This window comes from Dermacentor variabilis, chromosome 6, assembly GCF_050947875.1.
Source record: "Dermacentor variabilis isolate Ectoservices chromosome 6, ASM5094787v1, whole genome shotgun sequence".
Taxonomy (NCBI): Eukaryota; Metazoa; Arthropoda; class Arachnida; order Ixodida; family Ixodidae; genus Dermacentor; species Dermacentor variabilis.
In genome coordinates this window covers 117,765,259-117,837,347 of record NC_134573.1, presented here as the reverse complement: position 1 = coordinate 117,837,347, position 72,089 = coordinate 117,765,259, and the positions used below count along the sequence as shown (strand labels likewise).

General features: G+C 46.5%; 1 protein-coding gene and 1 non-coding gene across 2 annotated transcripts; both read right to left on the bottom strand.

Annotated features, from left to right (window-relative positions):
* Positions 1 to 14,854: 14,854 nt before the first annotated feature.
* TRNAT-CGU (transfer RNA threonine (anticodon CGU)) lies at positions 14,855 to 14,927 on the bottom strand. The gene has a single exon. It is a non-coding gene; the product is annotated as a tRNA-Thr (tRNA).
* A 5,588-nt stretch (positions 14,928 to 20,515) lies between these two features.
* On the bottom strand, positions 20,516 to 54,900 carry LOC142586266 (glutamate receptor ionotropic, kainate 5-like). Its single transcript, XM_075697514.1, has 6 exons — positions 54,754 to 54,900; positions 41,741 to 41,894; positions 37,438 to 37,655; positions 29,596 to 29,751; positions 24,568 to 24,698; positions 20,516 to 20,771 (listed from the first exon to the last, which is right to left on the bottom strand). The coding sequence occupies exons 1-6, from the start codon at positions 54,898 to 54,900 to the stop codon at positions 20,516 to 20,518; spliced, it is 1,062 nt and encodes a 353-aa protein (XP_075553629.1).
* Positions 54,901 to 72,089: the final 17,189 nt, after the last annotated feature.

Below are 72,089 nucleotides of genomic sequence, written 5' to 3'. Positions count from 1 at the left end.
GCGCGGCAGCCGGGGAGAGGAGCTCCCCCAACTGTGAAGCGAGGAGGTCTGACCGGCCCGGCGGATGCGTCACCCACTCATCCCAACGTTCCCGAGCGGCGCCGGCCCTGCGGATGCGTCACCTACTCATCCCAACGTTCCCGAGCGGCGCCGGCCCTGCGGATGCGTCACCTACTCGTCCCAACGTGCCCGAGCGGCGCCGGCCCTGCGGATGCGTCACCTACTCGTCCCAACGTTCCCGAGCGGCGCCGTCACATGCGCCCCCTTCCAGAGACGTTCCTTCTTGCCCTCGACTCCGAGAGTATAAGAGCAGCTGCTCCCGGACGCCGAGAGAGGGCTCCGATTTCTTCTGTTGATTAACGTGCACTCCCGTCTCTCTACTTCGGTCAACCTGACCGCCAACTCTTTGCGATGTTAGAATAAACAAGTTGTTTTGTTGTTACCAGTCGACTCATGCTTTGCCGGGACCTTCGGATGCTTCCAGTTGTACCCCAGGCCGCCAGGCCAACGCTACCCTTGGGGCTTGCGACCCAGGTGCAACAACGGGCGTCAGCGCCGAGTTCCCAACAAATCGCACCAGCGGTGCGATTACAACAACTGTCTGCCAGCGGTGAGATCGCGACAACGGAGGCCAGCAGCGAAGATATGCGGTTGACTGTATGCTGAGCAGCACAACGACCATCCGGGAGCAGTGCAACGAGCCCTGTGTGATGACTGGTTGCCTGCAGCGGAACGACTGCGCTGAATTCTTGGCTGCGAGGTTTGGTGAGTGCGGGACTTTCTTCTTCTGAGCTTTGCCAGGCTTTTGTTAGTGTCAGAAACAGAGCTGGTAATTGTGATTGTCGTTGCTGCCGGGTTAGATTGCGGCAAGACAATAATAGGCAGTAGAGACAGCAGCATTCAGAGCAGCCATGGATTTGAAGTCGTTGCGCAAACCGAAATTGCTGGAGCTTGCAAGAGAGTTGGGTCTGGATGTCTCAGACAAACTCAGAAAACCAGAACTGCTAAAGGCTATTCTTGAGTTAGAAGCTGAGGATGACGAGCTGTCGGAATGCCTTGAGACTATTGAGGAGAGGTCAAAAAGACATGAGCGCGAACTTAAAGAGCAAAAAGAGAGACAGGAGCGCGAACTTAGAGAGCAAAAAGAGAGACAGGAGCGCGAACTTAAAGAGCAGAAAGAAAAAGAAGAGCGCGAACACGCTTTGGAAATGAAGCGTCTCGAGGTAGAGATGGAACGCGCTCGTAATGGAAGTCAGGCACACGGTGCAGGAGAACGCGTATTGTTCAAAATGACTGACCTGATGCGGCCGTTTAAGCTTGGAGAGGACATTGGTTTGTTCCTGGTTAACTTTGAGCGAACGTGCGAGAAGCAGGGGTTCTCTCGGGAAACGTGGCCACAGCGCTTGCTCACTTTGTTACCCGGCGAGGCGGCCGACGTAGTCGCTCGCTTGAATAGAGAGGAAGCAGAGGATTTCGACAAAGTGAAATCGAGTCTGCTAAAAAAGTACAGGCTGTCAGCAGAGGCGTTCCGTCGGAAGTTTCGGGAAAATGAGAAAGGCAGAAGTGAGTCATACACAGAGTTTGCGTACAGGCTTATGTCAAACATGCAGGAGTGGCTCAAAGAAGAGAAAGCGTTTGGTGACCACGAGAAAGTTCTGCAGTGTTTCGGGCTAGAACAGTTTTATAGTCGGTTACCGGAGAACGTGCGGTACTGGGTCTTGGATAGGCCAGACGTTAGTACAGTGGCTAAAGCCGCCGAGCTAGCCGAGGAGTTTGTGACGCGTCGGGCTCGCGGAGCTAAGGACGGTCAAAAGGGTGAATTTGGCTCCAAGTTTGAGAGGCCAAAGTTCACACCCATGAGAGCAAGGGGCGACACACGTAGTGCGGATGAAAGGAGACGGCGGAGACGGCGGCAAAACGAACGAAAGGAGACGGCGGCAACCGAAGCCGAACGCAGAAAACGGTTCGAGATGAGGCAAGCGCGCGTTTGTTATACGTGCCGGAAGCCGGGTCACTTTTCGGCGCAGTGTCCGGAAACAACACCAAAAGTTGTGTTTTTGTCATTATGCAGCACTGACGAGAACATGAAGCTTCTCGAGCCTTACATGCGAGACCTCCTCGTGAACGGGAAAGAGTGCCGAGTGCTTCGCGATTCCGCAGCTACGATGGATGTAGTTCACCCCTCCTACGTAGAACCCGATATGTTCACAGGCGAGTGCGCATGGATCAAGCAAGCAGTGGAAGCTCATAGCGTGTGTCTGCCCGTAGCAAAAGTGCTTATTGAAGGACCATTCGGAGCGCTTGAGACGGAGGCCGCAGTGTCATCTATGCTGCCCCCCCAGTACCCGTACCTATTTTCGAACAGGTCCGATCACCTCCTGCGCGAGAAGGGGCTTTTGTTTGGTGAGGCTAGCGTTCAGGCCTTAACCAGATCGAAGGTTCGGGAGCTCGCTGCAAAGGCGGTAGTTGCGGGGCCGACGTTATCGAACAATGAAAAAGGGTCAGAGGTGCAGCAAGCTGACGAACTGAATAAAATTGAGCCTGTAGCGTTGAAGGCGCCAGATACTGGAGAGGAAACGCCCGACACGGGAAAGTTAGAAGAGCTATCTACTGATTTGCTCATCGCGCCTACGTCAGACGGACTTGATAGGTTGCTAAAAGTCAGCCGGTCGGCTTTGATAGCCGAGCAAAAGAAGGATGGTAGCCTAGAAAACGTGCGCTGCAATGTCAAGGAAGGTATCGCCCGGAAAAATGCGCGTTTTGTGGAAAGAGGTGGAGTCCTGTACCGGAAGTATCTAGACCGCCGAGGAGTGGAGTTCGATCAGCTGATCGTTCCTCAATGCTATCGTCAGGATCTGTTGCGCTTGTCACACGGGGGTTCGTGGTCCGGACACCTAGGAGTTAAGAAAACTAAGGACCGTCTCTTGCAAGAGTACTATTGGCCAGGGTGTTTTCGGGACGCAGACCATTTCGTGAGGACATGTGACACCTGTCAGCGGGTAGGCAAACCAGGGGACAAATCGAGGGCGCCGTTGAAATTGGTACCTATCATTACGGAGCCTTTTAGACGGCTCGTTATTGATACAGTGGGACCTCTGCCGGTAACAGCCACGGGGTACAGACACATTTTGACTGTGATCTGCCCAGCGACAAAGTTCCCTGAAGCAGTACCGCTTAAAGAACTCAGTTCAGTTGAGATAGTCAATGCATTATTGTCCATATTTGCGCGAGTTGGTTTTCCTGCGGAAATTCAATCAGATCAGGGCACAGTGTTTACTAGCGCTTTGACGACAACTTTTCTCGAAAGGTGTGGGGTAAAGCTGCTACACAGCTCAGTGTACCACCCACAGTCGAATTCCGTTGAGACGCTCCACTCCGTCATGAAGCGCGTGTTGAGAGCATTGTGTTTTGAACATCAAACTGACTGGGAGCTGTGTCTGCCTGGGGTGATGTTTGCATTACGGACCGCGCCGCATGCAGCTACGGGGTTTTCGCCAGCTGAGCTGGTGTACGGTCGCTCGCTTCGGTCTCCGCTTCGCATGCTTCGAGAATCGTGGGAAGGCAGGGGCGACGACCCAGTCGTGGTGGAGTACGTGCTTAAGCTCCTCGAACGCTTAAGAAGGGCACAGGAGTTGTCAGGTGAAGCAATGGCAAAGGCCCAGCAGAGGGCCAAGGTTTATTATGATCGGACAGCCAGGGCCCGTCGTTTTGAGGTGGGCGATGAGGTCATGATATTGCGCACATCGCAAAAAAACAAACTAGACGTGCAGTGGGAGGGCCCAGCACGAATTGTTCAAAAACTGTCGGACGTCAACTACGTGGTGAGTCTGCCAGGAAAGCGGAAAGCACAGCAAGTTTACCACTGTAGTCTGCTCAAACCCTATAAACAACGGGAAGCAGTGGTGTGCATGATGGTAAACGTTCCTGAAGAGCTTCCGGTCGAGCTTCCGGGACTAGGCTCAGTGACGAACAGGAAAGACACCGATCAGGTCATTAGTGACTTAGTCAGTGGAGCATCGCTGTCGCCTGAGCAGAAAACCGAACTACACCAGCTCTTACAAGAGTTTCAAGGTCTGTTCTCTGAGAGGCCTGGTAGGACTTCTGTACTTACTCATGATATAGAACTTACCTCCCCAGAGCCAGTACGATCCAAGGCGTATCGGGTGTCACCCCGCCAGAACGATATTATGGAGGCTGAGGTAAAGAAAATGCTACAGCTCGGTGTTATTGAGGCAGGTGAGAGTGATTATACCTCCCCTTTGATTTTAGTTGAGGTACCGGGCAAGGAACCTCGTCCTTGCGTCGACTACCGCAGGCTTAATTCCATCACTAAGGATCAAATTTATCCGATCCCTAACATCGAGGAGCGCCTTGAGAAAGTTAGTAGCGCTCAGTTTATTTCCACCCTAGATCTTGTCAGGGGTTATTGGCAGGTTCCACTTACAGAAGAGGCTAGTAGGTATGCGGCGTTCATTTCACCAATGGGAACATTCCGTCCTAAAGTGTTGAGTTTTGGTTTGAAGAACGCGCCATACTGTTTTTCAAGCCTCATGGATAAAGTGTTGCGGGGACAGCAAGAATTCGCTTTACCGTATCTAGACGACGTAGCGATATTCTCCGCATCCTGGTCTGAGCATATGGCACACTTGCGGGCAGTGCTAACCCGCCTGCGCGAAGCGGGCTTGACAGTCAAGGCTCCTAAGTGCCAGTTAGCACAGGCCGAGGTTGTCTACCTCGGTCACGTGATTGGTCAGGGTCGTCGCCGCCCCTCTGAAATAAAGGTGGCCGCTGTGCGAGACTTCCCGCAACCGCGCACGAAGACCTATATTCGGTCGTTCTTAGGTGTCGCCGGCTACTATCAGAGGTACATCCCCAGGTACTCTGATATCGCGGCTCCCCTGACGGATGCTCTAAGAAAAACAGAGCCCCAAACAGTCGTATGGGATGAGATAAAGGAAAGAGCTTTTAGCGCCCTAAAGAGTGCCCTAACAAGCCAGCCTGTGCTACGATCGCCAGACTATACAAAAGGGTTCGTTGTTCAGTGCGATGCTAGTGAGCGAGGCATGGGCGTTGTACTGTGCCAACGGGAAAATGGAGAAGTAGAACACCCCGTCCTGTATGCTAGTCGTAAGCTGACCAGTCGTGAGCAGGCGTATAGCGCCACCGAGAAAGAGTGTGCATGTCTCGTGTGGGCCGTTCAGAAATTGTCATGCTATCTAGCCGGCTCGAGGTTTATCATTGAGACGGATCACTGCCCTCTCCAATGGCTGCAGACCATCTCTCCCAAAAATGGCCGCCTCCTGCGCTGGAGCCTCGCTTTGCAACAATATTCCTTTGAGGTGCGTTACAAAAAGGGGAGTCTCAACGGTAACGCCGATGGCTTAAGTCGAAGCCCCTAACGTAGGAATCAGCCTCAAAATTGTTTGTTACTGATGTTTCTCTTCCTGAGGCAGGATTTTTAACATATTGCTTTTGTTTAGTGTTTCAAAGTGATGATGTGCTTTCTAGTGCAATTTTCCAATTTGTGGACGCGTTCTGAGTGCTGCTAGACTACTGTAAGGAACTAGGCAGTGGTAAAAAAAAAGGGGAAAGAGCCTGGCAGGGCTTAGTGAGGGTTGTGCCGTGCTTGCTGACTGAGCGGTTGAGTTTCAGCGTAGTTCTAACGCTTGCCGGGAACGAGAACAAAAATGTGAACTCTCCCGAAGTCACTTTGCAGTGTCCTGTGCGAACCTGAACGAGAGAACGAGGCCTTCTCTGTGCGCTGCGCTCAAGAAACGTCGAGGGACGCCCGACTTCGGTTATGAGCATCATCGAGCGATATCCCTCCGGACAGCGGATGCAGTCCCCTGTCCATCGGGATCTCCTTCCCCCGGCGGGGCGGTCTGTTACGTTTCGCCTACGACGCGCGGTTTAGCCGGCGCGGCTGCAACAAAGCGGCAGACATTTTGGCCCGTTCGGCGTCGCCGCTACGCCTCCCCGCCAAGCGCGTCCAGGCATTTTCCGATGCCACGTGTCTTCGGTGTGCGTGTGTGTGTGTGTGCATGTTGGTGCCCACGCTTGTCAAAGCGCGGCAGCCGGGGAGAGGAGCTCCCCCAACTGTGAAGCGAGGAGGTCTGACCGGCCCGGCGGATGCGTCACCCACTCATCCCAACGTGCCCGAGCGGCGCCGGCCCTGCGGATGCGTCACCTACTCATCCCAACGTTCCCGAGCGGCGCCGGCCCTGCGGATGCGTCACCTACTCGTCCCAACGTGCCCGAGCGGCGCCGGCCCTGCGGATGCGTCACCTACTCGTCCCAACGTTCCCGAGCGGCGCCGTCACATGCGCCCCCTTCCAGAGACGTTCCTTCTTGCCCTCGACTCCGAGAGTATAAGAGCAGCTGCTCCCGGACGCCGAGAGAGGGCTCCGATTTCTTCTGTTGATTAACGTGCACTCCCGTCTCTCTACTTCGGTCAACCTGACCGCCAACTCTTTGCGATGTTAGAATAAACAAGTTGTTTTGTTGTTACCAGTCGACTCATGCTTTGCCGGGACCTTCGGATGCTTCCAGTTGTACCCCAGGCCGCCAGGCCAACGCTACCCTTGGGGCTTGCGACCCAGGTGCAACAACGGGCGTCAGCGCCGAGTTCCCAACAAATCGCACCAGCGGTGCGATTACAACAGAGCCTACTGTGACCATATGGCCTGCTCGTGCAATGGCTCGGCGTAAACCGCTGAGCACTCCTGGCTTCATGCTTGTTTTGAAACGGTGCAGTACCTCAGCACCCATAAATTCTGGAGGGTGTGTGTCTCGCTCAAGGCATCCTTTTAGCACCGCTAAAATATGAAACGATGCAGTAAAGGTGTTCGGCTAACGAATGCACACATTTTCGAAATTCACAAAAGAAGTAAGGGTACGAAAATGGTGTTTGTGCATCCAATTTACCTTCGAGGGTGTAATTTTCCTGCGCTTCTACACTCTTAGAAAAATTTACACCCTTTGGGGTGTATCTTGTCCCACAACAATAATCGTCATCTGTCTGGCCCGCCTTTCCTTTCTTTAACGCTGCGAGCCTGGTACTTCCCAGTCACGAACGGCATGCGCGTTATCAGTGTCACGCAGCTTCTCGACAGGAAAGTAGCGAGCGCCGAGCTTTCAAGAAAGGAAACGCGAGCAAGGCTGATGACGATTATTGTTGTGGGACAAATATACACCCCAAAGGGTGCAACCGTTTTAAGAGTGTATACGCCAGCATACACCCTCCCCTCGCTCATTCATATACGCGCGAAAGCGTCAACTCGGTTTTACTGCAGCAGCGGTTATTTTCGAGGCCTTCTGCAGACTTCCGTTTCATGGAAACTACATCGTGACTACACGGCTCAACACACGACAGAACACGTATATTTCTCGAGTCGGCGTATATGTATGGCGCCATAGATGCGGCGCTCACCGGCTCTGTTCTCTCTGAATTACGCAACGAAACAACAAATGCTGCTTCAGCACAATGAATTTACGTGGTCAAGCCCATCCGTTCTTAATAAACGGAATTGGTGATTTTGTTAACCCTTCATTCCATTTCTTCCCATTTCACTTTAACTAGACCTTTCTTGTTGAGCTTACGCTGCCAACGGAATATAAACGCTCCAAGAAGCAACATTCGCTGCTTGTATGTACGTCGCACTCTAGTCGTATGCGCGGTAAAAAAGAAAGCAAGAGGAGAAACTGTTGCCTAATCTATTTAAAGGTAAAATTATACTTGAGGGATAAAGCTAACGTAACCACCAGTATGAACACTTTCCTAAGCCATATTCTTTTCCGATGTGCACTAATTGCTTTTGGTCAATTAAGTATTGCTTAGTTACAGTGTTATGACTTCAATCGCAAAATATTAGCCATGCACCAAAAGCTACTTAACTTGTGGAAGCGGAGAAATAAACGTAGAAAGCACAACTTACCTTTCTTCCAGGCACAGTTGCACACGTCGTTCGAGCATTCTGAGTGTACGTCACTTTTATTGCCGTATCGCTCAATGCACATTTTCTTGCAGGTGCTCGCATCACAGACTGCACAAGCAAAATGCACCAGCTATTCAGCCTGAATTCTGTTATATTTTCATTGCACACTTAGAGTGAAAAAATTGTGGGCCACAGGTGCTTAGAATAATTTGAATACTTTCGCGCTTCACTCATGCCAACTGAAAAATGGATATCTTCTCCACAAATGAGCAGGCAGCCTAGTATGCTTTTCCATTTGGTCTACCCGCTAAGATGACAAAGATACTGTTTTATTTATTAAAAATTTGAGCAAGCCACAAACTTTTCTGAGTGACTGCACAAAACAAGAATACCGCAGCAACAGGAAAATAAATCGAAAAACAATGTCGTTTTTCAACACTTTCGTTGTACTGGTTCATGGTGCTCTTGTCGAATTGGCATTTCTGACAGTTTACTGAAAAAATAAACGCACAAAAAGAGTAAAAGCTAATGAAACGGGTTTTTAACTAACCCTAATAAAATTCAGGAAGACACATACTTTAATTGCTATCAGGACTTAATTACTATCTCGATTATATCAAACATTTACGTCACCGCGTCACTGAATTCTTGAGACAGCATGTTACTTTTGTCGTCGCAATATCTTAAAAGACTGTGAAAACGCGCAACTCAACACATACATTATGAGAAATGTTGGCACTCTTTGGGCGTCCTGTTGTCCCCAAACAATACTCATTTAACTTGTGTGTACTTCCAGTACTTTCAGGTCACTGGTGACCTGCACGTGTAATCGCGACGTAATGTTTCTGACTGAAACTGTAACAAATTAGCATAAATTGTCGACTGTAATGATCTATGTAGGCGAATAGCCCGAACGAACGAGACAGCGAGGCGACCCTACCCCCGACCCTCCTAGCCACCCATCCCAACTATTTAGTTGCCGAGAACAATAAAATAAAATGCCTACAAAAGCAAAGTTCTCAGTAAGAATCCAGAAAATTTGGTGATGGGAATTCTTCGTGGTTTTCTTCTCTTTTTTTATCATAGGTAGCGCATTAGGCAATGTAATAACAAGATCTTGGTGGCGCAACCCACCGCGCCGTTCTAAAGGGGACGCTCATAGCATCCATCTATCTATACATCCATCCATCAAGCCGCCATTGCAGGACGTGTGGGCTTTTATGGCAACTTCGCTACTATGCGTACGTATACCTTGGCCAATACTCTTCCGTTCATCTCTTACGTCAGTAGTTTCAGTCGTACGACTGCTTACTACTCCGATATCGTGCGACTTGCATCCTGACACAATGAGTACAACGGGCTGCACTCTCAAAGACTATGCAAAGCCTGTGTATTTTTATACTTCCTTGATTGAGCGCTATGAAGAAAAGAAGCCAGTCACAAAAGAAGGCATGTTCGACAATTCTTGGCACGGTTCAGATCTACGAACAGGCCCAGTCGTAAGTCAAAGCGGCTTCTACACGTGATATCCATCGTTTTCATCGTACGTGTCTACGGCTTCCACTGAGTGACAGAGCGGGAAGGCACCTGCTAGCACGTCAACAGGCTTCAACGTCCAAACCGTAGTTAGTTGACAAATGAACATATATATATATATATATATATATATATATATATATATATATATATATATATATATATATATATATATATATATATATATATATATATATATATATATATATATATATATGTGTGTGTGTGTGTGTGTGTGTGTGTGTGTGTGTGTGTGTGTGTGTGTGTGTGTGTGTGTGTGTGTGTGAAGAGAACAACGTAAAACACAGGACAATCAAATGGCAGTGACCTGTGTTTGTTAGCCCCTTGCTTGTGCCCTCTATTGCGCAGTTCACTCCAATGATACGTCATACTTAGATTCTTTCCTGCTGCGTTTTCTGAAACGATGCTTACATCTAAGGAGCCTATTATGCAAAGACTTGAGACTGCGAACGATTTTAAAACAGACTGATGCCTTCGCTTACTTTCGTGCAGTGCCCTACGAAAAGGAAAGAGAACGATGCGAACATTGGGAGGCACTTACGTGAGCTGCGATAGCACTGGCATTCGTTATTCTCACACTTTCCAATGGTCTTAATGCCAATAGATCCATTGAACTGGTGGCTGCAGGTGGTGTTGCAGGCCTTTTCCTCGCATAACAAGGATCGCCTAAAATACAGATGTTACCCGAGGGAATGAAGGGAGCTTGTACACAATCTTTCTCCAGAGAAATCCGCGACAATTTAGACTTAGACAAGGAATGCGTCCGAAGCCATCACGTTACACAAAGTTTCGGCGCTCAACTTACTTTAGCTACCTACTGGCATTAGTAAGGCTCACTCGAAAAAGAAAAACGATTTTAGCAGGAATAAATGTTCACACTTACTGAATATTTATTACCGATGGATGAATTGAGGTGTTTTGTGAGGTTTAATTATCTTACACCTTGCACCTTGTTTTTTTTTTCGAAGTCGTTTGCGAAAAAGAAATCATAGAAAGCCACAATAGCAAGAGCCTAGGCATAGAGGACAATGACTCCTGAGAGAGAGAGAGAGAAAGAAAGACAGCTAAACGTAAACTAAAGGAAAGCGTTGTCAGAGAGATCGTGATTGCAATTTTGGGAAATATACGGAAATGAGCTTACGCCAATGAAAACGTGGACGTCACTGACTAAAACCCTTTATTGACGTTCGGCCTTGAGTTACGCGAATTTTGGAATAATAAGGCGTCGCGAAATTTAAAGGTACGCTGACCTTTCAGCGAACAAGTATGAACTCTATGCCTGAAAACTAAGAAAAAAATCATTTTGCCAGCTAGTTCTGCTAGCTGGTGGAAAATCCTAAAACGTGGCGCATTTGGTTTTACTTGCTTGCGCACATTTGCGCTGTGGCAGTATTCGCAAATGCTGCAGGACTAATTTACCGCCTTGCCAATAAAGACATATTCGAGACAACGGTCTACTATGTATATCTAGTCACCACTCACACCAAAGGATGCCTTCAAGTTCAGCTATTTTCCCAGGACAATTCGAGAGTGGAAATTTAACACTGCTTGAATAATTTATTTCTTCCGATGGCACAACTCTCCAAAATTCCACTTTTCTGTTCATGTCGTGTGTAATTTTGATCGCTGTGTGCTATCTTGTCCAAATATGAAAATGAAAAACTTTGTTTTACTGCGAATTTTACTGCCCTTTATGCGCAAAGACATCAGCAATACTTTGCCTGCATAGCTATGGTTACGAATTTTTATGGTAAGTTTTGTTTTATGGGAAGGTGACATATATTATCTCTTATATTCTGGATTACACTCCTGTACTTGCCCTTTCGGGGGCTAACAGTATCAACAAACAAACATACAAACAAAGAAATGACCAAACGGGTGTCCTACTTCGTAGAGCTAGGCGCACACATGAGAAGTCGCGCATGAAGAGCACGTTTAACTGAATAGCCATGTAGTTGGCTAAACAGACTGCACTGTTTCAAAAAGACAAAGACGGTAAACAGAATAATGAATGCAAATGACCTTTTGCAGCCTAAGTGAGCCGTACGGCAAAAGTCCGAAATCGCAAAACAGCCGCGAATAGACCTAAATCCTCCGAATGGCGATAAAATTGAGCCACGAAATTAAAGAATCTGCAGTATTTTAATACATATATTTTACTGCCCAAACAAAGAAGATTCGTTGCTGCTCAGTTATTCCGTCACGTAAGTACTGCCAGGTTCTTCACCGTTATTGAATGTGAAATTTTCGTTTACTTGTCGCCAACATCACTAACAAGTTTACGCGGACTTACGAGAATAACGCTGTCGACTAGCAGATAGAGCTTCTCGTTTTCCTTCTTCTTTCTTGTTTTATTAGGCAAGTTCATTGTGAAAATGTCAACTTGTGATAAAGCCTACATTGCGTTCAACTGCATCGAGGCGATTTGAAGACGGAAGAAATACTTTCCTCCGCGGTGTCAATAACCAAATGCGCTATAACGTAACTGGTTCTCCAAATGTTGTTAATACATTGTATTGAGCTGTTGGTTTGTTTTTGAAGCAGTATGTGACAAGCAAAGTGTCACTTGTCGCCCTTATTCGCACCGTCAACCAAAAATCAGCCACAGCGTGAAATTCCTCTGCACTTACACATATCGAGAGCCTTGGCTCCCAGCAATGCAGATGAGTGCAAGTATGAATGAAACCAACATCATCGCGCCATGTTCTGTCTTCGTTTATTCAGAAGCCGGCAACTGCAAAGAAAACAATTTGAAACTGCATAAGTAGGGTAAACAATAGAATAAAAAAAATTGCGACACAAACCATACTCGATGAATACACGAGCCAATGCGAAACATTTCGCTCTTGCACGTGGCGCGAAGGCCGAACGAATTCAAGTCATCCCGGGGAAACGCTCACTCGAGGACCTGCCACATGTGCGGGTCGTGACACCCTGTTGCCATGGAAACCTGGGGCAGTCGCAGAGGCTACACTCCGCACCAAGTTTCGTCTTCGACAAAGTGCTCCTCGACTTACCGCTCGAAGCACTTTTGGGCGTTTTAGCGGGCTTCTTTCACACCCGGAAAAAAACACTCTTATGTAGCACGCATTGACCAGCAGAAAGCTGTATAGGGAGTTTGTCATGTTGCTCTACAATTTTTTTCATTAACACTTTGCATCTAATTATAATATTTTAGAAGTGGAATGATTAGTTAAGGTGAATTGTGTAATTAGACGGAACGCAAAAAAAAATTATCTGAGTATCTCCGAGCGACGGCAAATAACATTACCTTGTTTCTGTCCAGCTGCGTGGCATTTGTACATTTTAAAATCTTAGTGCATGATAGTTGGAACACCCTGTTCATTTGAGCAATAGCAAGCTACGTAGCAGTTAGCTTTCGCACCATAGAAAAAACTCTCTTTCTAGAGTTCCGTTCATTTGGACCACGTGGCAACGCCATCGGACTCGTATGGCTGCCTCCTAGGGAATCGTTACAGCCCGTAACATGGCGTCTGCAAAGCCAAGCTATTTGTGCCGCATTACAGGCTGCTAACTCTAAAGTGTTCCACATATTAGACGCTACTATAGGAATGGCGAAGGCTTTCCTTTCGAAGAGTTGGGTCGTGAAGTTATGCTAAACCTTGCACGACTGAAACGCTTATTTTATCATGTAGCAGCACAAAGAACCAACACAGATATAAAGAGAGGACGCAAGCATTGTCATTCGTGTCGTCGATGGGTTCTTTGCTCTGCTCCTTGATGAATGTAATCAAACCTCGCCAGTACTCTATTCTTGTAGAGTATGCTGGCAGTCACGGTATGACTGCTGTGGTAAATTCTCTACCGCGAACGCCTGCCCTCACCCACCTTCGAAAGACTGTGCCATAACCTGTTACACGTTTCGCAGGACCGCTAGAAGAAAATAGTTGCTTGTGGCCCTGACATACGCTTACGCTTCCTAGTGTGAAGTAGCAGCAACCTGATATTGTTGTTGTCCTGAGTGCCGTGGCACATACCCACAGTGGGGTATTGGCCAAGAATCGGGTGGTTGAATTAGGTGCGTAAAGATAATTAATAATAACGAGGGAGTTAACAATTTGAGCGTTGGAGTTTAGAAGTAAACGTTTTGTGTTTGGAGAAAAAAGGAAATAATCAGAAGAAAACCGGGTATAAAATAATGTTCAGGGCAGCGTAGAGAATAATGATGATGAGCCTCAAGCGTGGTAGGTACCTAGAATGATGTTCGCCGAACGTTGGGCCATCTGATGAATACAGGAATTGAACAATACGAAAAAACAACTGATAACGAGAGAATCGGACGTAATTTGCACATCAGACTAGATGAGTAGACGATTAGAACATTTAAAAGAGAAACGTCATTCAAGAAGTAAAACCATAAATCAGGTTAGGTGTGACAGTAAAAAAAAAAAGAAGATACCATGGTTACAGTTTTTTTACCCGCGAATGGTTTAGCATACAGCAAACAATTTTCAACCATTGGCGGTGGCGAGGTGTCTTCTTTGCTACGGTGTTTATAAGATGCTCGCGCCATCAAAAGGGTTGATAATCCTGTCGAAACCCATCAGCTGCGTAGCCGCCTGTCGGGCAGCTTTTGGGCTTAAGATACTGAACGCAACATAATGGCAAAAATATAGTGCTCTACAACCTTATCAGACCGAATAGGAAAACCGGCTGGATGATCTTTCGTTTACCCTGAATGTCAGTAAGTCCTTCGTTTTCGTCTACCCTCAATTACATCCGATTTCTATTACCCTTTTGTATCAGCAAGGACTCATCCCGCTAGTAGCGTCACTGAAGTACTTAGGAATACTTTTTGACGCTTCCATGAACATGGCGGCCTCTTGTATAGGGTGTTTTATTGAGTTCAACCAAGTAATTGAAAATTGCTTGTGGCAGATAGCGAATTTCTAACCCTTTAACCTAATTGCTCAATCATGCGGCCATTACTTTTACGAGAAATCAAACTACTTAAATATTCAATATGTTTACGTAAATTAACTTCGAATTTAATTACTTCACAGCACACATTTTCATCTACGCATTGTAGCTAGTGGGTGCGCAAAGCGTATTCACTTGGAACGAATTCTCTGGACTGCACCAGTTTAGAGATATTCAAAGTGTCAGATGGAATGCATGAGGTGTTCGAGTTACTTTTCGTTTCATTGCATAAAACAGCGTCAGCTCAAAAAAGGGTAAGTGAAACGTCAGTGTACTTCGTCTCACACTTCGAAAATTACTCATATCATAAGAAGCTAACAAACACTGGCACCAAGGACAACATAGGGGAAATTACTTGTGCTTAACAAATGAAATAATGAAACGATGAATTAATGGAAATGAAAATGTATGAAAAAACAACTTGCCGCAGGTGGGGAACGATCCCACAACCTTCGCATTACGTGTGCGATGCTCTATCAGTTGAGCTACCGCGGCGCCGTTTTCCCATCCACTTGGATATTTATGTGTCCTTAGTAGAACCCTGGGGTGTTAGCCAGCGCCACCACTCACAGGCATTGGCGGTCTGTTTTCCCATCTACAACTCCCTCGTAGCTCAATTGGTAGAGCATCGCACACGTAATGCGAAGGTTGTGGGATCGTTCCCCACCTGCGGCAAGTTGTTTTTTCCTACACTTTCATTTCCATTAATTCATCGTTTCATTATTTCATTTATTAAGCACAAGTATTTTCGCCTATGTTGTCCTTGGTGCCAGTGTTTGTTAGCTTCTTATGATATGTTTAATAAAAATCGAGCCTCTCGGTTAACCCCCTTTCTTCACCTTCATTAGATAACGAGGGTCTCGAATCCGGCAACACTGATGCCTTCAGGTAGCATGCGTGGGTTTATTTACCAGTTGTCTTCACCCAAAAAGATCACGTACTCGTGACGCCTGCGGCAGAAACGATGTTCCACATCCGCCGCCAAGGTTTGTGAGTGGTGAGGCTGGCTGGCACTCCCAGGATTCTAGTAGGAAACTTACCTACAATGTAGACAGGAAAACGGCTCCGTGGTAGCTCACTTGATAGAGCATCGCACGCGTAATGCGAAGACGTGGGAACGTTCCCCACCTGCGGCAAGTTGTTTTGCCATCCACTTTCATTTTCATTATTTATCATTTCTTTACTTCATTTAGTAAGTACAAGTAATTTTCCCTATGTTGTCCTTGGTGCCAATGTTTGTTGGCTTCTCATGATATCGTCATAGAGAAAGAAATTCAACAAGAGGGGACACTCGGCAAAAACTGGCAACAGGAAACGCGTCAAGCCTAGTGTTAATCCCATCCGCTAGTCGACGCGAGCATTGGAAAAGAAGAATACGAAATGAACTTACAATGTTTTATTTTTTTTATTATTTGCCGCTAAAACTAAGCTTGAACTTATACTTTGCGACTTATTTTACTTACGTTACCTAACAGCAAGCTCACGGCACGCCATGGCGACAGATGCCTGCGTCATGCGCCATACCGGCCAACGAAGCCAACGAGGCCGGTTGCGCATGTGAAGTTCGCCGGTTCGGCCACCCGTCTCTTTCGAATGTAGCGTGTTTGTTGGGCTCCTGGCGTACATTCCTTCTGCAGTTCAACGCGGCACCACTGCACTATTGGACTACGGCCAAGTGAGAAATTTTATTTGACAGTCTGCGACACATTCCAAGCAATTTCGGCTTTTACCGCACGGAAGCGAGACTTGTGACGCAGTTAGCGAAAGCAGTTCGGCCGTCCTGGCGTAGTTAATTTGAGTTTATGACTCGTACTCGAAGATGCTTTCGACGCTTTCTGTGAGCCCCACCATTATTATTATTTGTTTCGGTAGTTTCTGGGCACTCTCGCCGCACCCGGCTTTGTGACGCAGTTAGCGAAAAGCACCTCGGCCGTGTGACACGGTTTCGCATGTACAGAATCTTACCGGGACAAGTCTTGGCGCTTTCTCTGATCCACAACATTGTTGTAACTAATTTTGTTACTTTTTGAGGTGCTTTTGAGGCACGCTTGCCGCGCCTAGGGTTGTGACGCAGTTAACAAAAGAGCAAGCCGGCCGTGGTAACAGTTAGTTTGGCGTGTACTGAATCTTTTTGAGACAAGTTTGTGACACTTTCTATGGCCCCGCAACATATATCTTCTTTCGGTACTCACGCTTGTCGATGACGAAACGATCAATTGCCAAGAGTGATAACACTGGATCGTGTTGCTTGCGCCAGCAGAACGCGCAAAAGATAACGCCGAGGAGCTCAAAAACAAACTCAAAAATTCTGTCTTCTGAACGACTGGAAACAAGCTTTGCTCTCACGCATTTCTCTTGAGTGCGAGTAGAAGGCATTCTCCGAGCGTCTAGCATGGTCTGGCTGAGTGCCATGTGTTGTGGCCGCCTCTTTGTATGTAGCGCACTATTGCGTCGGCTGCATTACGATATCATTTGTGACGGCGACTACCCAATCACAAAAAAAAAAAACTTACGAGCGAAATCGTTTCAAATGCGGGCCCTGTTGCCTACCACTGCGGAGCCAGTCATAGTCGAAGAGAAAGCTTTTGAGGCTAAATGTTACAGCGAAGCTGTTTATGATTAGCCGATTCGTCTGTCCGTCTATCGCCTGTACGCCGAAACCTCCGGTGCAACGTCATGCGCATGCGCAAAAAAACAAGAGAGAGAGAGAGAGAGAGAGAGAGGCTCTCTATTGGCTGCGCCAGCAGTGACGTTGTTGCTCTCTGTTGTAGCCGAGCGCGCGCGCAGCAGTTTCTCTCCGGCTCCGAAATGGGTAGGCCACACGTCGCACGCACTTCAGAGGAGCAGGCAGCTTTCAAAAAGCAACGCCGCGAGCAGAACCGGGAACGAGCTAGCCTACGCCGTGCCGATGCTGCGGCCTAGGCACAAGAACAGGCTTGTGCAGCCGAGAGCAAGCAGCAACTGTGCACCGAGGATCCGGCAGCCTACCAAGCCACCGTTGAATGAATCGTTCGCATTAACCCAGTGATAAGCACCGGGGCCGCACGTTTCAGCTTCGCTGGTGAACCATCTGTACCAAGTGTGATGGTTGTATGAATCTACTTTCCAGTTGGGTGTACAATGAGAGCCGAATGACAAATCCGCGCTTGTCACCTTCAGATCATAGGTGTTACCATAATTGTGGTGGAACGGCCAGCCAGCGCATAGAAGTGGCTTAAGTTAAGCGATGAATAGCCCCACATGATCACATATAATTAGTACTACCATGCAAAGAACCACACGCAAGGTCACAATTGCCGATGAGAGGCGTTGAATTGGGCCGACAACACGTTGCATTTATTTTCATCAACTTGTCAATACAATGCCGACCCTCTGCAGTTTTCGTCGCTGAAAACGATGCTTATTTGTAATGTGCATGGTGTTATCGATGTGCAGAAAGTGTTTTGTGGAGCAGTGGAACGTATTTTGGTTGCCAGCGGTTTTTTGGGCATGTGTTTTGTGTTGAAGCAGCCTCTCTTTTATTGGGGCATTTTTCTGTGTCGCATATAAGCTCACACGATTATGCGCTAATGTCCCCGACGTACAGAAAAGAAGCCATTGCGCCTCAGCGACTCGTCCGTCTCTGAATTCGTTTAGTGTGATAGCAGGTTTTCATAACAGACACTGCCATCGTTTCAAAAATGAGTTCTTCGCCAAGAAAAATACAATGTTGTCCTCGTTCGCTACAGAATTCTCTGGTTTAGTCGGCGCTCGCTGAGTTAGTGTGCGCCGTGAAACGCCGCGCCCATTACCGAGGGTCAAAGCTGCACGAAAGCGTTTGGGTACGCGGTTCGGAAACTGCCGCCAGATCTGATGGCCATGCATCTAGCATGGCCATCTACGTACGACATTTGCAGGTCTTAAAAAAGAAAAACGACTTGTGAACACATGCAGTGGACATGCCTTCAGTACGTCCAGGACATCATTTTATACAGTTGACGCTAAGACAACTGAACTATAGAACACTATCTGAAAAATAAAAAAATTCGTGCACCCTTGCCACATCCGTCAATGGTGCCGAAGGCCCTATTCAGGCTCTAACTGCACTTCTTTAGGACTTGCTTCACTGATCGAGAATAGTACGCTGCAAATCGTACTCTTCGTGTACGCAATGCTCCCTCTCTCCCTATTGTCGCCTTCCCAACAATAGAAAGCACATTTGTCTCGTTGACCTCCCTACCCTTTCCTTCTCTTTGGATGCATGCCTAACTTGACTGATCTTAACCTTTTTGCGTTCAAGTTGTGTTTTATTTGAACTTCTGTTGTGATGTTTGCAGTGCTGGCGTTCCGTCTATTTGTGGTCTTCTGTCTTGGAATGGGGCCAATTCCTCATCATTCAAAGAAAAAAGAAATTCCGAACACAGCCATCAGCAGGGAACGTTATTGACCCTCTTTTGGAGCAAGAAATGCGCTATCTTAGTACGCTACGCGTCGCGGGGAACCACTATTACTAGTGAAGCATACTCTGACCTCCTCAAGAATCATCGTTGGCCTGAATCAAATGGAAACGACGTGGATTGCTCTCGGCAGGTGTTCTGTTGCGACATGACAATGCACAGACCCACACGGCTCGTGCAACAGTTGCGACAATAACAGACTTGCAGTTCGAATGTCCTGCGTATTCGTTATACTCACCAGACCTTTTCCCGGGTGGCTTCCATATGTTCGAACAACTGAAAGAAGCCCTGGGCGACAGCAAGTTTCGTTCCGATGAATAGCTAGGTACCCCGCGCGGTGCACGAAAGGTCTCGCACACTCCCGAAGGAATTCTTTTCTGCGGGAATACAGGCGCTTCGTAAGCGCTGGCCAACTGGCATTGAGCGTGAGGAAGTATGTGCCGAAAGGAAATAATACAGCTTTGAACCACGTGTGTGTGCAGTAATTGCACATGCGGCTTCCCAGTAATTACACGCCCTCTCCCCCTAGTGACGCCCCTGGCTTGAAGCAATGCTTCATGTCGAGGAAATCTGCTGCACTTACAACAGGACATGAAAGAACGCGCTTTATTGTGCTCTTGAATAGCCACGGCAGCAACAGCATTTCATCCACGCGTGTTCGGCCTGCGTGCATCTTAACTCAGTGCGCTAATCCCGAGCATGGAACGCAACTTCCTAATTAAAGCCTTAGCTGGAAACCGGACCAACACAGTGCAGATGCCTGTCAAGCCTCCTAGGTCTACCCAGTCACTCGTTCCGCAACACAAACTGCCCGGGATGTAACAATCCTTTAGTGTAACGTGCATTTCATACCGCCGTGTATTATCGAACCTTCGCTCTGCGTATGCTTCTACGGCCGGCGCTTTACGTCAAATTGAAATGGTCAGAGTTATAGGTAATACTTCACCAGCCTACCGCTTTACAGGGGTACAGACACCACAAATTTTGTGACCCGCTTTTTAATGGGGCGCGGTAGCTGAATAATTGAAGGATTCTAGAGATATTTAACAGTGCAGCGATTTCTCTGTCTTTCTAATAGTCTATCTCTTCATTGAAACCTCTATATCCAACTTGCGCAGTTAACTATGCTTGTAAGGTATCCGGTCCTTATCAGCATTTTTCTTACCTTTTTTTTTCACCAATGCTATCAACCACTCTTGCTTATCTCGACAGCTCACCGGTTAATGCTTCCATCCGGTTAAAGTAGCGTGCTATTACTAAGAGCCTGCTAATCAGCCCACGGCAGTGGCTTTAGGGCACGCAATGACCGCGTCATCTAAAGATTACAAATGTTTCCTTCCAATCGTTAGTTTTCCTTGGAAACGCAGAGCGACACAGTCTTCCCTCTTGTCTCATCGTGTGTGCGTGCGTGTGTGTGTTTCTTGGTGCACGCTTCGAATTTATCGCATTAAAGGGTAACGTAATTAATCATCTGTTTGTTACATTCTGGGGGAAATGAGTGTTCTTCGTGTATAATTACGCTGGTTCGACAGCTGTGGAACGAAGCAATCGGAACAAGGCACTAATTTCCTGCCAGTAATACTTAAATGCATGGATGCCTTTTGCAGTCTCGATTGGACAATAAAGGTGAATAAAATAACTAAACTTCTACGGCGAGTCCCTAAGCTTGAGTTGACGCAGACGCCGTCTGTAGCGAACGCCATGGTTAGCGCGACCAATAACAATCTCGGCCACAAAGACGAGCATGCAGGCGGCGGTGATGCCAGCGTACAAATAGAACACGGAGACCAAGTCTTGCAGTTTCAGCTGCTCTTCTTCCTCCTTGATGCTGCAACGCTCCATCGGAAGCATAGCACCTAAATACTTGAACTCCGCGATTCCGCTCTCTCGTAAAGCCGCTGTGCTGCAATAAAAGACGTGAAAGAAAGTCACTAACTTTCTGTCTTGATTGTAAGCGGAGCTAACAATCAAATAAACAAGTGGCTTTCAATTTCCGTGCTCCTGTCAGCCTTGTGTGTGCGTTGTACTTGGTGCAACAATGAAAATCAAAAGCGTACAGCTGCGGGACAGTGTTGCCCTATTGTGATAACTCATGATGCTGAATGTTTAGCTTGCGGTATACAATAATTGCGCCTGCTGCACACTGTAAGATGCCTGCCGAAAGCTTCCTGTGGAGCAAGGGTCGCAGCGGTCACTGGAAGGCAGGAAAATAAACATAACGGAGCAAGAGAGCGACTTCTCAGACAGTAATCTTTTGTCCCCAATAGCAGACTTTTATGTCTGTGCGCCCCTTTCTTGCACCGTTCAAACAAATACATTTTACCATACATCACCTATTTTTATTTTTTACGCTGTGCACCCATTAGCACTTTCCTGTCATGAGCTCGAGATAAACGCATGTGGTCTATAACATTCCCGTCGTTCGATAGCGGGAGGACAATCTCAAAGTTCATCGACAATCTTTTTTTAGTTTGCGTTCACACTGAAACGCGTACATTTTTCGAAAGCCTGTGTGTTAGCTCTTCACTTCATGAAACATGCCCAGCACCCATCCGGAAATCAATAGTAGCTAGGTTCCGAGAATAAAGATTGATTTTTTTTTCTTAGCCGCAACGTAGTGCTATTTTTGCGTCTGTCAAAAGCTTTAAACCTAAATTGCTACATTTCACGCAAACAATTCATTGTGAGACATCCACCGATGCGACGCTTTTATTTCAGAGCAGCAGCCCGACACAGAGCCGAAGCACCACCCGAGACAAAAGATGATGATGAGTCGTATGTACAAATGACAACGACGATACGCACAAATGGCGCTCACACTAAATGATCCTCCTTCATGAAAGCGGCCAGCAATAACGCTAGCTAGAAAGGGTAGGTACGGCGAATATATGGTTTCAGGCGAGAGGCGTGAGCGATTTCTGTAGTGCTGCGGTGGCGGTCAGTAGCTCTGCTGACAGGAGTGCCGCGATAGTTAACGGCCGAAGTTCCTTGCAACACTGTGTATGGACTAATACATCTCTGAAGAAATTTTTCACAGAGTCTCGGTGCGCGAACAGGTGTCCGCAAAAGAACTTCGTCACCTGGGCGGAACGAAGTAACGCGACGCGTCGCACAATAACGAGCTTTCCTTTTGTCCTGAATGGTAGCGGTGTTGGCGCACGCAATTTCGCAGCATCGGGCGATGCGAGCAGCAAATCCTTCTGGAAGGTATGCCACTGGAGCAGCAGGTGCTGAGAGGAATGTAGTGTCCAAGACGAAAGACCGTGCACGACCGTACACGAGGAAGAAGGGACTGTAATTAGTTGTGCATTGGACGTCGCGAAAGGTAGAACGCTGTCCCCGTTTGTGTGGTCGGGTCACCCTGTAAGACCGTTTGTTCACGAGTGGTACGCTTATGTCGTCTTAAGGGCGGTGTCAGAGGCTTCGAAGACTTCACAAAGCACACGCGAAAAGAACGGCTTGCCACGGTCAGTTAGGAGGACACGAGGTGCACCGTGGCGCAGTACGATACCGTGCGCAAAAAACTCGGTAACGTTGGAGGCAGTACCAGAGCGAAGAGCTGCTGTCTCAGCGTAGCTCGTTAGATGGTCCACTGCGGTAAGGATCCAGCGGTGACCAGAGGACGAGAGTGGTAGGGGTCCGCATTAGTCTAGGCCTACAAATTCGAAGGGGGTAGACGGGCATAGTAGAGCCTGCAGAGGGATGCCGAGCACTTTCTGTGTTGGCATGATGCGCAGGAGTCACCGCATTCGGTATAGAGGTGGAAAGGCCCGACCAGAAACAGCACTTTCTAAAGCGGTCGCAAGTCTTATGAAAGCCCGAGTGGCCAGCCGCCGCATCGTCGTGAAATGCTTTTAAAACTCGGATTCGAAGTAAGCGAGGTATGACTGGGACTCATCGGTTACCGGAAGGATGGTAAATCATTCGAAATATATCTCCACCTTGAAGTTTAAAACATCAAAGTTATTGTTTCAAGCGACTGTTTGGGGGTGGTGGTAAACCAGTGAGTCGGTCGATCAGCGTACGGAAGTGTGGATCTGCACGTTGGAGCGAGACGAGGTCAGTAGACCGAGGAAAGTCAACTGAGGCAACAGAATGTGCCGGGCCACTGGACGTGTGCTTGGACGTTTGGCTAGATGGTGACGTGCAGACCGAAGGTGGGGCATGGGCGTTTGGCGACAGCGGGCAGCGCGAAATATGGCTGTGAATGCCGCAGTGGAAACAAACAGGGTGCGACGTGCGCCACGGACAGTGGTAGTGTTGTGCAGGAGTATTGGCTGTCGTCGGAGCCAGGGTGTCACACTGAGCTTCTGCAAGTGGAGAATGAATGGTTGAGACAAGACAAGTCCGCAAGACGAAATGGTCTTGCGGACTTGTCAAGCTTGGGGCTTCTCAGCGACGCCAGTTCGTCCTTAATGATGCCACGCAATCCAGCAGGAGTGGGGCGGACGGTTGCAAACATCGCAGGTCCAGAAAGATGTCCCTGAAGTACCTCCCTGATTGAAGTACGTATCAGAGTTCGCAACTCGGCGTCACCGTTGAAACCAGTGTCGCAAGTGATGAATAGACTGGAGCGTGTCCAAACTTTGGCATGCTGTGATAATATGATGAACGGTGTTCGGGCTCTGAATGACGAGAGCATTGAAGGCGACTGAATTGTTCCCCTTCAGTATATGGCGAACGCCTTCAGATTACGCCATGTCACTCTGTGCGCGGCAGCAGCGAGCGAGAACGTCCTCCAGTGTAGGATGTGTAGGACTCGCCCGATTCTTGTATGCGCGTTGGAAGCTTCTGTTTGGCGACTCCGGAGCGTCGAGAGGGCATGTCGAATATCTGGCGAACATGCTGGGTGAATGTTGACCAGTCTTAAAAGTCACTTTCGTTGTTAAACGACCACCCCTCGACAACTTCGGTGGGGTAAAAAGCGACACACCGTAGTTTGTGCCTGTCGTCCCAATGGCGGACCTCACTTGCTCAGTTATAGCGCTCGAGCTGATCTTCCACGTCGTCACCGCGGAGGCCGGAAAATACGGGAGGGTATCTCCGTTTGGTGTTCACGGTTCAGGTAGGCCTCGCTGGCTGAGCAGAAGTGGTAGTAGCACTGGTAGAAAAATATTCCTGCCCGTCGCGCACTCGGTTATTGACGATCACGGGTTAGTGACGATCACTCAACAGAAGAAAGTTAACAAAATAAGTTTTAAGTCAACGTTAGAACGTTGTGTAACTAAACAGGTGTAGGTACACAGATTCGTTATTCGCTTGCACAGTCATAGTATGCGCAGAGTATTCATGGAGCAACAGGAGCAGAGCGGAACCACACTCGAGCGGAATAAGTGCGACCTCGACTCGATTAGGGGTGCCCGGCATTTCATGAAAAGCAACATCTCAAAAGGCACAGTGACGTCTTGGTCAACTAAACACTCTTGAGCACTTTCGTTTGGTGCGCGAAACCTTTAATTTAATTCGGGCATAAGTCATTTACGGTTACTATCCAAACAGCGTTTTCTTTCTTCTTGCTGGATACTGTTTGCTGATTGCTTCGCGAAGGAGGCCAGATGCCAGACACTTGATAAAAACCGGCTTTACTCGGATAAAAATGTTTCAGAGTACGAAAGTGCTCATAGTACTTGGAGCGTTACTCAATCGCGCGGCGATATAACACTACAAGGATGTCGAGAAACTCAGTGCAGAGACATTACATTCTCTTAATCCGCTGTCGAAGGATGTGATTCAATCCTCGGTTCATGTAGGCCCCGAACACCAAGGTGTACAGGGTCTCCGTTCCGAAGTAGAACTCTCCCGTGGGACCGCTCTCGCAAAACTTGCCTGCCTGCGAGATCGAGCACAAGGTGTCCTTATGGCATCGCGTGACATCAATTTATGCCATCAAAAGCGGCAGCACATGGTACATTTTTTCCGGCGCATTTACGGCTTGACCAATGCCGAAATGCGTCTCTGCAATTATATGTTAAAGCACCTGCCTGATATTGCGCACTTCGACCAATAACTACAGTGTGATTTCCAGTGGTTTAATATAACAGCTTTTACGCTACAGTAAAATACGCAGAGAATAACAAGTCAATGAATTGCTCCGCATTATTACAGAATCGCATATTTAAGTGGCAACGTCTGAAACGAAGCTGTAGGTCTGGTGCTGACGTAAACCGCCGAGATGCGTTAGTTTTCAACTAACAAAGTTACTTAATCCGAATGTTTCGCACTTTGACAGCGAAGCCGTTACTGCTGCCAGAAGAGCTCATAAGCGTGATGAGCCTTTTTAATGTCTTCCTGAGAAGCAGTAGGTGACTCAGCGAGCTTGTTTTGAGCAAATGTGGAAAGTAAGAATATGTGATTGCTCACGTATCACACGAATAACGGACGTGAATGAAGCTGACTGCACATTTCTTGAAGCATTTCTCCAGGTTTTGCACTAACCATTTACCGTTTAAAATGTTCAAGCAGTGTAAAATGATAAGGAAGTCGTGAGATGCGCGGGCTCACATGACAATGATAAAAACTAATAAAAAACGAATAAACGTAACGATAAAAAAGAAATGAATAAGTTGTATCATGTATTTCTGCACTCGTGGTGCGAGCTGAACGAACTTAAGGCACTGCGAAACAAAATGAACGGTGAGCTCAGCGGGACGCAAATCATCTATTATCAACTTTTCTCAGATATCAATAATAAATGCTGTGACGCTGCAATTAAAGAGATAAACACTATTTGGGGTCGCGACAAGAAACATTTCACCCCGTGAAAGTGTTGCGGTTAACAGTCACCATGTTACTGGCACAAATATGACCAAAACATTTCAATGTATACCTTGTGAACATAAGGGGTCCTGATTGTAAGACAAAACGTTGTGACGTATCACATGCAAAATTATTGAATCATGGCATTAGCGACCGTTTGTTCCTAGCGCCAGTAGATGAAGCAGAATAATTCAGAACTTTCGCGAGCATTGACAATCGCTAGGCCTTCGATGTAAACAATGTGCAAATGATGACAGTTAAATAGGTCATTGCATATATCACTAAAAGCGAGGGTTTCTATATACATAAAGGGAGCTGACAAGCAAATCATGGAAATCTACATAACAGTTTCGGCTTTCCCTGTTTATTTTTTTCAGAAAGCTTAGAAGAATGAATGTGTATTCGTATACCATGTTTCTTTCCTGGCGAATATATCATACGCGCAACTCGGCTTTCGAAAGGGATGATTAACCGAAACAGGTTTACTAACATTGGGAGAAAACATAGTACACAGTATAGTAATAGCTTTTTTTTTTCGTACTAAGCCTGCTATTGATATTTTTCAAAGGAGTTCCACACTCTCAGTCATGACATTCAGGCAAATTAAATGTTCGTGCTAGGTACTCAATGGAAGCCTTTCGGTTTACTAAAGTCCCTCTTACGCAACCGCCAGTAGTATGTGCATTTGCAAGGTTCTTATATATAGTCGTCATTTCTTCCTGATTCTAGACGTGTACCCAAAGGGGGCATGTTCGATCCCCTTCTGTTTATTTTATGCGCCAAGGATTACTTAATTGTTAATAAAAGCACTAAATTTATCATATATGCCGACGACAGCACCATATTCTTCTTATGGGCACGATGTCAACAATCTGGCCATCATATGTAATGAAGCACTGTCGAAGCTCTCCACCTGGTCCAGCTTCAACGATATAAGTAATCATCCTTTAAAAACAAAAGTTATTATATTCCGTGTCAAAAGAAAAGCAGCTGAACTGCTGTACCTTTTCTTGTGAGAAACTCGCAACAATGTTATACTAAATGTACGCAAGATACTCGGCGTTACATTTTCCGATTACCTGACATGGCATTCACGCGTAAAGGCAATGTATAAAAATATTTCATCTGCTTTTGGAGCGCCATCACAACGTCAGCACTTTCTCTCCTCCAAAGTAAATCTTCAAGTGTGTTAACTAATCGCATCGCACCTGTATTACTGCAGACCTAGTGTGGACAGCTCAGCAGAACCTAACTGAAAATTTCGTTTTGCAAAAGAGGATGTTTCGACATGTTGCGAACATTCCTCACCTCACCTCGACTGAAACAGTGTTTTTTTACTACAATACAATAAGAGTTCAGCACTTTATATACAAATTTCCCGTTCTGCAATCATTTTACCCTTCAGCCGGTCATAAAGAATTCCTTGCGACGACGGCATGCCTGAAACATGCACCATCGATGGGTTTCCGCGACTTACTGCCCCGTGCTTGGTGTCTAGTTTAAGGGCCAACTACAAACTACGTGCGCTGTACATCAGCTTACCGTCCGTTTTGAATTAATGTTCTAAAGTTGCGACTGCTACACACAAACACTTGTGCCGACAAGTTCTGTCTTTGCTGTGAACAATGGCTATCACGTTTTGATTACTGGAAGGATCATTTACGCTCTATTTGCACACTGTTATTTGCCTTGTTTCTTTTTTTTACTTTTCATCTCGTGCCCGATTTGTCTTCTTACTTGTGTCCTCTTACTTGTGATATTGTGTTCCTTGTAAAGTCAACCTATTTGATTTCATGTAATCGATAACCTGTGCTTTTATAGCAAATACATTACAATGATCAATTAAATCTGTGATATGGTATAAATACCTAATGTATCTTATATTTTACCTCTGTTAAGGGTACAATTAGCCCAGATATCTATCGTAAGTACAGCGTATCATTTTAGTTTTGTCCACCTTATAGTTGTGCAATGACCATTGTGTGCCGTAAATGTGAGCGTCTTCAAGGTACCAGTCAAGGTGCCTGGAGCTGCTTTTAGACCTGAAGACCATCAGAGTTTTTCAGAAACTTTAAACCTTGAGCTTAAACTTGCATGAACTAAAATTAACTAGACAAAATGTCTATATTTGGCCAAATAAGGGGCACATTTCGTGTAATACGAAGGAAACGTCCAAAACATGTAGATTAATCGTGACCTCTAAATCAAATTACGCAGGCAAGTGCTCCGTAGCATTATGAGTGTGACTTACGTAGGTGCCAGAAGTTTAGGCCGCTGCCCTGGCATGACTACAAGTGACACCAAATTCAAAATTAAGGGACATTTGCAGACTCCTATAGAAAATCTATCTGCAGAGGTAAATGTGTGTGTATCAATACAATTTCTACCAAAAAAAAATTCTTAGGCCTGTCTTCGGAAGCGTCAAACTCGAGTTATCAGCTACGTTTCCCTATGTCTCGTGTGAACTCGGCGTTACAAAAAATATATATTTCGTAAGCATAAGGGGAGGAGGGGTGGGGGCAGGTCATCTTAAGTACAATGTGCTTTTAGATATTTTAACATTCCTGACCTCATTATCATCGACAGAAATAAATATTGAATCGTCGTTCAATATTTAACGCGGTGTCCTCGGTGATGTAAATGAGTCATTGTTTATGTTTGGTGAAAGTCAGGGAAACGTAATGGGTGATGTACAGACAAAGGTCGAAGTGCGTGGGTTAACTGAGGCACTCGCAATAAATTACGTACGCAAAGGCTCCGGGGCGTTATGGTTGCTTTGAAAGCGCCCAATTTTTAATCCATCTCCTTGGTAGAAGTAATGCTAATAACACCGGTACCAAGTTTGCCGAAAATTGAGGGAACGCTATGGAAAACTTGTCTGCCAGGTTTAATGCGTGTGTAAGAAATGGAGTCATTGAAAAAAAATTCTTAATGAAGTTTTTGAAACTGTCAGGCCTCCGCTATCACCTCTACGTCGCAGTGTCTCGAGATCACTCTACGTTATACCATGTTTTTCTTGTTTTTGTTTTTGTGGAAATGTAGGTCATGGCAAGTGCAATGTATTAAAACTGTGTACCTCCCTTTTCTGATTACGAAAATGGTTAGTAATTATGTAACTCTCTTTTTTTCCTGTTATGTTATGCGTTACGCTAGGTTTGTAGTAATTTCTTGATGTACTCTGTGAGCTAAGGAAGGTACTTTGTTTATAGTTTATAAAAGAAAGGGCAGGTTATTGACAGTGTGTTGAAAAATTTCGGAGTGCGTAGGTTAATTAAGCTTTTAGCTGTAAATTAACTGTGCATGCGATCAAGAATTTTATAAGTGTGTTTACGCACAACGCCTAATTTATCTCGCCGTTCTGGTAGTATTCTGAACACAACGGACGTGAAATTTCGCAAAAGACGCTGAGGTACATAATGCCTAACGTTCTGACGAAACAATGTGCGCGAGTAAATTACTGCCTTTGTGAAGATTTATGAACGAGTGCTTGAAAGCGCTACGCGCGGGCAAGGTTTGAGATAAATTCTGTCATATGCAGGTAACGTTTTAAAGTATGTGATGTAAATACAAACAACTGCAATTATTATTGCCAGTTCTCGAAACGAATAGCTTCACTGAAAATTGCGCTGTGATTCTGCAAATTCGCGCAAGGCTTCTGTCTTAATTTAAAGCCGTTATTGCAGTTTCATTATCTGGCGAGAGGGCAGTAATTATCTGAATTTTCGATTTATAGAATCCTGATTAGATCGGTCGCCTGGTGGATAATAGGCAGAATATGGCGAGATTTATCACCGCGTTCTTTGAATAATGCCAGTTTATTTCGCACACCAAGTGCAAGGAAATTATTTTGTGCCATGCAAACCACGCATGCGCCACGCCTAGAGGTGCCTGTTCGAATTGTCTTAGCGTTCGCGAAAAGAAGGAATCGTGATCGCTTCACGTCGCGGTAAGAGAAAGTGGGATCCACGCGCCTGAGTCATAGAAATTGTGTCGGCGTGTATGATGACCGCTTTCTCCTGGACAATCTCGGTCATCATCTCGTCCGAGAAGCGCAGGAGGCCGTAGAGGTCGGTCCGGTGGCGGCGAATCATCCTCCACACTGTCTTCTCGGCTGTTACTTGAGATGACTGCGTGGCCCAGGGTGCAATAGAACGAGACAGAGAGAAGCGTTAAAGGAAAGGCAGCAAGGAAGGTTAAGCTAACAGGGCCCGGTTGACTACCCTACACTGTTCAAGGGGGGAAAAGGGGCCCAAAAGTTGGGAACGAGGAGAGAAGTTGAAAGTGTGCTCGTATACACAAGCAATAAAGTATGCATAGTTCAGCTGTTCACAAGTTGTTCCACGGGCTGTTGCATCTCAACACACGCAGCCGAGCTTTTGTGGCTTGGCACATCGCAAACGCCCGAGGCACTAGTATTTTCTCGTGTGTGAGAGGCCTTCGCCTAATTACTCTTAAGCTGTCCAAGAGCAGGCCTGTCTTCTTCGTAAGACAGGCAGGAGCGTAGGAAGTGTTTTAATGTTTCTTCTAGGCCACATATCTTTAATTGACACAGTTACGAATAGATGGTTGTTTGTCTTGCAGGCGATACGGCAAGTTTCTTTACATCAAGTAAAGTTGCAATTTCACTAAAGTGTGCACATCGCAAACGTATAAGAACACTGGAGTAGTTGTAGTCGCTTTCATTTGATTTATTTAGATGAAATTGGAGTTGTCAACTTACAAACGTGACGGATTCTGCTAGTTGGTGACTTTTTATGTGCTTAGGTGCAAGCACTATGGACAAGAACCACGGGTACTCCACGGGTACAAGCATCAATTACTAGTTTGAGCACACCTCTGTCAAAGGGAAACGCAATGATGATCACACATGCGTAATTATTGCAGCTACATTGATGATCACGAGAGGATAACGTATTCGCAGGTAAACCATGACTAGCTGTTTGTGACAAAACGTTTGTTAAATTTGTCGTTGCGTATTTGTCCTCTGTCTTGCGTTTGCGTTATACCCGGGAGTCACATCAGTCTGCTGCACCTTAATAAAAGAAAATAAATGGTCAATGTATGATAACTGCAAGGCATATGAGAAAATAAATTTTCGACAGAACTTATCTATGATGACTACCCAAGCACGTGAATAGCTGAAACGCGTTATCTACGAGGCGTGTACTGCGGCCGGGATCCTTTATCGTGCTTCGATGGTGATGATCTATAATTGACATCGGCTTAAAAACAAAGCGGTGACAAATAATCACCTAGCCTGATTGAGCTAATCAAGTAATCTATGCATGTTTATCAATCGAGCCTTTTGGCGACATCATCTTAATCTTTCGTATCTTCCTTAAAAGCTGTAAATCTGCCTTTTACATTTACCCTAACCTGTAGCGGATACGGTTCTATCAATCTCGTTCCTGTCTTTTTCTATAGATACTCTAAACGTTTCTTGTTTATCTCAATTATTGAACGGGTAGTGCTTACATCCGCTTTCAATTCCAGCGCTTATGGAAAGTGTGCGTTAACCATGGGTCTCGCTGGGTGAATATTTTCGCACTCCACTAGGATTAGGTGAGCTGTCTCTATTTTTGCTGCAACAGACGCATGCCTGAGACAACCGCTTCAACCTTAGGGTGCCTCGATGCGCGCGCCCTCTCGGAGGGTGGAGTCATTCTGTGAAGGGGTCAGTGTCGCCTTCCGACCGCCGGCCGCCATTGCGCTCCCCACATATCGTTACGGTCGGTCGAGAGAGACACGTGCACGGCGTTTTCTGGTCCGAAATGCCCAGGTGTCGCGTGCCCCAGTGCACGAACCACTCACGGAGTGACTGGAAGAAGCACTGACTTCAGTTGAGTGCAGCATTTTGCACCATATTGGTGGCTTTCTTGTGAAAGGAATTTTAAAAAAAAAACTAAAAACTGCGAGCAGTGCAGGACTGCAATGCTGGGCTCGACGAGCCATGAGCATGCATATTTAACTGCACTAAAAGAGTATGTTCATGATGGTAAGAACTTATGTTATCCGAGCGGTGAAGTTATGAGCTTGCTCACATCCTGCGAAGAGCACGTTAAAGGAATCACGTCCCGGACTGACAACTTGTTCACCCTGAAGTCTCCTCTTAAGGCTGTGACAGAATATTTAATCAAGAGGGCTCAGTGCAGTCTGCCAGCGACACAAGGATTCTCTGGAACACATGCTGATATCAAGTTATGCAAGAGTAAGGCTACGCATTCACCTGCGCCAGCTGGAAGCTGCGAGAATTAGTGGGCATGGAAGCAAGACATGCGCTGCAGTTAATTTGTAGTGAGTTGTAGCACTTGTTGTTTTTGAAATCATTAAAGCTCCCGACCAAATAAACAAGATATCACATCGGAAATTGCTATCTATTGAATGCACTTTTTCTCAGTGTTGAGAAGCCGTGTAGCCGCTTTGTTTTAGCAGCATCGATGACCGGTTTATAGCAATTACCAGTTGACAATATATTCGTGCAAAAAATATGCTAAACAGGGCTTTACAGTCAATTACTACGTGAGAGTCGTGATTTAGTGCTATATAAAGCTACATGTAAGGCACCAAATAATCTGGTATGCATTCAATATTTTGTTTACCCTCATCTGCATATTTACAGTAAGGTAAAATAATTCAAAACAAAATTAAGAATAACTATGGAAGCATTGCTAAACAGAATACTGCCGCATAATAAAACGTTCAATGAAAGCGCATGCTATATACTCAAGCTAAACAAAAAGATGCGTCAGAAATGGTTCATTTCGTAGTATTAGTGTGTAATATCCCACAGAACAAATACAAATTACGTTTCGAACTACAATGAAGCAATAAAAGCGGCCCGGATGTATAGTCTCCGTAGCTATCGCGCTCGACTGCTGATCCTGAGGACGTGGGAGCCACCCAGCCGCGGCGGCCGAGTTTCTATAGGTGTTAAACGCATGGTGCTCTATACTAGTTCGGTATCGGTGCATGTTAATAAAACCTCAGGTGGTCGAAATTTCCGATGCCCTCTACTACGGATCCATCACACCAGATGCTACGAAATCAGAACGAAAGGCCATGGATGTGATATTGCTTTAAATATGCGACGTTGAAAGATCCGCAAATGTCAGCACAGGTAACACAGACGCAAACAGGCAAGACAGACAGGTAACACAGACACAAATGAAAAGCTGCCACATTCACTGCAGTTTCCGTGACCACGAAACAACCATTCAACATTGGTAGAACATCACTTACACACGACCTCGTTTCAACCGCAGAGTGGTTATTTGACTGTTACGATCATTGCTTTCTACTCAGCGTTGCAGCATTCAGTCGTAAATGGGCTAACTGATGACTGATTCGAAAACAAGATTTGAAAGTAGGGTGTGCGATGACAATTATTTTTTTGTCCCGTGGCGGCACGAGGTTTGTTAAACAAATTCGGGTTTCAGCTGGCAGCCAAACAGTCTTTACGCTTTGGTTAAAGGCACGAGACTCACACACAGCGAAAGACGGCTGGACTCGTGCCTGCGTATGCTTCGTGCCTTTAACCAAGGTGAACAGTCACAAGCTAGCCCAACGAGACGTTCTTTTAAGGTCTGCGCGGCTGGCGTGAACGGCCCTTTTCTGCTGCCAGCAAGTCCAGTTGGAAATTCCGCTTTAAAAATAAATATGACAGAATATTAAATTGATACCTTCACTATCATTACTAACACCTATCACTAGGTATCACTATCTCTATCACCTTCACTATCATTAAAGCTGCGCGACGCCCGTTGACTGCCTACGGAGCGGGCATCATAATGGAGGACGCCGTAGCAGACGACGTGGTTGTCTTCACCCTGAACGGCGGCGGAGGGGAGCTCGCGCATCGAGGCACCCTACTTCAACCTGGACCCGCGGTGCCCTCTAGCGCCGCCTCCTCGAAGTTCGCGCGAAGTTCAGTGCATGGCCTCCGAGATGCGCCAGTGGCGCGCGCAGTTGCCTATTCGCCGTGTACGACAGCCGCGCTCCTCTGTGGCACTTCCCTGTGGACACGCTGGGCCATCTGGCTACGCGCTCGCGAAGTCTAGGAGTGGCTCGCGAGGTGCTCGACGCGCCGGTGTATGCGAGCAGACAATTATTCGCTCCCTCCGGACGCGCATTTGTGGCCCAACAACTTAAAGCGTCAGGCTGCTGTGGAACCCGTGCGACGCACATTCGTTTCCGCCCAACACGGCATAAATTTTATAGAAGTTTAGACTACGGTAGCTCCGGTATAGGCTCACATTTTTAGCGCTCCGCGAAAGCGGTTAGATACGTTGAACAGCCGGAAAGAAAAGTTATTTGACAATGGAAGAATGCAATTTGGAATGAACACTCCAAACAAAGCACCTTTCGCGAACATGCATAAATAGTTGTTATGAGAAAAAAAAACACAAGATGGCACGTTCTGCAGCTTCCATGACAAGATACTAACCATTCAATCAGACAATCAATCCATTAATCAATCTATCTATCTATATCTATCGATTGATCGATCCTGTCAACAAAACAATACACGTGAAGAGACAAAGTAGATAACACGAAATAAATGTAAAACCACACAAGAATATGTTAAACGTTAATACATAGATACAATGTCACTTTCAATTAATAAGATTATTAAGATCTTTAGATAAGGTTGCTGTAATGACACATAACGCCGTGTTAGAAGCAAGTTTGACGAATTGAGGTGTAGTGATGTGGAAGGGATTCAATATGGTACGGGCTGGAGAAACATAAATTTTACCTTCACTTAGAGAATAGGTTGCCGGAAAAAGTTTCTCCCAATGAAGCAATCACGGCTATACGTTCGGAGGCCGTCCAAATTCATTTAAGCTAGGCTTCGCTGAAATATTACGTTTATTGAACTTCTTGAACTTGAAGGTTTTAAGTAAGCCAGCCTTTTAAGCCAGAAAATACGGAAGAACAAATAACGGGTGGAAAGACTGCTGAGCAAGTTCGCACTGATGTCCTAAATTCTGGCGCCGACTTCACGGTGCAATTTTATTCTTTCAAAATAAACGAATTACTTTACATTGAAATGTGAAGAAGTAAACCTGCAAAACTTCGAACAATTTTATTGCGTAAATGCCGTCCTAAAAAGGCAATAATATTGTTACGCTGCAGAAGTGACACATAAAGTTGTATCTACAGTATTTACAAGAGAGACAACGATGCATAAACACGACGGCTATTGAAACTGATTCCGCCTCTACACGTAAAATAGTCTTCTTCTGACTGGCGCCACTCTTGGTTGCGCCATAACAAAATCATAAAGACGTACCGTCTATCTGACGTCACCTGTTCCGGTTTGAGGCACAAGGTTGAAAACGACCGTGTATTACCTTCGTTAATCTTGCGCAAAAAGAACATAACGGCGCCAAAAAAAAGAAAAAAAGAAAAGAGCGGGTTGGAAGAAACATTACATCATTTAAACGTGTTTCAGCGCTTCTATTTAGCGGCCCTTTAATGGTTCGAGCACATACGAATATGCCTCAGTGTATCAGCGGTAAACAAATCAGTTGCAAAAAAAAACGAATTTTTACATACATAACGAACACAAGGTACTCAACTGTGGCAACTATTCTGCGTTTCTGTCTAACCGGTGAATATTATTTAGTGTTCCAAGAATTGCGAGTAGGTTTTTTACTTTAAGAAAAGTGGTTTGCTGGGCTAGTTGATTTTCCATTATTGAGGCGAGCAGTGCGAAAATACGGCTTGGTACAAAGGTAAGGAAGACGAACAAAGTGCTGAAAGGACCCCCGAAACTAGTAATGTGCTTGTGGTCAGCTCCCATACCTTTCTATAAAGTTTTATATACGCGTTGCTCGCCTCAAGGCTTTCTAAACGCAGGTAAGGGTTGGAAACACTGGTAAGCGTTCGAAACAAGGTAACGAACCTTGCGTGCGCAAGCGGGCCACATAAAAATGTTAGAGGTGGGGAAAATATTCGAAGTTTCGAATACAAATCGAATACTGCAGATTAAGTATTCGTGTTCGCTTATTAAAGGCAACTATTCGGTATTTTTCAAGATTCGAATGCTACCAAATATTTCGCCACAACCCTATGTGTCTCTCGTTCCTGCTCTCCGTCTGCTAAACATAGCATCGCTACTCATCAGAAAGGAGACGACAAAATTTTCGAAGCAATGAAGAAACGAAATGGGTATCGCAAGCTTTGATTCTGGTTTCGCGGCGGAAGATCCATGAGAATCTATGATTACGCTTGACATTTACTGTTTTTGTTAATCCAACCGTTTAATAGTTTTATCGTTTACGTTACAAACCTGTGATGGGCCCTCTCACATTACTCTACGGCGCCAAGTCGGCCAGCAGCTTCGCGCCCCCAACTTCTGGCCTTTTTTGGCAACCATTTATTTAGCGTTTTTATTGCGGTAGCAATTATACGGGCACTCCAGGCACATTTCTGCCGTTGGCGCAGCCGTCGCTGTCCACCATGAGATTCCGTACAAATTCCAAAGGGATATTTGATAAAGTTGTCACACGCACACACAACATCTTGGCCGCGCGCCGTATGCTGTGTGTGCGAGTGAAACCATCCGAGGGTGAGCCGGCGCACGCGATTCAATCTCGCGTGTGCGAGTGAGGAACGCGGGCCGGAAGCGTGCCCTCTCTTGTCGCGCGCGAGGCAGGGGGGGGGGTGATGCGAGGGAAGAGGGGTGTTCTTCTCCGGCGGCTGCTAGGGTGCCTCGATGTCCTCCTCGCCCACCGCTTCGTACAGAGTGGAGACAACCGCGGCGTCTACTAGGGCCTTCACCACGCGAATGGCGGATACCGTAGTAGACGCCTTTGGCGGACGCCATAGGGGCGCGTTGCCGGCGCTCGTGTGTCTTGAAAGCGACCTGCGACGTGGCCAAAGTGCGCGCCCACGGGGACCTCATCTCCAAATAGATCTGCTATGTTTACAGAGTGCGCGTAGTGCCGGTAGCTTCGTATGCGCTGTGCTTTCGACATTTCGTTCGCGTTGAAGCGAGAGATATACGAAGGACAATTCGCTTGCTCCTACCGCGATTCCTCCCTCCAGTATTATGACAGCGAGTTTACATACTCATCGAGTGACACGTGTTCGTGTTTACCTGTGCACGCGTGACACCATGCTTGTTAATTTAGTTAAAACACGCTGGCGGGCTAGTTGGTTTGAATCCATGATAGAATATGTAAGCGCGACTGAACAAGGACGTAGAAAGAAGCAGACACAGAAAGACAGCGCTGTCTCTGTGTATCTGTTTCTTCTTACGTCCTCGTTCAGTCAAGCTTAACATTCTATCATTGTTAATTTAGTTAGAGAGCGATTGTTTACAAGTTTACACGGCTGCTAAAGCTACTATCCCTACTTCGTACAGCTATCCACTAATTGCTATCATAATCGGTGCTTCGCCTTTCGGGCGAAACTGTTGTTGTTGTTGTTGTTGTTGTTGTTGTTGTTGTTGTTGTTGTTGTTGTTGTTGTTGTCTTTTCTTTAGGGGGGGGGACCAAGCTCTAAAGTTGTTGAGGCGCTACTCGTGCAGTGTTTTATGTGACAATTAGTGACCTTGTGCTTAAAAGTGATCCTTTGCCCCTGATGGTTAGCTGCCTTTTTTGCTCGTCATTACGCTTGTGTAGCCATTTGAACAGAAACAAATATTCCTGCTCTATTCCTGTTGTATTCCTGCGTATGACCATTCCATATTCGACCTTTACTGTTCTTATTCAATTCGCATTCGAAAAAGTTGATACCTGATGCCTGCACAAAATGCCGATAATCCGTAGTCGCACTCTTTCTCGCATATAGGTGCAACGACATACCTCTAGGTAGCGGGTGGCCACAGTGTTTTTCAGAAGGTAAACCTTGAGATGAGGCTTCGATGCAATGTCGATCAGCGTGTTGACTCTCGGCCGTTCGGATTTAACCATGAGACAGGCGCGCATCTGGCCAGCGAAGGCGTTCATTAGCACCACGATGGCAATCCACCATACAGCGCTGACAATACGCAGTACCGTGGCTTCAGGCATTCTTGCGGAGGCTGCAATATTGAACATATTGAACACATTTCAGTAAAAAAAAATGTTGGGCCAGAGGCCCTGTTCAACTAGTTGTAGTTGAGATTGTTTAAGTGGAATGACAGGCGGGATGGGGCCAAGCAAATGAATGCACTCAAGCACGCACTTCAACGAAAGCTTCATTTGAGGCAGGTGGACATTTCTATACGCATAAATATCGCCATAAAGACCTCAATGGTTCGAATGAAAAGGCGCGGCAGTGGCATTTACTCGCGAGTCAATAGCCTGCACAGAACCACGTTTCGATTAGCTGGTGAGGAGTTTCATACAACAGATCAGCATTTTGTAGAAACCATCATTGATAGAGATCGTTAGCGAGGTCCCCACTGCGCTAACCTAAAGAAGTTAAGCTAAATTGAGCATTTGATGAAATGTTTCGGCGGTACGACTTGAAGGATGTGAGTGAGATCCATACTTGAACTATTGAGATAACTACTTTTGGGATTTTTATAGCGCAGCCGGCTTGTCATGTCTGACATCGGCATAATTAATTACTGGGCTCATTAGGCCCACAAGGACAGACATTGCACACATGTTTAGGTCTCTCTCGGTATGCCCCAACCGCCACAACAATTTTTATTTCCAGAAAGCACAGACTCTCGACTTATGTAACCACTAGAGAATATTCGACATCTCTCCCAGACTGCTGACTACAACCTGGTTTGCATGCCAGTAGGTAGACCTCAGGCTACCTTTTCGAGAACCATCGTGACTCAGCAGCATATCCTGCGTTGTACACAGAAGCCTCAAATACGTCTTCATATGCGAGAAGTTACAAGATAGGCCCAGATTCCCATAATGGGTCTGAAGCAGCTTAATTAGGCAGCGGGGTCTGCATACAGGTGCAGCATGTGGATCATGTTCACATTTGCATGGACAATGCGGTCAGTTCTACCAATTCCGCGACCGCCAGCGTCATTCCTACCTGTCTGGTCACAGCCAAATTCCAAAGGTCGTATATTACCTCGCCTTCAAAATCAGGGCTTGACGCTCTTCTTTCCGCTGTTCGGCATGTTGAGCAGAAATTACGACATCAATGAGCAGTTTTCTGGGATGCTAAATCAGCTTTTCAAAGCCTGCCAGTGGCATTGCGCCATTTGAATTACAACTCGTTTATTTCAAGCATAACAGAGAATCGCCAGCACGCGGTCTTAAAGAAAGGCATAGTGTTTCCTTTCAGTGGGTGTCTGGTCACTGCACCATTTTCAGCAACCACCTTGCTGATGAAGCTGTCCACGATAAGTCCACACGCTACCTCACGCTATAGCGCTATACCATCGCAACAGACGCAGGTAGGAAATTCGCCGAATTGTTCATGAGCTGACGCTTGCTCTTTAAAACACTTCGGGCAATTCCAACCGTCATTTGTTCGCGCTTGATACGCCGCTGCTGCGGCAATTACCATAAGTCATCTGCCACTGTGACACTCTACAGCTTGTGCCGCCTACGACAGGATATAGCCTTCACAAATGCGTACTTCTTCTTCATTAAAGGGATTAACTCACATGCCACCACTGTAACTATGAAAAGATCATCGAGCACCTCATCTTCCACGGCACCCACTTCGACATCCAACGTCAGTGTCTACAGAGCGTGCTCAGCCAACTGGACGGTCAACCATCTACATGGGCAAAGATCCTTGGTTCTTGGCTTCATCAATCATCAACGCAGAAAGATAGGCGAGCTCTAGGGACTTTTGGTTTATCGATGAACCTGATTGTAGGCGTTTTTAGACGCGATGTGTCCATTACTTTGCTTGTAAACTCCTCATTTTGCCTTTGCCTTACATTTTTCTTTCATTCTCTTATAACTTCTTCTCAAGTGCCGGCTACCAAGCCGGACGACCGCTTAGGTAAAGCGCCCCCCCCCCCATTTCCTCTATCACTCTCATACCACACTTAGGCGAATGCAAAGATGACTTGCGTCTACTTTAGCACATTAAAAATGTTTCTGCAGAACCCATCTCAGGAGGAATGTCTACAACATCCCTTTCAGGCACTTTCCAATTATGCACACCGAGATAGAGCGTAAAAAGCAATAGCGCTGATGAAAATAATGGCCTTTTGAACGTGTCGCATACATAATGAAATATTTATCATTAGACTTGTGCTTGTGCACTGCATTCCCTTGTGAATATTGAATTTGTGAATATTCCCTTGTGAATGGTGATTATTATGACATTCCTGTATAGAGTTCTCGCATGGTGTTCACATTTGGTAAAGCTTACAAAACTCACTGAAGAATCGCACGTTTTCAATCAGTTCTCCGGTTGCTTACTTTTCGTAACTCAAAATGTATAAGAAACGTGGTGAAAGTTAACCTTAATTGAACGGAATGAATTGAAACCTGAAAGGTTTAAGGCCACTAAGCTATCGCATTAATCCGAACAATACGAACACACAACGACATACTAATTGTAGTGACACGTTAACCAATGGCCCAAGCAACTTTTTTATGCTGAAAGCACAATCATGAAGGGCCTTCAGTGTTGTCTTAAAGCACGTGTTTGCACTTCAAGCTCAGGACAACTTATATATGTTTTACAGACTGGCCGCGCGTGCAAGAAGGGATAGCTGAACGAAGTATACGATACAAATAGCTGCTTCTATCGTTAGTATAATGAATTTATGGAAGAAGTGAGAGCCGCTGAAGGTGCGGCGACATTTAGACGTCGCTGTGGTGTGCCTTTTAAAGCGCCCCTCACCAGGTCTGGTCATCTTGAGCTGACAAGCGCAGAGAGAGAGAGAGATAGCACTTTATTTACACCCGTCAGAGAGTATGGGTGATCGGGTGAGACGCAGCTCTCCCAAGCGCAGAGCATACAATGCGCGCTAACGATCGTGTTTGCAAACTATTACATCGCTACGCGCCGCGGAAAGGTCTGAAATTTCAATCCGAACGCCGTTTTTTTTCTTTCCCTCGCGGCGACCGCACTCCAAGCAGGACGGTGACGTACTCTTGTCCCTGCGCCTACGTACTGCTGTTAGCAGTGTGGCGTCAATCATCGAGACACGTAACTTCGAGAATTATTCAAGGCAACATCTGTTTTGTGATCTGTTGAATTCACGAATTGAAGTTTAAAGAATAAATTATTATTATTATTATTATTATTATTATTATTATTATTATTATTATTATTATTATTATTATTATTATTATTATTATTATTATTATTATTATTATTATTATTATTATTATTATTAGCAAACGGAATGTCTGCGCATTTTTTGTTTTACTTCATACCGAAGCAAGAGAGATGTACTGCCACTTCGTCTGCTTGTTCCCGCGGTCGTGCAGTCGCGTGCGCAGATACCGAAACTATGCCAGTTCCTACAGTGTTCCAACGCGTGATAACGCTCTGCAATCCGCTTGTGTCTGCCTGAGTATTCGTGTAGCACTGAATTATACCGGTAGTCAGGTGTCCTTGTGCACAGCGCGCAAAACCGTGTGCTGCGCGAAACGAGAGAATCCAACAGCTCACGCGCGAAGTCGTCAGCGGAAGTGCGCAGCACCGCAAAAAAGAAAAGGAAGAAGAAGAACATGAAAATGAGGAGAAAAAAATGAAGGCGGTGTCCGTGACGTATGCGTCACGCGATCCTCGAAGTCCGGTATGGGAGAACGCAGGGAAGGAATTTCGCGTGTGGAAGCTAGACGGGGCATGTGGAGAAAGTGTCTCGCTTTACAGTGGAGCTCGCCTCCTGAAATCATGGGTTCGCGGTAGTGAAATATTTCTATCTCGGCTATTAATGAGCCGATTTAAAAAAATTTTTGCGGCAGAACGCTCCTCAGAGGGCACGTAACAACCTCCAGCACATAACCAAAATATGGAATTTGGCCTGGTGAGGGGCCCTTTAATGACAACGTTTGTTATCAGAACACGGCACTTATCGTACTTCGTACACGAGGTTCTCTGTGTAACCTTCAATGCAAGCACGTTTCAAGTAAGAAACTGCTTAGCAAGCCTCGTCTTTTTTTCTTTTTCAAGTACACGCTACAACGCAGGTACAAGTGTTTACGTCCAAGAGTGCTCATGCACCCGCAATACTACCTTCGCAGAACATGTTCTCGAATAGCATCCAGAAGTACTCGTTCCAGGATTCGAATGCTGTGGCCCGCAGTCCTCCCATCTTCCGGAGTGCCACATCCAAGAAGGCAAGGACGATGCTAAGGAGGGCCAAACAGAAGAAGAGCAGTGCCCATACCTGCGCATGTATTGCGAACGCAAATCTATAGGTGTGCGAATGGGGGAGGGTTCATACATTCGCAGATACATATAACAATTGGTAAATGTACTGCAGGGACCCTAAGGCTGTATATATCTGCGCATATGTTGCAAGCTTCAAGATATATGTGTGATACCATCTCGACCGGGTGAGGTGGGTATTCACCGCAAGAATCAGGAAACGACGACGAAGCTAGGCATCTTGATGGGGAGGTATTCAGTAGAGTCCACCTTGTGGACATGTCCATCACGTCCGCTGTTGAAGTTCTAATTGACTGGGCTAGGCTGCGCATACACAGCAGCCAGGCGCCACAGCGAATGAAAAGGGTGTGTTCACTTCATTGGTACATGGATGTGACTCCCATCTAAGTCTCGAGCGGTTCTAATTAACACGGGGGCCAAGGCGGTCTTAAATAACCCCTGGTGGTCTTTTGGTCGTCGACACCTTCTTCTGGAGCCTGTGGAAGTTGGTTCTGCCGTCGACCCGGACCTTCGGCTTTTCTGTCATTCGTCCATCCCTTTGTGTCAGCTCGAGGTAAAGCGGTTGACGCCCTTTCGGTCTTGTGGTTGGCGACGTCTTTCCGGGGAGCCTGTGGAAGCATTAGCACATTCGTCAGGTTCTGTTGTCGACGGCCTCCCGCCCTCCGGTTTGCCTTCTCTTCGTCCATCGCTTTGTGTCAACTCGGGGAATAAAAGGGTTGACGCCATTTCGGAGAAGAGGGCAATTATGTTCACATGGGGACGCCCGCTTGAACGCTTCTCACCCTTGGCAGGTTGATGTCCAGTCTTACAGTAACAGCCTTTTCTGGGACGAGGCAAATCATCTTGTCATGGGAACGGACGCTTGAATGTCTCTCACGCCCGACAGGTCGATCATAACAGGTGTGGGAATGGGGGAGGGCTCATACATTCGCAGGTACGCGTAACAACTGATAAATGCACTGCAGTAGCCCTAAGGCTGTATTCACAGGAAGATCTTGCTTAGAGAGAGAGAGAGAAACAACTTTTACTGAGCCCTCAGTAAAGGTTGGTGCGCGCTGGCACCAGATGGGATGGAACCTTCTTCTCAGGTCCCATATGCGTCCAACAGTTCCTGGCCCCTAGCCGCCAGCGCGAGTTGGGTCGGTTGGTCGGGGCTAGACAACAAGGCCTCCCATCACTCGGGGGGGGGGGGGGGGTTGGGGCTGGGGAGGGTGGGGGGTAGGTATGGGGGGGGGGTTCTTGAGCTTAGTGCACACTGCAAGTATGTGTGCTAGAGTGCCTTCCGATCGTCTGCAAAGCTGGCATGAAGTGTCATGCTCCGCTGGGAACATCTTGTACAAGAGCATGGGATGCGCTAGCGACCCCGCTTGCGCGCGGCGCACGATCGTTTGCTGCCTTCGGCTGAGTTGCGGATGCGGACGGGAAAGCCTACATCTGCTACCTCTGTACATTTGGGTGATGTATTTGTAATTTGTCACGGGGTGCGGTAGCTCTGGCTCGTCCTCGGCCCAGATTGACAGTTCTCGGGCATAGTGGTCGGCGAGTGCGTTGCCTTCCACTTGCGAGTGAGCCGGGACCCACACGAGCTCAACGAACCGTCCCAGTGATTTGCGTTTTGTGAGGATCGCTAGTGCCGCGGGAGATATGTTCCCCTTGCGGTAGCTTGCGTAGGCGGTCTTGGAGTCTGTGACCACGGACCTCACTCCCGGTTGTGCGAGTGCGAGGGCCACGGCCACTTCTTCTGCTTCGGCTGTATTCGTCGTCCGTATCGACGCGTCTGTGACCAGTTTATCGATGGTGGTGACGACCGCCGTTGCTCTGGTGCCGTGCCTAGACTTGCAAGCGTTTAGCAAACCTACTTTAGGTTTGCATGCACTCAACGTGGACCGGCGGTGTAGCTTACCACGGTTTCTAGTTTCTGCTAGACAAACGAGGGTAGTATTCGTGTCGAGTGGTTTATCTCATAAATGCTATAACGAACATAATTGTATTGCAAGATTCCTTTGTTAAGAAACCAGCGTTGAGCACAGAAACTTTCGTAAAATGGTAAGGAACACAGCACATGCACCATTGTGTTTCATATGTTTTTATTCCAAATATGTTTTAAAGGCAGAAGCTCGCTGGTAAAAGCCTGCATTACAACGAAGCAAGGTCGAAAACAAACTATTTATTGGTGAGAGAGAGAGAGAGAGAGGGAGAGAGAGAGAGAGAATTTTATTTATGGAAAGGCAGAGAGCTCGGCCACTCATACTACGTTGGGCTGAGGAATGTGAAAAGGAAACGAAAAGAGGGATAGAGAATGAGGATGAAACTAATGAGTATGATGGCAAGGTGATGGGCTATACTCCATCTCGTACTTAGCGTGCAACGTTTTGGAAGCTGCGCACGAAGTTAGATCGTCAAAATGTGTCACAGCGCACCTTTCATGATTAAGAGGTTTAGGCGTCTCGCTCGTGACAGCTGCGTGAATATGAGCTTGAGGCTGCCGCGACGGGCAACAAATAAAAACCCGAAAAGGAATGCAAACTAAACCAAATTGATCTGAAACAGCGTTTAGCAGTCGTACATCAGGGTGTGTTGCTTCTTATTGTTTAACTTGTTTGAAAGCGAAAGCAATAAATGCCTCATGAGGCGGAAAATTCGGCGCTGTCGGCGTGACCGAGCGATGGCCCAAAAAGGCTACGAATTCTCGACCTTTGGTGGTAATTGCGGTAGAGTTATCTAAGGCACAGTTAGTTAAGGCAGGTTTAATTAAGGCCCTCGAACCCACGATTTTTGGTGGGAGTCGTACTCATGACCTTCAGTGTTAAGGCGAGGTTCATTAAGGCACAGTAAGTTAATGTTAAGGTAATTAAGGCAATTGAACCCACGACCTTTGTTGGGAGTCGAACTGATGACCCTGCGTTGTGGCATAATGTCAAAGCATGGCGCGGTGGTCGCAATGCTTTAGCACTTATCCACGGATAACTAAGTGCCCCTTAAATTCTTTTTTATTTTAACGTTGAATCTAAAAACACGCTCATATTATGCTCCTGACGTGGCGCCACCTCCTCCCCATTGGCTGCGCCATCACGTGCCCTATGACTTACACACTAGTGAAGCCCTTCAATGATAAAAAGCAGCGCCATCTACGCCGCCTCTTCGCGCTCGTTTGCCCTCGCGTGCTCTCGCCCCTCGATGCAGTTTAACAGACGACGCCACGCGTTATTGCGAGCGGGATGACAACTTTTCAGTTTAACGCTTTTGCTTTAGCTCCTGTTTATTTTCTGACGCGCTGAAATTACATCCGAGCGCCTTATTTCAACCCTGGGAAGAAGAAAAAGTGGTACGAACGAAATCTTTGGGGGGAAACACGCAAAACATAAAGGACGCGCGCTGTCGGTGTTTTCTTTTTTTTTCATTACATTTGTTTGTGGGCTGTAGTTCTCAAGATTCTGAGGAACAACTTTGCAAAGAATGCAAGACAAGGTATGAGCAACTTTGGTGGCAGGGAAGTGGTTGGGTATGCGTGGTTCAGAACTTCGTTGTACGTTCTTTTTGTCGCAGCGACGTCCAGCGCCTACGCCGGATCGCGTTAAGAGAATGTGTGCTTTGGAGTCACGACAGGGATAGCGTGTGCGCACACGTTCGCGTCTCTGTACGGGTTCCCGCTGAGTGCGGTTTGTGAATTGTCACAAATAGCTGTGAAATACGGCAGCCCCAAAGCGTTCGTCATAAATAGAAGCTACTAATGTGTTTTGAGTACCGCCGACTGTAACTGCTCACTTATACAGCTACGGCGTTAAGGCGAACTGAAGCAGTGACTGAAGCCACATCATTCTGGCTTCACCTGGAGCTTTAAATAAACATTAAAATTTATTACGTTGGCCTTGACTATGCGCTCTGGCTGATAAACACACAGCATGATGGGTGCATCATTCCACTCTAGGTTCTTTTTGCCGAAATCGCGCATAATCAAAGGCTCAAGTTGATCATCCAAAAAATAATTTTAAATATTAGACGAAAGATAAATACCATTCCACACGAATTAAACATTACACGCTTATGAAACGATTCGTCGCGGACAAAAATTAATGAAAAGAAACTCACTAAGGCTATAGTAAATTTTGATCGAATGAGCAGCGTTTCCCACAGAATTCTTAAAGCTGAAATTTTTTTTGCTAAAGTATATTAACGCGTGCGACTCTGATTTATTTCGTGAGTATTCTAATTGCCTAATTGACGCTGTATGTTTTCCACGTCTATAAACACATGCTTAAAGAACGCAAATTTTAGTCTTTGAGGAGTCATTCCCTGTTTTTCGTCTATCGAAAAACACTGAGAAACTCCACTGGACTTATCTAAGTGTCCTGAGCATAAGTTGGCCTATGCCCAAATTTCAGTTGGCCCACCCCCAAACTTAAGTTTCCCACCCCCAAACTTAAGTAGGTGCACTCTTAAACTTTAAGTTGGTCCGCCCTTACTCTTGCTTCTCCATGCATTTCTGTGGAGCTCTATGCATACTGTGGGTATTATCTCTGATCATTTTCCTTCTTTTTTTCAATTGTTCCTTGTCGCTTATAAAGCTACCCATCATATACAGTTACACTATTATGACGATTAAATGCCTTCACAACTTGCGTATTTTTGTGCAGATACAAGGCATTAAACTTTTCGCGTGACGGACACATTTTTCTGTAGTATTCGCCAAAGAATGCTTACGCATTAAAAAATGCGCGCCACTACTGCTTAAGGAAGATAAACTCCGTCGACATGGTGCACAACGAAGGAGCGCATGAGATCCGCGGTAACATCGTGCGGTGTGAAAGCTTGGAATAAATACCTCCGATACACTATGTTATTTAGAAACCTACTACTCGCCACACAAAGGCGCGCGGACGGCGGCGCGTTGAGGTTTGCGCGACCGATCCGGTGCATCCACATCTTCGCTCCACTTCGTGCTCGCCGAACGGCAGCGTACAAAGCTTTTTTCCCTTCACTGAAGCGATTACGGCAAACGCAAGCGCAGCAACTCATGACGAGCAATAGAAACAGCAGCAAGGAAGTGCGCTGTTCTTAACGATGCGCTCACGACGGAAGCTGCCGTCACCTCTTGCTACGGACACTGCGGCGCGTATTGATTCCTAGCATCGAAAATGGCGCCGGAGAGACTTCCGAAAGCGCGCGTCGTGGAGGAAGAAAACTAAGAAGAGGCTCTACCCCCTCCGCGCGCTAGGAGAAAAGTGTGGAGGAAGTGACGTAGTACGTTCTCCTCTTTCTTGCTGCTTTTTTATTTCTTTGTCGTAGCGGCCACGCCTTTCGGGCCACAATGGCAGCTTTGTTTTGGTTCTGTGCGCTCACACGTGTTGCTCCGTAGGTTTCGTACCGTGGCAAAGGCGCCGTGCGGGCAGGTTTGCGTTGGTCTTCGTGTTTTGTTACGCTGCGTTATCTGGGCCGTGCTCTCTCCGGATGTTGCTGTGGCCAGGTGGGACAGGAGGAACTAATATTCGTGAAATGAACGCGCATGCAACGCTGTACGCAATGTACCGCGCCACGACAATGGCTACAGACGAAGGAATATTCGCGGGAAATTTTTCCCTCTTTGGCGGAATCGTGCTAACGTGCTAACGATTGTTTAGTATTGCTGCGGAGCGCGCGGGTCCGAGCAGCACGGTTGCGCGCAGCGCGGCGTGGTTTCGCGCGAAATGTAAACAAGAGAGGAGAGCTGGCCCGATAGGCGGAGCAACGCCATGAGCAACGCGATCTTCCGGCTTCACTTTCGCTTCACAAAGACTGACGTCAGGGCCTCTCCTGAGTTTCCTTCCTCCGTGGCGCGCGTTCTTTTTTCTCGGGTGAAAAAAAAAAACAACAAAATGTAAAAGCACGCGCTGTCACGTGACCGTGGCAGTCCAAAAGGAAAGGGGAGACGGGCGGTGGAGGGTGCGGGTAAGGGAGAAAGGCGAAGAGCCCGCGCGGCAGCGAGAAAGTTCAAAGGATGGCGCTACATATAAACATTGAGGGGTTCAACGCACTAGCCCACGCGTTTAGTCAGCCAGAACAATGGAGCCGCCGAGGCGCCGGAGAAGCGTGCTCGTCACGCACGCTAGAGACCCTGGTTGTATTCCCCCCACACCGAAATAAACCAAATATTGTTATTGCGATAGCATATATATGGAGACTCCAGGCGCATTTCTGCCGTCGGCGTCGCCGTGAGGTTCCGTATGAGTGAAAGCTGGCGAGGGTGAGCCAGCGAACGCGGTTCAATCTCGCGTGCGCGAGCGAAGAACGCTGCCCCGATGCGCGCCCTCTCCTGTTGAACGCGAAGCAGGGGGGCCAGGCGAGGGAAGAAGGGTGCCCTTCTCCGGCGGACGCTACGGTTGGCTACGGTGTCTCGATGTCCTCCTCGGCCGCCGCTCCATGCAAAGCGGACACAACCGCGGCATCTACTGCGGCGTTAGCCACGCGAAGAAGCAGACGCCGCATAGACGCCTTTGGCGGACGCCGCAGGGATGCGCTGCCGGCGCTCGTGTGTCTTAAAAGCAGTCTGCGTGGTAGCTAAAATGCGCGCCCGCGCGGACCTCATCTTCAAAGCGATCGGCGACGTTTGTAGAGTGCGCGTAGGGTCGGCAGCTTCGTGTGCGCTGCGCCTTCGACGTTTCGTTCACGTTGAAGCGAGAGATGCATGAAGGTCGATTTGCTTCCTGCCGCTGCGATTTCTCACTCCAGAATTTTGACAGCGAGTTTCCGCGCTCATCGAGCGAGATGTGTTCACGTTTACCTGTGCGCGCGTGACACCATGCTGGTTAACTTAGTTAAAACACGCTGCTGAGCTAGTTGGTTGGAATTAATGATAGAATGTGTAAGCGCGACTGAACAAGTACTAAAAAGAAGCAGACACAGAAAGACAGCGCTGTCTTTGAGTGTCTGTTTCTTTCTACATCCTCGCTAAGTCACACTTACACATTCTATCCTTGTTGATTTAGTTAGTAATTAAGCGAATGCTTGTCAATATATACGGCCGATAAAACTACTATCCGTACTTCGTACAGCTATCTACTAATTTGCTATCGCAAACGGTACTTCGCCTTTCAGACGGAACTGCGAATTTTTTTTTCAAAGCCATTAATTTGTTTATAGGAACCTCCCTGAGAACTTTGACGTCAATCCGCGGGCATATTTTGGCGTATTTTTACTCTTTGCGCCATCGGCCATTTCTGGTATTATCTTTCTGTCACGCCGACTACGACAGATTTTCGGTCAATGGGGCATATAATCTTTTCGCATTACTAAAAAACAGTTTCTCATAACATGATGGTAAAAACGCCGAACTAAACAAAAATTATGGAGTTTTACGTACAAAAACCACTTTCTGATTTCGAACCCACAACCTTCGCGAAATGCGAAGGTTGTGGGTTCGGTTCCCACCTGCGGCAAACTGTTTTTTCATCCACTTTAATTTCCATTAATTTATCGTTTCTTCATTACATTTATTAAGCACAAGTAATTTCCCCTATGTTGTCCTTCGTGTCAGTGTTTGTTGGCTTCACATGATATGACTAATAATAATCGGGCCCCTCGGTTAACCCCCTTTCTTTCTGATATTGAGGCACACGAAAAAATACGCCGAACTATTTTTTGGTCCGAAAGCAGCCACTGCTAAATGTATTTCTAACCTCCACAGCGTTATACGCGATGTATGAAACGGAGTACAGTCTGCAACACAGCATCATTGTTCCTAAGTCTAGTTTTGTGTTGTGCAGATATTGCATCATGAACTCGTAGCACATCTGCACGTCATCCATGTCATGTAGCACGTCTCGGGTAGGGCAAATTACACAATAGTGGCCTCGAACATGACGGACTGATCGAAATTCGAAATTGAAATTTGCGAGGTTTGTGAGCGATAACCCACAGGTGGCTTTTCACCTGTTCATGCAAGGCAGAGGGTTGTGGGTGCCCTACGCATGTTAGGTCGCACGATCTGGGAAACGCATAGTCATCGGGTGCCCGGGCCATAGGGGGTGGGGGGGTGAAGCTGCAGGAAACGAAAGGACAGGTTCTCTAGCTCGATAACTTGCTTTCCGAGCGCGAACGCAGCCCAAGACACTGGGATCGGACTCATTGACCGGGGGGGGGGGGGGGCGGCAATGTATGAGTTGGAGTAGGGCATGTAAAAATGTGGTAGGGGGCCATACCGTCGTCAACTCATCCACGCTTGGGACGTGGTTGAAGTGAGGAACTTGCTCTCATCGAGAACTAGGATTACGGGATTTATTTACAAAATCTACATTAAGACAGGAGAACATGCCGTTGTCAGACGGGAAGAGGACTTGGCACCCGGAGGTGCCGCGTCCCAGAGCTTACATGTAATGATCAACCCAACATCATCCGATGCATTGACCCCGGCACTCCCACTCTACCCGGGCCGTCTGGGCGGGGGGCTTTGGTCGGACCAACAGTCCTTCCCGGACAAGGGGGCTGTTGTCGTGCAGCACAATTGAGTTACTGCACTCAACACACAAACAGCCATGTTGGTCTTACAGGACACAAGCCTGACTGACCCTCGGACTGACTTGACGCAAAAGAGGTGAAGGCATACAACCATGAAGACCACGAAAGCCGTCCACGGAGCAGCACGACCAAACGAGGGTGCGCCACGGCCGGTTCCGGCTCTGGGTTCCACTGAGCCAAACAAAACCCCGTATATAGACTGGCACACGGCCGAGTCGAGCGACCTTAGGAGCACGCATCATAACTTAATGGAGCGCTTTCCACCTGGCTCATCAAAAATCACGGCTGGACGAGCCCACACTTCGAGAAATCTCTTGTCGCCCAAGCGATGCCGCTCCCGGGCGAGATGGAACCAGACTTCCTTCCGTGCTTTCCCAAGCACTTCGGGAAGCCCCGCGCCCGTCCCCCGAAAATTGCATCACGAAGTGCCAACCAAACTTAGTATGAGCACTCGGCGAGAAGAAGCACGAACTGGTTGATCGCCTGATTAGGCAAAGGGTACAAAAATCGAAACGTCTGATATGGAACGCTTGGGAGCTTAATGAGACTAGCAATCCTTTGGACAAGAGGTGCAGGAAGCAAACACTGCGTAAAGATATGAACCGAGTTCTCACGACCACCACAAAAGGGGCGCACTTCACGAGCCAGTACGACTGGGAAGGGCCTGTAACTCAACTGCAGGCACCCTCGAGCCAGACGGTACATAAACGTAGCTCGCCTAGCGTCGAGGAAACTGGTCGTAATGAGTATATTTCATCTGTCTAGCATGGCTGAAAACGAAGCACACCGAGCAGCTGAAAACGGCTGCTTAAAAACCCTTTGTTCTTTGTGGTTTGGGAGAGGGAAAGTACGCTTAATCGTCCCTAGCTCCCTCGGTGAGGGAAAACCGCCGTTCAACCTTCGTCCAATCGGAGCGTCGAAAGTCGTCGTAGTTGACCCACCTTTGAGGGCGAGAGATCACGCACTCATTCCCGCACTTTTGTTTCCCTGAACACACCGAGTGGAGAGGGTCTTCGTAGACAAGGTGTTCTCGTCCTTGTTGTCACGCTTGACTCAAGCTAGCGCCTCTTGATTCCAGGGCTGACTCCGCAGTTAACCGCTGCGTCTGTCAAACGAGTGTGACGATTACTGGGGCCCGTGAGAAAGCGACGTAAAACACCCTTTTCGAGGAGTTCTCTCGCTCAAATTAGACCGTCAAGGCGACAGCGAACCAACTTACAATACTCGATCCGCCAAACGTGGTTAGCCTTGCTGGCGTCACTGGGCTGTCCGAAGGAGGCGCATTTGTTGGCTTTACAAAGCCGCTCATCGTAGCGGGCTGGGAGAGGTTCGAAGTTCACTACCCCTGCCGGACGATCGTAACAGCGGCTTATGGGGCTTCAGACCCTCCCCCCCCCCCCCAAAAAAAAAACTTTTTTCGTGCTGTGATGCACCGCTGACCAAAACAAACCCCGGCGCCGCAAATCATTCTGGATTTTGTCTATAATGTATTGTTCACACTCGAAAAGAGATTTCGGCGTGAAGATTGTGAACTCAGGCTGGATTTTGTGGCAACGCCCGTGCACCTGGAGTCACATAACGCAAAGATCCCCATCAGAGCACAAAGTTTCAAGGGCGCTTTGATGGCGAGCGGGCTCGTCGCGGCATCTCGCAGAGGCGGCGGAATCTACGGAGCGCATGGATTTCAATTCCGAAACTTTTTGGGTATAAAGATCACATAAACTTTTGATGCGAAAAGTGCATTGACTTTTCCAATCTCGTGCTTTAGATTTTCAATTCCGGATCTGTGAGGGTTTAATGTTCTTATAAACATTTGACGCCAAAGCTGCATTGATTTTTCTAAAAGTCGTCCATCGGACCATACAACAAGCCAACAAGCCAAATCAACACACTATCAGACAAGTTGACAAAGCACGCTGCGAGGTCCGATGAGACGAAGCGTTGTTATGGTTCATTTGTGCCATCATGTAATAGAAAAGAATATCAACATTTTGTTTCACCTGCGCCAAAGCATGCATGTCAAGACACTAAAGCCAGCAAAGGTAACTGCGCTCTTATTTATTTATTTTTACTTTGACTTTTATTCGCGAGGACACATTGAGCTTCTTCAATTTTCGCGTTTCGCTAGCCGCGGGCTGCAAGAGCCAGCCAGGGGTCATGCGTTTTTCACGTGTTGCCTTGACAATCGCCCGGCGCACTGAGGTGCGCGTTTGTTTTTCTCTGGCCGAGTGGATTTTGGCCTCAGAGAGTTTGGGACGCTTTCTGGCTAGCAGACGACAAAAAGAAGCAATGGCCGCTCGCCGCCACCACTGTGGGGACTCGACAGATTGCAACGCGTTCGCTTGAGGGCATCACCACCATTTCGATGTTATCACAATGTCTCCGGGAAGTATTTTATCTCGCCAGTGTAGGATAACGAGCAGCAGGCATATGGTTCTCTGTGGACCAAGCGTCTCACGTTTTCTTCGATGTTCCTTCGGTAGCTACATTAGGTGCCCCAAGTAGGCATTTGATTGTGGCCAACATGCTTTCCTTTGCGTTTCTTCATTTTGGTGCCCCCGGCCCACAAAGAAAAGAAATTCTTGCGGCACAGCGAATTGTCGCATGGAGAAAGTTCGCCTTTGTTACTTCTTTTGCGAAAAGCAATGGGCCACGGGAGTCTTCAGTTTCCGGATACTCTTATTATATTATTGCGACAGCAATTACATGGACCCTCAAGGCGCATTCCTGTCCTCGCCGTCGCCGTCATGTTCCGTATGAAGTCCAAGGGCGATATCATCGTGACTGCGCGCCGTATGCTGCATCTGCTAGTGAAAGCGAAGGCGGAGGGGGGGTGGGTGAGCGTGACACACTACATACAAAAGGGAGCAACATGCACTTGGTCGCGCAGTCTTAGAGTGCATCGGCATATTCTTAAACTCTGGCTAAAGTTAGCTTAAACACCCTGTATACAGTGACTCTTGCTGAGATGCGTAGATTTATTGGATACTTATACGTATTGTGGGCATTTATTAAGCTACTCTTTGTCATCTGTACATGATCATCATCACGTGGGGCTCACTTGGAATTCTTCTTCATCACCGCTTGTGGGGCTTTCTCTTGAGTGTGATCTGTGCTTCGGGCGTGGTCGGTTCGCCGCATCTCCGACGCGTAATAAGCGTCGTGATAACTGCTGCGTCACAGTATCTTAAATATCTTATTGTGACGTTTTGTGGATGCATGCAGTGAATTTTGCGTCCAGATACACTTTTCTGCCTTTTATCAAGGTTTATCTTCGCGTTTGCGTATTCCATTGTACTTTGCATTTCTAATGTATATTTTGCAGAACTCATGCTTTTTATGTGATCTGTGTTGCGACTACAATTTCGTTTCAATTACAGTACACGACCAGTGACAGCTGCTCCTGCTCATTACATTGAAACGAAAGAAAGCGTCACTGAGATTTTTCCCTGGCCGTTGCATATGTACAAAAATGTAAACAAGGTTCTTGAATGACAAATTTTCATTAAAATATTTGTCCTCAACTTGTTCAGTTGACGGCCTTTACATTTATCATATCGGCTGCATGCACTGCTTTGCTGGTTTCCCACTGACATAGTTCTAAAGTTCGTGTGACATTCTATTTCTTATTAAATAGACAAAAAACGTGGACGCATTGATACCAATTACTTCTGGCACAATTGCTGGGGCACAAAAATATATTCCTTTATGAAAAGATACATATTTTACTTGCCTTGACAGTGCGTAGCGTCCAACAATTCGTTTGCAGCATCTTTGGCAATGGCAATGCAGTTATTATTCGTGTATATGATCCCTCGTCAAATTCAGTGCAGAGGCCGAGCTCCAACGTGAGACACCCCCCCCCCCTCCCCCGCTCCGAACGAAATTTATGGCTACGCCACTGTCCTTGACGTCTCCAAGCGACGTCATTGAGCATAAGCGTCTCGTACGCAGAACATAAGCGGGGCCCCACCCGAGTCTAAACAGTGCGGATGCCCGCGACCAATTCAGACAAATACCTACCCGTACCTCAAGCTGTGGCATGCTACCTGGCCTACGGTCTATCCCGGCCGCTGTCAAAGGTACGCGGGGAAGCGAACTATCGCCCATGTGACGTGAGAATGCGCGAGTAGGCTCTCAAAATTATATTCCCCCCTGTTGGGATCCAAAATCACAAATGGCGAGCAGTGGGACGCCATCCTCACCGGCGCGGACAAGCATAACCAGAGGGGTAACCTCGACCAGGCCCGGCGAGTAGTTTTCGGCCACTCCCATCACCCGGCCGCTCCCCATCACCCATTACCTTTTCATTCAATAAAATTTTACTCTTTCTCTCTCTCTTCGTTACCAAATAAGCAACTACTTACTTGAGGGTCGAAAGTCAGCAAGTAACCGGCCATGTTGTTTTCTCGAGTTTGGTTTCTGCCAGCGAAAATGTTGACTGGCCTCACGTAGATGGGCGACGTAGAGTCCACTAATTCGTCCCGTTCGGCTGTCCTGGCGACGGTGGGCATGGTGAGATTAACCACCTGGAACGGAATCCACCGCTCATCGTCAGCATCGAGGTTCCTCGCACAAAGAGGATTCGAGCTTCAGCAATCGTCCGCACTTTAGCAGACGGCTGATGAACTACATGGCTCGCTTAAAGTTTCGCTTTAGGGTGAGAAAAAAATGAATATGCTGAAAGTAGGGAGCCTAACGAAGAAACGATGAGTCAACAGTCTGTAATGAAATTGAGATGGTATCCAGAAGTTAAAATTTCTGCTATTAATACACAGCTCACTCTGTCAATCAATTACAAGAAGGGAGACAGAGATGCTTATTAAACAAACATGCCTGATAAATAAACTGCAAAGCTACGAAACGAAAAAGCTAGAGGTCACTAATTATTTCCAAAGCGTATAATTGAGCCACAAATGTTAAACTTCTGCGAAACATTACTCCGTACATGTCTTCCTATTCCGCAGATTGTGAACATGATGTGACGTAGAGTTCATCCAGGACACTGCGAAATATTTGATATAACTACTGCATGACACTTCTAAGCGCTTCTCACGCAATATTTTTTTTCAAAAATGCTGTTTCATTGGTTCTATTCCCCCCCCCCCCGCATCATCCGTACGATTCAGCCTATTTACATTGCCATAGAGATCATATGGACGCTCCAGGCGCAATTCTGCCGTCGGCGATGGCGTCGCCGTCGCCGTAGTGTTCGGTATAAAGTCCAAAGGCGATAATGCTTTCGCCGCGCGCCGCATGCTTTACGTGCGAGTGAAAGTGCGCCAGAGGAGCCGACGATTGCGGCTTAATCTGCCGCGCGCAAGGAAGGAAAGCTGCAACGAAACACGCTGCCCGCGAAAGGCCACGGGGTATGGAAGGGAGGAAGGGGTAGGGCAGCGTTGTTCGCCGGCATCGACTGCGAATTTCGCGTTCACGCGCAAGGGGAACCGATGATTGCGGCCCACGATGATTGCGGCTCAGGTAGGAAAGCGGCAAGGCAGCGTGAAAGGAAGCGGGGGAAGGGGGGGGAAGCGTTCAATTCCGGCAGCAACTGCGGACTTTCCGCGGTCGCGCACGCCTCGCGCCTCATCTTAAAAGCGATGTGCAGACGGCTCATACATTTGCGCAGGCTGTGTTCCCCCCTCCGTTTGCGTTGAGATAGACAGCACGAAGGTCACTTCACTCGCTGCTGCTGCCGCGCTTCCTCCCGTCAACGTTTTCGCAGCGAGTGTCCTCGGTCATCGAGAGCGATGTGTTCATGTTTACCTGTGCACACTGACGCCATGCTTGTTCGTTTAGTAACTAAGCGAATGTTTTCAATTTTATACAGCCGATAAAGCTGCTATCCTTACTTCATGTAGCTGTCTACTAATTTTCTATCGCAATCGATGCTTCACCTTTCGTGCGAAACTGCAATTTTTCTCGACATGGCAACTCTGTAGCGCTCTCAGCTCATTCCGCACATTGAGCGAATTTTGGACGCAATTCGTAGATGTTTTTATGAAGGGCGACCGGTCAGTGGGAAACGGTTCTGATTGAAGAACAGCCATCGATGATCATTCATAACTCGTGCTGAAGGCGAGAGTGCCACGTGTCTTCGCTCTCAGCATGCACACAGTGGCAATTTCAAAGCGCCAAGATTGGCTTTACTCCACGCTTAATAGACCAGGAATGACGTGTTAGATGTTCCATCCAGAATGCTTTACTCACGTTGTTTATGACGTCAGCCATCAGGCCAGGAGCCCAGGTGCCGTTCTGATAAGGAGTTCCATACGTAAGCTGGGAGGGCAGGTGGTAACTGTACCTACGAAAAGCAAGCGCATCCAGGCAATTGTAAGAGGCCGGATAAACAAAGGCAGTTAACGCGCACAGAAAAACGAGCTATGTACCAGCTCCTTTTAAGCTCACTTACGGGACAAAAGCACACATTGCAGTCCGTCTGATAAGTGTGAACTCGGCAATATACAGTAAATCGAAGGGCACAAGTCGAGTAACTTTACGTAGTGTTTTCTCCCAGTCATTCCTAAGATATTTCTTCAATTTAGTAACCCTCCCTGCGTGAAGACAAAATTGGTGAATTGTCGAAATTGTCGAGCTGGTAAGTTTCCTATCTAAATGTCACTCTTATCTGTAGCTCTTCCAGTATAGGTGTCCTTGGAAAGTGTGAATTACCGGGCGCGCAAATTATTGTTGTAGAGAGCCAAACCATAGGGATGCGAACTAGACACAGATAGTGGAACGCCGTCTTTCGGTAGTATGTAGAGATATATTAGCATGCAAAGTGTGTAAAGAACTAAATAAAATTTGGGCAAAGGTAGGAAGTCTACCTTTGTACTGTGCATTACCCACCTAGCGGTACTGTACTTTGCACCGAGATTTCTTGATCTAACGAATGAGAATTTAAAACGAGGAAATTTTGAAGGATAGAGTCATACGTTACTCAGCAGTCAGCAATTGCAAACAAGAAACGTAGAAGGACGAAAGTTCAGAAGCGGCTATGAAGAACTTAGAATCTCTCTTTGCACTTCTTTCAATATAGCACATCCACAAATCACAGTTCTAGAATCCCGATGCTCTGAATATTAGAAGTATGTTGAAACTCTATAAATTTATTTACACAGAGTACCAGAAGGTGCCGAGCGAGAACCAAGGAACCACTCTCCTCTTGGAGGTTCAAGAGGCGTCCACAATTAGCCACTATAAGTGAAGAGAAAAGAAAGAAGATGCATGGTGCGCGGCTTGCGCGCGAGAATGACACGTCTGGCAGCAAACGATGCTCATGTCGCCACAGTAGGAACCCCACACCAGTACAAAACGTCTAGTTCGTTTGTTTTCCGGAATCTATCTGCGATCCGTGTCGTGCTCGTGGACAGGCCGCTAAATACGCATCTCTATTCTGCTCGTCGCTTTGCGCCACTGATCTGTAATAAAGTAGAGATCAGTGGCGAATTTTGGAAGTCTCCTTAACCTGCCAGAGGAAGCCGCTACAAGTTCGAATGATCTTGGAAGCTGTCATGTCCGAATAATGAAATGGAGCTCACGTAGGAAATAAGTGACATCAGTGACAGCTTCGAAGTTATCTATGAAAAGGTACCGACGACCTGCTGTAAGCTGAAGTATAAGACAGTTATTAGTATACTTGAGAAGCCCGCCGAGCGAGTGTTGGCTAATCGCAAGAGATACTGGAAAAAATTCACCCGCCATCCCGGCCTATAGGCTCTGCGAAAGTGCGTGTCCAGCGAGACTGCCCAAAATCACGAATACGACTGCTGAGGGGAGTACGAAATGCTTCATTGCTCAATTTCTCCTGCCGCACATTATTGAGCCACCAGAGAATTTGGCCGTACGGACTTTCCCTGTGCTGGAATTCCACGCAATACGACCAGCACCAGGAAGCCGTGGCTGGTCGTATTGCCATTTCATTGCCGTTTCCCGCTCCTGATATTCACCCTGTTCCTAGGGAGTCCTAGGTTTGCGTTGCGTATCCGTAGCAGCGCTGCAGAAACAATGGAATCAGTTGCTAGTCTGGTTATTTTTTATATGAAAGGAGAGTGACGTTGCTCCCCACGTCGCAAGCTGCCGTCGCGGTGGCAGCTCGCGCATCCGTAATCTTTACTGTGAAACGTATCCGGGGAGTGCTACCTACTTCATACTGTTAGAAGGAGTACGTTATAATCAATCATGTTGTTTGGATCTTTGTGCTTCTTTATTGGAACGCAAGCATGTATGTGCTTCTCTCTTCAATCGCTGGAGGAATTTTTTTTTCTTTTCTTGAGTACTACGCGGCGAAAAATCCCGCCCAACTAGACGCTAATAGCTCCGCAGAAAACAGTCGCAATATCTCCAGAAGAGCGCAGCGTTTTACGCGATAGCAAAGTTCATCGCAACAGGGGATGATACTGATTCTTCTAATAATGGTGGTGGTTCATGCTTTGGGCTTGCACCACTTTGAGCGAAACGGGTAGTAAACTTCAAGTTAATGATGTCTAATATTTTATTGGGCGCTCACTAACGCTGGCTGTTTTCCGTCGGTCTCTTATGGAGCATCACTGAGGTACGACGCCCGCAATGTCACCGGCGATGGTCCTCACCACTCCGACATTCTGAGACGTCTGGTAGTAACCAGGCTACGGTTCGTTCTCCACAGCACTAGTTGCCTCGCTTGCTCTGTCATTCCAACATGTCGAATCAGCGTATTGTTGCAGCACAGTCCAAGGAATTCAGCTGCGACGCTGAACCTTGCTGTCGCTCTTTATGCTTCGCCTTTCGGGCGGAGCTGCCGAGTTCTTTTCTAACCTACAGTCTGCGAGTTAAAATTATGAAAACCACTGTGGGCCTGTGCTGTACTACAAGGCACATTGGAAAATTTCGGTGTTCATTTTATCTATGAAGAGATAGCGGATGGGTGCGTAGAAACTATTTTGCCGTATAAACGGAAAAGGCTTTGTATTGTGCACTTCTACCTACGAGAGCTTCATTTCTTTTTGACGCGTTAATTCTCGTTTTCTTAGTTATCTCGTGCAATTTTGTAGGTATTTTACAAAAACGCCAGGCAGCATCCAAACCAGAACGAGTATATGCGGCGTAGCAGGAATAGTGTTTCAAATGTTCGCAAATAACACTGACGGGACAATTTCCAAGTTTCGTTTCTTTATTAACTCCTCCAACGAACTATACGGAGGCTCCGACAATTTCCCTTGTGAGCTGCGTAGCTTGACGAAACCGACAGGCGAGATTCGAACTTGGCTCGGTGCCCACACGCACGACAATGAGCGGCAAGTGGGAAGGCGTGTTTACGATTGCGTGCTCGTGGAGACGCATGCTGAACTATCTGCCGGATAATACATTTAAACTTATCTAGATAACATTATATTCTGTTCTACAACACTAGTCTGACAAGAACGAAACCGAATAGCGTATTTTCCATCAGCCGATTTCGCATAGCTTTCTTGCACGGTGCGTTCTCAAGATTTCTTTTTTTTTTTCGTTGCCATTCCTCCCGATATTTCGAAGGGCCAAGAGGGTCCCTTGTGCGTGATCTCTCCTGGCGAAGTTTATTAGCTGCTGCAAAAGTCATGCACGTGTGTCACGGCGGAAGCTTATTTTCGATATGTTCTTTTAGTCAACTCTCTCGTCTGGTTATTCTTGTAATTTCATAGTGATTATTCAGATATAGTAAGCCCAACCATACGCTCATATAGAAGAAAGTAAACCCGGCAAGCCCGAACCGCAAGTCACTCACGTGCAGTTGAGCACTTGTTGGAGAGCAGAGCAAAACGTGTCCGTAATTCCTGTCACATGGACAGTCTTGTTTATTACCTTGACCTCAGCGACCAGGGGTGTCTGGAATAAAACATGAAATTTCAGCCGCTATAAGATATACACTGAATGAACTCAATGCTTTCAGTCGGTCGCTATATTGAGCCCGAAAGCGTTTTTCTTTACTGCACCGGTAGTACGCATGCAAGATGCCGCATAATCGTGCCACTACGATGCATCATTATGCTTTGTTCGAAAGTGACTCTCATTTCTTCAATGCCGAAATGTTTGACTTGCTTCTCTCCATGCCTACTCGCCACGTAATTTCAATCAACTAAGTGACAAAACCTTTCACAATTTGTCAAGCTGTCTGAAAACCTACCTTCTGTGCTCTGTAGGATATTAGTACCACAGGCCCCACGGATATGACCGTGTGTCCCATGTGAGAAAAGATCTCTAAGCGTATCCTCACACTATCTCATCCAAATATATGTAGCTGGAATATTTCGCCATAGCGTTTCTTATTGCAAGAAATATCTTTACGGCAGATCTTTACTCGTAACCCAGCTTGATTACTTCATTCTTCAGTATTTGTCGCTACCATTTCCTGAAAACCCTGTCATAAGCAAACATTTAGGCTATATTTTTAAACATAGCCACCTCTTAATGTGCAGTAACCGTATCTCCTGTATACACACGAAAAATACGATGATGCGACCTTCAAAAAGCTACCAATACACCAGCTGCAGTGCTATCGTTTAAGAAAAAAGAATTTTTTCCGATACACAAGCGACACAGCAGCTTTTTTTTTTTTTGTCTTTTGGGCTCCCTTTCCGAGTCTTAATCTTTGAAAAAGTTTGTCACCTTAGCATATCAACAGTTATGGTTAGCACTGCTATCCGTAATCACTCCTGTTCTCAACCGTTTTTACAAAACGACTGTTATCCAGCTGTATAACGCTGATTCACCATTCTTGCTTCGTTCCGACTGTACTCACTCGTAGTTACATTAATTTCTAAAGTAAAATTTTGGCCGCACCAAGCGAATCACGATTTATTTATGCACACGTACCGGCAAGAATCCCACGCGCAGATGACAATGCATTCTCGTAGCCGTCGCCAGCAGTTCTGGCACCGCAGGAGTGATTCCTTGTGCCTAAACCTTCGCCTTCGCAACTGTGGTGGCCTTGCGATTCCACGCTCACGCCAACGACACTCCGAATATTCATATTTTCCGAGTCGGGTGGTAAATAGCCTTCTTTCCAAATTGACCTCTATCGCTCACGTTTCCGCACACCTAAAACACCCGGTGTTTAGGTGTGCGCAAATACGTTCCTGCGAAAGCAAATAGTGCATACTCCGGGCACGAATCTAGTGTTTACCAATGCATACAAAACTCGGTCACATTGAGGCCCATTACATGTAATCTTGTTGGGAAACTTGAAAAATGTTGTTTGGTCGTGTGTTTGCCGTATATACAACAGCCATAGTCTAGGGCCATATTCTAACGACCTTCGAGCCATACATGGAGGTTCTGGCGGCGAAGATAAATGACGGAAAATGCAGGGCATAATTCACAAAGCTTTTCGTTCGGAAGTTTCTTCGGCATCGACGGAGGATCGGTGTCGCTAATAATATGTCCAGTATCAGGATTGGCTAGAGTTTTCTATTAAGAACATTTCTAGTGTAATGGCGTTTTCTGAACCCGGGCCTTACTTTTCGCTTCGCCTTGTCACTTCTGCTATTTGTGCTGTTGCAAACTTTCGAATTCGACTGTTGCAGTACTGTGCAAAACTCTTTCTTCATTTATGCTTACTGCAATCAAATTTCAACAACTCCTATGGTGTTTTACAGATCTTCGGAATACCAAAGTAAAAGGAACACCAGCAGTAGTGGGCACTCTAGTGATCAGGGCGTAACATACTACCATTACATATAAAAACACTTAAAATTCACGAATTTAAGAAACAACTAAAAGATTACATACTGTCGAATACTGATGCCTAGTTCATACTCATTTTTTCAGGGTGCCTTCATTTCATTTTTCATTGCCATACCATTAGGCTTCTGTTTCTGCCTTGCACATACATTCGAGTTAGCAAATTATACTGTGTTCGTCACATCACCTACGCTGTTACTTTATTAGTTGTCAACGAGATTATGTTACAGTGCTTTCTTTTCATGACATTTATGCACATGTATTTCTTCAATCATGCTATTCATACTAAAACCTGTAATTCTTCCATGTTAACGATTTCTTGAAACTGCTGTAATTTTTGTTTTACTACGTTTACTTTGTAAAGGAGATCCCGTTGCAGTATTTGACTTCGGGACCTCCTTCTGTATATTAACATCTTCTAATCCTTCTAATCATCTCATTAAAAACCAATTAAAAACCAATTAAAAACCAAACCATTAAAAACTTTTTTTTCGTAAATGCTGGTTGCCATTGGCCGGAGACCTGAGCTAACATTATGCCCAGTGCAGTAATTGGCTACCTTTTTCTCTTACGCTATACGTATTTGTTCGTAAGAAAAATTAAGCCTAGAAAGAGAGAGAGAGTTATTTATTTGAAAGCGGAGAGGTTTGTCGGTGTAGAATTGTTCACCCACATGCTGCTCTGCAAGTGTGGGGAAAAGGGTAGAGATTTTTTGTCTCTTATATGGCTCTTTCAACACGGCACGCCCTACAGTTTAGTAGAGTATGTTTGATCAATGCCACAAAGCCAGCTGTCATGGCAGGGACTTCTAGTTTGGCCAAGGGCATAGCGGAGGCTGTTTGCACACGCCACGCTAAATAGTAGCCGAGCGTCGTAATAGTCACCTTGAGAGTCTTGATTGAACTAAGGGGTCAGTATGGTGCAGAAGTACTTAGCGCCCGAGTATGGAATACCGAAGTTTCATCCGCTCCTTAAGAACATGCCTCTTTGTCAATTCCGATGCATCAGCTTTCGGGAAAAAGAGTTTCAGCAAATTATTGTGGCTGTCACCCTTATGAGCCGCCTCATCCGCTTTTCATGCCTGGTATGTCACATTGCGATGCGTTTATGCGATGAAAGTTATGGGATGTGCAGCTTTACATCTTAATTGATGTAAGCATATAATGTCGTTAATGCACAGGCGGTGGTGACAAAGTGCACTTTGCAAACGCTTCGCAATATTTGTGGAGATGGGGGCGCTTCAGTATTGGGCGTCTCTAAACTGGTTGTGAGAGCACAGCTTTCACGAACCAGACAAAAGCTCCTGCTGCGCCGGTCAAACATAATCCTGGTTTGAGATAGCTGGCGCCTCATAATTCGTAAGCTCAGCGATGCAATGCAGACACAGAAAAAGAACAGACACGGCATTTATGTGTTCCAGTGTGATGCTTATTCGCCAAGTGTATTGATTTATAGATTGTTGCGAGCTCTGATCCTGTTTGCTTTAGAACTCCTAGAACAATGTGGCAGTGGTGTGTGCCCATATGATGGTGATAATGCACGAAGCTGCAATAATGTGATTGCGCATAAGGAACGCTTCCTCTAGTCAGGCTTTATTAGGGTTAACAACAACTCCTATGGTGCTTCAAAGATCTCCAGAATACGAAAGTAAAAGGACCCGCCGTGGTTGCTTAGTGGCTATGGTGTTGGGCTGCTAAGCACGAGGTCGCGGGATCGTATCCGGGCCACGGCGGCCGCATTCCGATGGGGGCGAAACGCGAAAACACCCGCGTACTTAGATTTAGATGCACGTTAAAGAACTCCAGGTGGTCGAAATTTCCGGAGTACCCCACTACGGCACGCCTCATAATCAGAAAGTGGTTTGGGCACGTAAAACCCCATAATTTAATTTAAGTAGAAGGAACACCAACAGCAGTGGGCACTCTAGTGATCAGGGGCGGAATTCAGGAAGCTTTTGTTTCGTAAGTGCTGTTTGCCATTGGCCGGAGGCCTGATCTAATATTACGCCCAGTGCCAGAATTGCTTTAGACGGCTCATGGACGAAAAACCCGATGTACGGCGTTACGCCATCCGGCGTTGTGGCACCGAAATTCATGGCACCAAAATTCATAGGGAGTCGAACCTTCGAACTTTGGTGTGAGTCTAACTTACTACTTGTTGTGTTACTTAAGGCGAATTTATTTAAGACCCACGATCTTTGGTGTTAATTAGGGCGAATTAGGCCATCAGTATCTTTGTAAGAAAGCCGAAGAAACGTCAGCATGACCTGTGATGTTAATTATGACAAAGTTAATTAAGGCACAAATTATTAAGATAAAGCTATTTAAGGCACTCTAACCCACGGCCTTTGATGGGAGTCGAACCCACTTGGAGATGTGGACGAACCGGCCATATCTCTTATTGGATTGGATATTGAAAAGTTGGATATTGAAAACGTGACGGGCACTATTGGCGTTTCAAGTTTCAGTGCGGTGCATATCAGCTAAGTGCTTTGATTTCCAGACTTTTGCGAGCTCTGGTTATATTTTATTTGCTTTTAGGGCTCCTAGAACAGTGGGACATTGGTATTTGCTCGTATGATACAGGTTTATTTCACATATATGGCATCAACCTTCAATAACGTGAGTGCATATAGGACGCTTCCTCTAGTTAGGCTTTTTTGTCTTGTTGATATTTCTGACTTTACACGTCTGTACGGCCATGTTGTATGAAACTTTCAATATTGATTGCACCATTTACAATTCATGACCACTTGTTGTGGGCTCTTTTTCCATACCTGGCCCTTGCACCAGAAAACACCACATCCCCATCGTAACTGTTGATATTTAGGCTTTTATTTTTTCTATATACTTAGTACCCAGCTGTGACTGGGGAACGCGAGTGTTTGTTATACTGAGAAAGCGGTAGCTCAAATTTCAAGTTTTCTGTCTGTAATAGCTGACTCTGATTTACCATACCTCCCTATTCCTCAGTATTAGTAAACGAACAAAAACGATTTACATTTTTTTTTCGAATTGGGAACAATGCAGAAAAACCTCTAATTGAAGTGCAATCTGTGGCAAAAGAAGTAAACTTCAAGGCTCTAGTAACTGCGAGCACGTGTTCTCCTGCCAATGCCCTCTGAAAATTGAAACATTTCTAATATGGTAAATCACCCACGAAAGTTGATGCGATATCAAGTCCACGCATTGACCTTCTGCAATTATTTTATGCGTTTTGTTTTTACACCGTAAGCTCCACTGCATGGTTGAAGTAAAATAAACACGCCAACGAGGCCCCGTTGCTAACACTGGCTTTCCAATGCACCATGGAGTTCCCCAGGACGCTCCATCGTAATATATAATCGTTTTTTTTTTTTACCGCGAAGGTGCATAGCTCTACCTCCAGATGGGTATGTCGTCTTCGTGGACAAAAAATACGAGGGCGCGCGCCGCTCGGTTCCTTCCGGCACTAGCAGATGGCGCTCGCCTACGCGCATCCAGAGCATCCGCGGCAGGGAAAGAAAAAAAGAACCAGAAAGCTCGCCTTCGCGCATAGCGTTCACCGCAAGCGTTTCCCGGTAACGATTACGGTTGCATAAGCTGAAGTTGCCTGGAAGCGGCATCTGTAGCATTCGAATCAGGGAGTGACGTAACTATAAACATTTCCTTATGTAAAAGAACAGCCTGCGTAGCAATAGGTTTCTGTTGTGACAGTGCTATGGGAAGGCCACGAACACTGAGGACTCTTGAGTAGCAGCGTGCATACGAGGCACAGGGAAAGGGTGGTTAAGTGCATTTTTCTTGTAACCGATCCACTCTCTGTAGGTGCACGAAGTAGCGGCGCAAGCGAACTCTAAGGCCGTTGAAAGGTCTTAGGCTAATAATAAGGTAAAGTGCTTGTGAATGTCATCATGTGAATCATTTCAAGCTACGTCACAATAGGTAATCGTTCTAGTTGTCGAGAGCTTCGCTGTCCAACCACCTTCACAGCGTGGATTGGAGACCACATTTTTTTTGCCACTTCTCGCAACTTTATAAAGTAGATGCAACAGCCAATTCGAAATCGACATTATCCGCCCCCTGAACGCGTGTACTTCCGACAACCGCACTAAAGTGCTTCTTATGCTAATGGAACTTTATGTATGCCTTTGCGCGTAGCAAATGTGTTTCATTCAGCAAAAGCCACATTTTGTGAAGAATCCTGTGACTAGACTGACGACTCTATTTATAGCCTTATTAGAGCACATGATTATTTATCTGCCTAATCTACTAAGCAGGCAATTCATGCCACTAGTATAATTTACTGACAAGAAGCTGCCATATATATCATTCATGAAATCACGATGAGTGATGGCGCGCGCCATGTCCCGTGACAGTTTGTGTGGCATCTGCCGGGGCTGTACAAAGAAAGGTTCAATTTAAAAATTCTGTGTCTTGTGGAAAATGAACGGTGGCATCTCCAGAACAAAAGCCCGACGTCCTACTCCTTAGGTCCCAGGCGCGTGCACGCCGGTCTTGCATCAGCGCCAAGTAGCACTTTCGGACTAGTTAAATTGACAGCGGCAGCGAAACTTACCCACTGTACTTCGCGTGTCCCACGTCCCAAAGCAGGAAGTTGCTTATAAAATCGAGGGCCACGCACATTTCCCCAGTCCTTTTCTCACGGCAACCAGCACATTGACACGCTATGGGACAGCGTACCGCCTTCAAGATCGCCATAGGTTTTATATGAACAGGCTGTAACTTGTCTTCGCCGGACTAAAACAAATATGCCGTCATGTCATTGCCGTCACATTCACCTCGGTGCTAACGTTTAACGCACGCCCGTGTCACGCACGCGCAATTTCTCACCCATACAATGATTTCTGTCTCTCTCCTAACATTTTAAAGAAATACAAACGATGCAGGATAGCGAACTACCTGCCGAATACTTGGCTATGCTGTTGGGCTGCTAAGCACGAGGTCACGGGATCGAATCCCGGCCACGGGCCGCATTTCGATGGGGGAGAAATGCGAAAATGCCCGTGTACTGAGATTTAGGTGAACGTTAAAGAACCTCAGGGGGTCCAAATTTCCGGATTTCCCCACTACGCATAAATATAATGAGGTCGTGGTTTTGGCACGTAAAACCCCATAATCTCCACAACTCCTTACAAGGCAGCGTTGTGAGACGCCTTATCTCTAGAGTCTGGAGTCGAAGTTACCTCGCGTAATGCGTTACGTAAATTTGTCACCCACGTGTATGGTTAAAACACCGTCTAAGGAGGGACAGCGCGACGCTAAACCTTGCTGACAGTACACCTAGCTGGGCGAGTTGGTTTAACGTGACGATGATGTAAATGCGCTTAAAAGACATGGACTGTAGGTAAAGACGGAGACACACACAGCGCAATGCGTGTCGCGTCTTGGCTTCACCTATCGTCCACGTCTTTTAGGCGCATTTACATCATCACCTTGCTGTCTGTTCCAATCATTCGTCATTCGTGCGAAACTGCCCTATGTTATTTTAAGTACAAAGACAACCATGGCAAAGGGGCCGAGGATAAAGATGCTGCTCTTGTTCTTCAGCACCATGCTTGCATTTGAAAGGAAACGAGGGGACTCAAACGAAGTATTTTAAAACCACTGTTTGCGTTATAGCAAACTGAAGCAGCATGGTTTAGCGCCTGTAGAGAGGTAGCGAAGCAAAATTTTAAAAACTGGTTTACTGCAGTTTGGCACCCTCACTAAAACGGTGAAAACAGAATATCACTTCCGTTCTGCTGCACACTTGATTATAATCAAGAAACATAAACCTTCGTAAGAAGCATGGTCGTGCATCCATATGTATATAATAATTTTGAAGCATGCCGTTCGTGTCCCTTGCGCGAGAACTAATCACGCCATGTATCTCCAGAAGAAAAAGTCTATAGCGCCGCCCTTCGTGACTCACAGATGAGGTCGGCTCTTCGTAGTAGCCCAAATATCTCGATGAATGCTGAGACTGTTGGCCACCAGACTTATTTGCATGCCAGCCCAGGCATCGTGCAGTATAAGAAAGCCCACCATTTTCTACTGAACAAACATAGAAGATTCCCAAGCGGCAAGTATCATTACGATATGATCAAGCGCTGGTCCGTAGCAAAGCGCACCAATGTTTTGCACGCGCATACACCGTCAAAGCCGGTGTAGCAGCACGTGCGAATAGCCCATTCGCCAAGCGTACTTGACGGGCCCGTCCAATAGGTCCAACAGACACCTCGCTTAATCACACTGAATAGAAGAACGTAGCAGAACGGCGACACCAAGCCGCGTTGGATGTACACAACACCGTGTTTGCCGCCTTGCGTTTCTGTTTTCAGTCTTCAACAAATATAGATAATATAGATCGGAGGCCGAATTCCCCAAGCTGTTCGATCATAAGGGCTGTTGCCATTGGCGTTCTAGCCTATAGACTAGACCATTTGTGTGTGTGTGTGTGTGTGTGTGTGTGTGTGTGTGTGTGTGTGTGTGTGTGTGTGTGTGTGTGTGTGTGTGTGTGTGTGTGTGTGTGTGTGTGTGTGTGTGTGTGTGTGTGTGTGTGTGTGTGTGTGTGTGTGTGTGTGTGTGTGTGTGTGGGGTGGGTGTGTGGGTGTGTGTGTGGGTGGGTGTGTGTGTGTGTGTGTGGGTGTGTGTGTGGGTGTGTGTGTGGGTGTGTGTGTGGGTGTGGGTGTGTGTGCGCGTGTGTGTGTGTGTGTGTGTGTGTGTGCGTGCGTGCGTGTGTGTTAATACTGTATTGATATTGTATTACGTATTAATTGACAATATCACAATTGGCTTATCCCTCCTATCAGGAACGGGATCAATAAATATCAATAAACAGGCGAATAAATAAGGCAGTAAGTGGTTCTTTTTTTCTGAACATGAGCTCTGACTACCAGCTTTGACTGGGTACGGTATGTGCTGGCAACGTCGTGACTGCATAAATCGAAAAACAGACCAATGCTGTAATAAACGTGCATCGGCGACTCGCTGGCACAACGTAGGGGGGGCATCAGTCTTTTTATTATTACCAGTTAATAACGCACTCATAAAACAAAAAATTGCTTATTCGGCACCTATTCTCCATAGTTTATTGCCAACTTCTGTGGAACGTCTTCAACATTACTGGCAAGCGGGCTGCGAGTGTGTCTTGGTGTTCCACAGGCTACCTCGAGTTCTTTAGTAATTGCTGAAGCTCGTCACCCACCATTTCCAGCCATACGAAGGGTTGAAACATGCCGACATATTTATCGCATCTTAACCCAACACGAGAATCATCCATTAAACCTCGCGCTTAGCGAACGAAACAAAAGCAAAATTCATGATGTTGTTCAAGAACCTAAACCATTATTGCCAAGATTTGAATCATGCAAAGTGGATGTTTGTTACCCTCCTTGGATGTTAACAACTCCTAAAATAGAATTATCGGTCGACGAGATTATATCTAAGAGAGACATGTTCACGGTAGCCGCACATCAACTAGCACTCCTCCAAATTTATACTCGTAGTACATCCATGTGTATATAAACGGTTCGTGGCATAATAATTCCTCGACTTCGGCATTCGTCATTCCACATTTGGCGCTAGAGCAAACATTCAAATTATCCCCAGAGACATCTTCCACCGTGGCACAATTGTTTGCAATCCTGCGTGCTTTGCGTTTCATAACATCCGAAAAGAATTGGCAGAAAATTGGTCATTTCTAGCGATTGGCAAGCCGCTCTCGCATTACTACAAAGCAATAAGAAAAATTCTTTGAACGCTTTGCTATTGTGTTAGACGCTCAAAGAACATACAAAAGCAAGCGCAATGTATCACTCAATTGCATTTCAGTGAATACTCGGTCACTACAATATTCCTGGTAATACGGCAGCGGACGCAGCAGCGAATCGGGCGCACAATAACGCAGAGACAATCACTTTTCCCATTTTGCGTAGTAAAGTCCGTCTGCTTCACTCCACGTGAATATGCGCTACATCGAATAATGCAGCACAATCACAAGAATTATTCTATCTGCGCCGCGGGCGAATTTTTTAAATGTTTCCTAATACTTAAAGGGACGATAAAGCGAAACAATAAATCAGTTTAGACTAATGAAGCATTGTTTCAGAACCCCTGCAGGCAGTCATTTAAAAAAATTGTTTGATTGTTAGATGAGAAAATGAAGGTTAAAGTATCAGTAGTTGAATTTCGCGCCGAAACCCCAGCGCCGGTACGTCAGCGTGACGTCAGGAATTCCAAAGTATGTTTTCGCATTTGGGCTGCGTTGGTTGAATAAAGGTTCCCGAAACTTGCCATGTTTAATATTTGGTTCCTTTAGAACACAATGTAGTCAATCTGTACCGCTATATATAATTAGTAGGCTCTAGAAGATGCCATCAAAATCCAAGACGTCACAGCCCCCAGCTGCGGGAACTTAAGTAGGCGTCGCCACCCGTATTTCGTTCTTGCGCTTTTTCTGGCTTACCAAACGTCTTATAGTTGTAAGAGTGGTGTTTTTGGTGTTGTAGAACGGTAATTTATTGATGCAGAAGAAATCATTTCTCACTTTGGTGTCCCTTTAAACATGGTCATGCTGTGCAACCTATGCAGTCCACTCGAGTCTGTCCCCAATCTTTCGGTAAGATTCATCTACGCTGACTATTCACTTGCCATTCGTGTAACAAAAAAAAAGCGTGTTGAGCTTCTATTGCTTCATATGCGTCGGGAAATCACCTGACCTTGCATAAGTTGTACCATTCTACGGTCGAATATTTCACCATCTAGAGCCGGGCTCTTGTCATCCCATGTCAACCAAAAAGCAGTCAACCACCTTGTGAACGTATTGTCAGCGTGAAAAGCTTAAGGACCCCGGGATGTAATGAAAGGTTGATATTTCCGCATCCTAAACGCACGTAGCGTGGTATTCGGATTTTCAGCATGTGCTAGTTTAGAATAAACAGCTTTTTCCATAGCTTTACTGGTTGCGGGCCTAGCTGTGTTTAAATTAAGTTTATTCGAAGAACCTCGGCCACGTATACTTTTTATGGGAACTGTTCCATTGGGCGCTTGTACTTTTTTTTATTCAGTGTATTTAAGGGGAGGTTGGTGCCTATGTGTGGCGCCGGCTACTCCTCTAACGCTTTTTTGCACTCATATATATATATATATATATATATATATATATATATATATATATATATATATATATATATATATATATATATATATATATATATATATATTAATGAATGGTCCTCCACCCAACGTCACGCAGTACCTCGTTCAGGCTCATTTTCTGGATAGCCATCGTAGACATGATGTACGAAGTATAACAACTTGACTCTCACATAAATATTATTAGACCAACTGAAGTATAATAAATATGCAAAAATAAAGAATAGTGAAATTGCCTGTGACATTTTATCTAAATATCGGAACTACTTCGAAACTTTTCCTTCTCGCCTCATAAACTTCCCTAACCTTTCTGGGAAATTGAAAGGCCAATATTCACGGGCAAAATAAATATGTCTTTGGGTACTATGTCAGAAGTGGGAATGTGTAGTTTATAGTGAATTCCCAAGGCAGATTCGGAGTGACCGACAAACTTTGCGCTGGAGCCCTCCGCTACGGCGGAGGGTAACAGAAGGAGATGTGCGATTGAAACACAGGCGGTCCCGCCAGAGTAACCGGCAGAGGGCGCTAGTGGACATACACTTCCGAAAGTACCCAGCATTCCTCGCGTTTTTTTTTTTAAGGGAAGCTTTCTTTGCCTCCTCCTTCGACTTCCCCACAGCTGCTGCTGCTGTGGGCTGCTGTCGCGTACACCGCGTCGGGGGTGATTCAGAGATGTGTATAGATGACAGCGAGAGTAAGAGGGAAAAGGCGACGGGGGAAACTCGTTTTCACCCCACCACGGATGGATGGATGGATGGATGGATGGATGGATGGATGTTATGAGCGTCCCTTTTGGAACGGGGCGGTGGTTTGCGCGGCCACGTCGAATGTGCACAGTGCCCTCTGGAGCTCCCTGGCCGTCGCCACAT

Bases quoted from the DNA above. Each gene is read 5' to 3' on its own strand.
- LOC142586266 (XM_075697514.1), bottom strand. From the start codon at position 54,900: ATGCCCACCGTCGCCAGGACAGCCGAACGGGACGAATTAGTGGACTCT. The intron at 24,699-29,595 runs GCGCGTGGATCC...TCGATCTCGCAG, and splicing joins ACACAATTTCTATGACTCAG to GCAGGCAAGTTTTGCGAGAG. The intron at 20,772-24,567 runs GTAATGTCTCTG...CTTTTATTGCAG, and splicing joins CGACAGCGGATTAAGAGAAT to CACAGCGGCTTTACGAGAGA.